The sequence below is a fragment of the Meles meles genome, chromosome 19 (genome assembly GCF_922984935.1).
Source record: "Meles meles chromosome 19, mMelMel3.1 paternal haplotype, whole genome shotgun sequence".
NCBI classification, from domain to species: domain Eukaryota; kingdom Metazoa; phylum Chordata; class Mammalia; order Carnivora; family Mustelidae; genus Meles; species Meles meles.
In genome coordinates, this window is record NC_060084.1 from 2931111 (window position 1) to 3000788 (window position 69678).

Sequence of the window (69678 nt, forward strand, 5' to 3'; positions counted from 1 at the left end):
CCCTTCTCTGAGCCTGGGTCTCCTCGGCTCTGGAACGGAGAAAGCGGTCAGCCCCGGGGTAGCGGGAACATTAAACCAAACGCCCTGTGCCCTCAGCAGGCGGGACCCCCGGGAGCACCCACCCATGCTCATGGGGCAGCCCCACGTCAGAGCCTCCTGCCAGCCCCAACCACGAGCCAGGACGGGTGTCTTCCCTCTGTCAACAGACGGGCGCATGGGGCTGGGGTTCTCAAAGACACAGGTCACTGCGGTGGGGATACAGTCCGCTCCGTGCCCGAGGGGCCAAGGCTGACCCGGGCCTATGGACTCGGTGCCGCACCCAGCCACTTCCCAGGAGGCTCAACTGCCGTGAGGCCCCTTCCCGTCTCCTCCTGAACACGGACCTTCCCAACATTCGCATCATTGATGACCAGCGGCGCTTCTCCCCAGGGGCTTCCCATGCACCAGGCCCCAAGCCCGGGCTCGCCCACCCCCCTTCCCCACAATGGCCCTGGGAGGCAGGAACACTGGGCCCCTTGTGGGGGTGAGGACAGTCATCTCAGGGTGTGTGCGCCATGGGCCCGAGGCCACTCCGACTGGAAGCCAAGTCAGACCCTCACCCATTCCCCTCCGGGCGCTGGGGGCTAAGTCCGCAGACTTGTGGGGCTGAACCCCAGGCGACTGCTGCATCAGGAACCTACCAGGGAACTCAGTCACCAAGACAGAGAGCCCGCTGTGTGCGAAGGGTTTCGTGCGGGTTATCGGTGGGCTCGTGGACGGGCTCCTGGGGGCCTCGCTGGGCAGGTGCCCACGAGTGCAGACTTCTGTCTGCCGGGAACGTTGACCCAGGAGGCTGCTGAGATTCAGGGAAGTGAGGGACACGCCCAAGGTCCCAGAGCTGGCTGGGCTCAGGTCCGCCTCGGAACTCAGGCTGACGCTTTCCTCTGCTCATTCCAGCAGGATCCACCAGCCAGGCCCTGGCATGAGGAGCCAAGCCCAGCCAGGGCAGGGCATGCTGCCCCGGAGAAGCTGTTCTCACCCAGGCGGCACGGGCTGGCCATGACCCGCTCACCTCCGTCAGACCCAGGGTCAAGGCCCCGCAGCTGACTTTGGCTCTGGCTGCCCTGGGCCGGGCCGGCGTTGCCTGGGCTGCTGGTGCTCTGGCTTCCAAAGTGGGGTTATCTGCCATGGGCACTGAGTGCCCCTCACATGGCTTGCTCGACTCAGTCCGCAGAGGGAGCCAGCCGTCTCCAGGACGGAGGTGGTCAGACGGTGCCCAAGATGTCACCGCCGAGAGCAGAGACCTGGTCCTCCATCTGGGACTGACCCGCATTGATTTGCTGCCAAATGAGCACCCTGACCGTCTTCAGATCTGCAGGCTTGGAGGCATGAATGGGCGAGAGAAGACCCCCAACTGAAATTGCCACTGGACCCCAAGCACCTCCGAAGGGCCAGCCCTCGAGAAGCGCTAGGACGCAGCCACACCCCCTGTGAACCACGTGGGCATCCCTGTAAGGACGCCTGGAAACGTCGGGACCCTCCCTGCGTTTGAATGTTTGTCAGCAATCCTGAGCTGCTCCTACGTGCCGGGCACCCAAGGGAGACTGAAGACACCAACACACGAGACAGTCCCTTCCTTCATGGCACTCACTGTCTAGTGGGAAGCCACCTGGGGCATCACTGTCAACAGCAGAAAGTGAGGACGGCTCTCTGCGGGGGTCACCACGGAGCAGATCCGGCTGAAGTAAAGGAAAAGCCACGTGATCAGCTGGGAGGAATGTTCCAGGAGCAGGAGGGGTAGTGCAAAGGCCCTGCGGTCAGATCATGCTCAACATGGCTGCGGGGGGCAGGGGCCCCACAAGGCTCCTGTGGACCAAGGGGTGGGAGGGAGGGTGAATGGAGGGGTGGCCCCCAGATCTGCCTCTCCTGGGCGTCATCCCAAAAGAGTAAGTGAAAAGGAGCAACATTGTCCTGGGGACCAGAAATTTCCCAACCACCTCAGTGGCCACCCGCACGGGGCCCGACGAAGAGAGGACGGCGCGTCAGCTCCAAAGACCGTCTTGCACGTTTTGTAACCTTGAGGAAAGTGCACATGATATAATGTTTTAAAAAAACGTTTTTTAGTGTGGCTCCGAATACGGTCTCCAGCCGAGATGAAGGCCTGAGAGCTGTTGGCGCGGTCTGGGGAGGGGGGTTGTGGGGGGAGGCAGTTCTTTTTTCCTTTTCCAAATTTTATATAATGCGGTTGCTGTATTATTTTTATAATTTAAAAAAAATTTAAGGGGAAAAAATGTGTTCAAACCAAACCAATGGCAGAGCGAGAGGAGGCAATGAGAAAAGTTGGTTTCCCTTCCTCATGATACCAACGCCCCCCCCCGTCCCCCCACACACCGAAGTTTCGGGTTTTCTCACCACGGCCTTCTGGGGCACGGCTCGCACAGGAAATGCCATGCTCAGCCCCAAAGGGCCACAGGGATTCCTCGGGATCGGGAAAACCTGCCCCTGACCATAACTAGGTTTCTAGAACAAGGCCAAGAGGGGGGAGGGCACATGACCTCCCAGGACAGCTGGAACAACCGTGTCCCCAAATACCTCCCCAGCTTCTGCCTGACATCCCCCTACGTGAGACTCCTGTGAGCACCAGGGCTTTCCTCCAGACCCCCACGATCAGGCCGCCTGTCCCTCAAGCCTGTAGCGAGGGTCAGGCCAGCCTGGCGTCCGGGCTCACTGCCTCCGGCCAGGAGGGGTCAAACAGCCCCCCCAGCCACTCTACAGTTGTCCCCAGGCTCACAGGCAAATCCCAGTTGCAGATGCCCTCCGCGCAGGGCGAGAGGCCTCCAGCCCCTGCTTTCTTCTCTCCCCTCCTCTTCCAAATCTCTCTCCTTCCCAGGCACCCCCACCCCAACCGAGCCAGGTGCCTGCTGTTCCCTGAAAGAGACTGGAACCGTCCGGACTGAGGGCAGCCTGCCTGCCCAGCTCTGCACTTGGCCAAGCCCTTGACACCCAGCTCAGACGTCCCTTCTTCTGAGCAGCCCTCCCCGACCTCCCCACATCCCGGTGTGGAATAGGAGCCCGTGAGGCCTCTCCTGCCCGCTCCAGCACCCATCCTGACAAGCCAGGTCAGGGGAGCTGCTTCCCGGTGGTGTCATGGGCCAGGGTGTGGCGGCCGGCCCAGGCCAGCCCAGGCTTGGCAGGGAGGGACCAGGCATGCCCTAGCCCCCAGCTACCAGGAGCCCCTTCGCCTTCTGAGTCGTGGGACCTGATGCTCGCCAGCAGGGGAAGGACGGGCATTTGCTGAGGGAGCCCCGGGAGGGGCATTGTCCTGTGCCAAGGGACCCCCAGGGCCCAAACAGGGCCACGTGCGGAGACACAGAGACCGGGATTCCTCAAGCAGCCCCCGCACACGGGCCTCCACGGGGTGAGGGTCTTGGCTTTTTTCCTCCCAAATGGGACTAGAAAATAAACTGCGTCCTGTTGCTATTTTTGTAAAAACCTCATGGCAAAAATGAAGTCAGAGCGCAGAGAAGACCTACAGGGACCCAACCCGCAACTGGACTCGTTTCCACACCCACCCTTAGAAGGTGCAAATTTCGAAGAGAACTTTCAGCAGGGGTTCGCGGCCGCATGTTCGAATCCCCAGGGGGGATCCTGAGGTGTGAGCATCCAGGTGCTGCGAGGGCCGAAGCCCAGACACGGGGCGCTCAGGCTGGACCCCGGAGGCCCGGGTGGGGCGCGGGGCTGTGCAGATAGGCTGCGGGGCCCCTCCCCAGGGAGACCCCCAGAGGCTCTGGAGGGGATGGATCAGCATCCGAGGAGCCTGGAGCTTCCACGTGCTTGCTTTCCGAGCCCTGCTAGAAGCTTCCGGGGAGGAGCCCACAGGAGATGGGAAAAGGGAGACGGGAGGGAGAGTCTTCTGTGACGTGCCCCCCATCTGTCCGGGGGCCCCGCCAGTGACACGGAGACCTGGGTCCGGGGCTCAATGCACCACGCTCTGTGCAGGTCCCCCCTGGGTCTCTGGGTCCCCCATCCACACAGAGGGGGATGAGCTTCAGGGTCTGTGTCCAAAGACCCTCCCAGGGTCTGTGTCCAAAGACCCTCCCAGCCCCGAGACTCCAGTTCCTTCGAGGTTGGGGGTGGGGGCGCGAGTGCGCATCATCTCCGGTGGAAACAGCCCCTCACTGGGGATTTCGTTCCACGATGTCAGCTCGCTCCCTCCACGCCCTGCGTCTCACCCAAATGCTGAGTGAAACTTGACCCCAGGGCATTCACTCCCAAGCCCATGCCCAGTGGGTCCACAGGCAGAATAGCAGTCATCAAAGCGGTAATTAGTGAACCTCCAAAATGGAAAGTGAGAGCCCCTCGTGTGGGTCCTGGAGTTTTACGGGTCTCTTATTTTGACCCCCTCCGTGCTCCCAGCTGCTCTCGGCTCAACACGCGAGGGGGCTGATTAGATGAACAGAAACTGGCTCGGGAAGGGAGCGGCGGGTTTGGGGCGGGAGCCCATCTGTGCAGCGGGGGCTGGGAATGCGCCGGGGGAGGGAGGGGGTGTGTGGTTTCCACACCTGCTCGGGCTGCGGGAACGGGATGAGCCCCGGGTCATGGAGACCGAAAATGCAGAAGTACACGGCCTGGGTCAGGCCTGTGGGGGCTTCAGGTCGCTGAGGGGGGTCCCCTGGCCTCCACATGAAGGGGTCTCACCGGAGCCCTCACCCCGCTGTGTGGTCCTAGGGAAACCGCTCCATCCGTAAGAGCCTCCGTCTTTCCACCTGTGTACGGGAGCACCGAGTCGATGAGCAGGCCGCAGAGCGGTGGGCCGTGCTCCCCGCAGAGACACCCGCACCCCGGCCCCCCGCGTCTGTGGGCGGGTCCGTTTACACGGCAGAGGGGACTGCGCTGGGAGAGGGAGTGCAGCTCCTCATCAGCTGACCCCAGGACGAAGAGGGTCCTGTGGGCCACCCAGCTGGGTCCGCTTTCACCATAGTGTCCCGAAAGCAGAAGCGGGAGTCGGTGGTGCCGGTCAGGGGGACGCCACCTGCCCCGCGGGTCCGGAGGGCGAGGGAGGAGACACCGTCCAGCGATGCCGCATCTCCAGGAGCTGGAAACACCGGGAAGGGGGTCCTCCCTGGAGCCTCCAGGAGGCTCGCGCTCCGTCCCCACCTCCCTTGGGCCCGGGAGGCCGTGCCAGACTTCCGAGCCCCGGAGCGGTGAGAGGCACATCTGCACGTTCCCAGCCGCCCGGGCCGCGTGGGCGTGACCGCACTCGGCAGGGTGGTGCGCGTCAAGGCAACAGACGCACGCCCGGCCCAGAGGCGCGGGAACGGAGGGACGCGGCCAGGGTCACTCCGTGACTGAGGGTGGGGCCTGCCCTTGACCTCCCAACACGCAGCCCGCGTCCTTCCCCTGGAGCGGGCACGTGGGAGTCCTCAGCCCACTCCACACGAGCCGCCCCCGCCAGCGCCGCCGGTGCCCTGGTGGCAGCCGTGGGCCCGGACGGGAGAGGCCGTGGGGAGGCCCGGGAGAGGGCAGCGCCACCATCTCGGCGTCGCTCTGTATGGGGGACTCCGAGGTCTGTCCTTCCCTCTGAAAACACAGGCCCCCCCATCAAGCCTCATCACAATGAGTATCTTGGTAGAATACACTCGCTGTCTTCTCCGAGAGAAGCCACAGGGACACGGTCTGAGAAGTGTATGTTTCCGAGGGTGACGGCGCCCTCCAGCCAAGACCTCCAGCAGCCCCGCCCCGCACTGGGACAATCCCATTAATTCTCCCTGCAGACCCTCCCGTGGGAACCGTGGGACAGGAGGGTGTCAGAGCCCGCTGTGGGGGGTTTGGGGAGGCCTGAGACTGGGGATACCCTCCCAAATGTACTTGGAAAGGGGGAAAACCCTCCGATTGGGGGTCTCGCTCCTTCACCTGTGGGGCAGGAAGCAGACCCAGGAGGAAGGGGAGAGGTGAAGACACGGCGATCCCTCATTTGAGCCCAGGGGAGAACGTCTGCTGTCTCATGGGGGGCAAGTGACCTGTTTTGTCTCTCACTGCGCTGTGGTCTCGGGGCGACCTTGTCTGAGGCCGGTTTCCTGTGAGGGGGTGTGTGTCCAGCAGGAGGAGAGCACAGCCCAGCCAGGAGCCAGGGCTATGCCCAGGTGTCAGGACCCCTCTGCTTCCTCCAGAGTAATTGAGTGAACCCTTCTGAAATCATCCTCCCATCCCTGCTTTTCATGCTGTCCTTCCCCTCTAGCTGGGTATGGTAGACACTTCTGGGTCCCACACCTCAGCTGGTTCATTTCCAAGAAATAAACCGTGTTTTCTAAAGGATTTTTTTTTTATGAACTTTATTTACATGAGTTTCCTGGGGGTCACGGAAGATAAGGGTTCCCTGCACTTTCGAGTTTAGGAAGCACTAGGCTGCAGTGCTGCAGGACTTCTCAGAGCCTTTACTGTGTTCCAGGATATCTGAAATGTATGGGGAAACTAGGGTACTTTGAAACTCTGTTCGACTACAAACAAGGGGTCTGGGGCTCCTTTGTTTGTTTTGGGAGGTGGTCCGTGTCTTGTGGGAGAGCATTTACAAATGGCAGAAACAAGGGGATGCTAATGCGGTGGCCTCCTGCTTGGTGGGCCACGGACTCCGGGGGAGCCAGGGAGCCCGCCCAGGAGTTCCCACTGCAGCCTCCGGCACACGTGTGCGTAGCTACGGATCAGAGGCCTAGAAGCCGCCTTGACTAATTACGGACAGACATGCTGGCTGAAGCAGTCAGAGCGCTGAGCTCGGCACCTGATAATCACAGAGGCTCACGAGGCGTGGCCCCCACGCGCCTGCGCGGTCTGATCCCGGCCCACGGGCCGCTGAGGCCCCAGCTTGTTTGCCTCGCGGCCTCCCCTGCCCTCTGGCTGCGCACCGTCTGGCCTCCCTCTGCAGATGCCCCCCTGGCCGGGAAGCCCGCCCTCACTCCCGGGAGAGGTAAGGTCCCTGCAGCATCCCTACTGGCTTTTCCCTGGTTTTCCAGCTCCTTCCACACCGTGAGGGTCACAGACCCCTCGGGTCCCGCTCGCTCCGTCTCCAGCCCTGGAAACGGGCTGTGTCTGTTTCTCAGTTCCGGTGCGTCTGGGGCTCCTAGAGTCGGGCTCGGCCCGCGGTGCGCGCTCGGTACCCGTGAGGCCCCCGCACAGTGTCGTGATTCCTACAAGCGTCCCCAAGACTCAACGGCGTTAGAAACCCCAGGTCCAAAGGATGCCTGGAAGCGTTCACCCTAAAAACAAAGTATTCATGAGAGGTTGTGGTGACCCCCCAAGGGGCGCGGGATGTGGGGGCTGAGGGCATCATGGGCACATCCTCAAGCTGGCGACAGCTGTGTGCGACGGCGATGACCCGAAGGCCACCCCGTTGTGGCCCTCGGCCTCGTGTGCTGAGCTGCTCCGCGATAAGGCCGCCAGCAAGCACCCGTGAGTGCGGGAAGACGCAGGAGGGTGTTTTGTGCACAGTTCTCCCGGGTTTCCTGTGTGTTTACAATGATTTCCCAACACGTTTAAGTGGCTGAATCAGACCCCCGTCCCGGAGGAGCAGGGTTCAAGGACTCCCCATCCCGTCCCCGCTCGGTGAACGTGGACTTTGCGCGTATGCGCACCCTGGGGGGCGTCCAGGCGCTCGGGCCCTGCGGCCTCCCCGGGAGGGGGTCCTGGTCGGGTGCCCGTCAGGCCCACCGTGGGGACCGGGCCCACTGAGAGCAGCTGCTCGCCAGCCCGACCAGGCCGCCGGCCACGGACCCGGGGCGTCCATCCGACCCGGAGGGTCAGCCGGCCAGACCCCAGCGCCCCTCTCGGCCCAGGCGTCAGTTGTGGGGTACAGGGGGGCGTCTGTTCCCAGGGGCTCTAATTCGGTCTCGGCCGCACGTGTGGCCCACAGCACCTGGACTGACTGCTGACGGGAGGCGCCGTGAAACCTCAGCGGGCCGTGTCGCAACCGTGCGGCCCACCACACGTCCGGCTGGCAGTGGCCCAGGAAGACCCGGCCTCGGGCGCTGGCCCAGGTGCCCCGAAGGGACCAGGCTGCCCAGCGTGGGGGCTGGGGAGATAGGTGAGGTCCTGAAACCAGACCCCCTGGGCCGGTTCCCCTTCCGCCGCCAGCGAAACGCGGGACTTCCACTACCGATTCCTCCCTGGGCGCCGCTGGTTCCGTCGGCAGGACGCTCGGAGCGGGCCCCTTCGTCCTCAACTTCGCGTTTTCACTTTTCTTATCAGAAAGGGGCATGACTAATCCCGCAAGTCAGGCCCCTCGTTGGCGTGGAACCACCTTGATGGTCAGGGTCCCCAAAACCTCACCCGTGTCCCGCCTGTGTGTCAAGGTAGGAGCGTGAGCTGAAACGAAATTCAGAATGAGAAGAGCCAAAATAGAAACGGGAAGAGTCGGGATGGGCGAGGGTCCCGCAGCCCTGGGGCCGCTGCCGGCGCGCTGGCCGGGCTCTCTGTCCGCGGAGCCCCTCTCGGTGGCCGCATGGGGGGACGGCACCGTCCCGGAAACCGACTGCATGTCCGAGCCCCGCAGACCCAGCTCCAGCTACAGGCCCCTGCCTGATGCAAAATCACTGGGCCTAAGCCTCAGTTTTCCTGTCTGTAAAATGGGGCAACGGGACCACCCACCCCACGAGGCTAGAACTAAGTGCACTTGCCCTTAAATCGGGACTATTTATTCTAACGGTAGCTACGGCTTACGGAGTTGCTGCTCGTCAAACGACATGGCCCCGCACTCAGACATCCCGCTCCCGTCGTGCTCCGGGCACTGTGCCCCATTTCCTCATGTGATCAGTACCGTGACTGGGGGTGGGTCTCGTTACTCCCATTTCAGAGATGGGGAGGCTGAGGTCATCCGGGCAAGCGGATCCAGGCTTAGGGCTGCGGCCGCTGCTGACGGAGGGTCCCTCTTCAGGACGAAGAGCCAGCGCGGACCCCTGGCCGAGAGAGGGGCCTGGAGCTGAAGCTCTGTGAGCCCCGGGGTGCCGGGCCCCATGCCAGGTAGCCCAGTTCCCGGGCCGTGACCTCTGCCGCACACACGCACCCTCGGGGGCAAAGTGCTCTGTCAGCCTGGGGCCTCACGGGAGGAGTAAGGAGGGGAGAGGAGGGGAGGAGGCCCCAAGCGGAGGTGGGGGCGGGGACGTGAGGCCGAGTGCGAGGGACTTGGGAGGGAGGCCAGACAGGTGTGTGAGCAGCAGAGGGTGGGAGACGGGGACTGACCCCATAGAAGTCAGGTTCTAGAACATTCTGTCTGGCTCTTCAGGGGTGATGGGGCAGAGCAGGGACCCCAGACACCAGCCGAGAGGCTGTCCTGACTTAATGACTCTGAATCTCAGTGGCCACATGGGACTAGTGGCCGCCACGTCAGACAGCACGGCTCCAAGTTCCGACAGGGCCTTGCGCTGGGAGTCGCGGCGCTGGCTTTGTGCGGCTGTGCGGGCTCCGCTGCTGGGGAGACAGCAGCTCAGGAGCGCGGTCAGTGTCGCAGGGAGAAGTCCACCCCCTGCGGCATCCAGGCCAGAGCGGTTGCTGGCCGGGAGGGAGCCAGGCGGCCAGGGTGACTCGGGTCACTTGGTGGCCGTTTTCTCATGGCGGCAGAGGAGGTCCTGGCCAAGCGACCCAGCAGCACAACCCACCAGCTTTGAGCACCGGCAAGGGAGTTTCTCTTAAACTGCGGCAGTGTCCCCAACCCCCGCCGAGCAGTCACTGTGGCCCCCGGCCCCTTACCTCCACGACGCCCTGTGTCTCCTCGCCTCGCGGCTCTCTCCAACCCCCTGCCTCCTCTCCGCTGCCGTGCCCCTGGGAGCAGCACACACGTGTGTGTGTGTGTGTGTGTGTGTGTGTTCACACCTGTCACCCCCATGGTAACCCGGAGCTGGGGTGTCCGCTGGATCACCCCCGGTTTAGAGGCGAGGAAGATGAGCACAGACAGAGCCCCTGCCCCAGCCACGCAGCTCGTGAGGTCAGAGCCAGGCTCACAGCACGCACACCCTGCAGCCACACCCTGACCGTGACCCCGGCAGCAGGCTGGGCTGGCCTCAGGATGGTCACAGCCAGGTCCCTGCCAGCCGCTGCCCCAGCCTCCCTGTGAGCCTTTCCCCCTGGGGGGCTCAGGTGCCCCTGCCCCCCGCCCACTGCAGCTCCAGAAGTCACTGCTTTGCTAGAGGAAGCTTCTCTTTTCACACTTTAGACTCAGGGTTTAAAAATAAAGAAAAATAAAGCTGGTTCAAAATTAGCACAGGACTCGCTACAAAGAACACAAGACGCCGTTTCCTGTGTGCGTGTTTTTTCTTCGGTTTTTTTAAGGCTTCCAGAAAAGTTTCCTCTGCAAAACTGAGACCAAAAAGGCAAAAAATGCAAATGAGCTGGTCCCACTTGAGCCATCTTCTGTGCCTAGTCCAGGGCAGGCGGAGAGACTCGGGAGAGTCAGCCGAGTCCCAGAGCCCCAGAGGCTCTGTGAGCGAGTGCCTGGAACTGTGAGCGGTCACCGAGTCTCTGTGGGCACCAGGAGGGCAAGGCCAAGTCCTCTGAGCTGTGGCCTGAGCCCAGCACCACCTTGATGGAGTGGGTGGGTGGGAGATGGGGGAGAGGACAAGTGCATGGAAGGGGGACGGATGGAGGAGGGAGGGCTGGTGCGCGGAGGTGAGGTGGGCGGATGAGTGACTGGAGGATGGACAGACGGACGAGCGACGGGTGGAGGGTGGACAGACGGACGAGTGACGGGTGGAGGGTGGAGAGCAGGTGGCTGAGAGGCTGGAGGACAGGTGCGTGGTGGACAGGTGGGTGGGTAGCTAGGTGTTGGGGGAAAGAGTGAGCGAATGAACAGCTGTTATAAAACTCCATCACAGGGGCATCTGGGGGCTCAGTGGGTTAAGCCTCTGCCTTCGGTTCAGGTCATGGTCTCAGGGTCCTGGGATCGAGCCCCGCATCGGGATCTCTGCTCAGCGGGGAGCCTGCTTCCCCCTCTCTCTCCGCCTGCCTCTCCGCCTACTTGTGATCTCTGTCTGTCATATAAATAAATAAAATCTTAAAAAACAAACAAACCACCTCCATCACGTACGGACCCGCCAGCAGAACCAGCCTGAGAGGAAACCTAGCCCGACACTGTGTGTTCAGATCTGGGACTCACACGTGCCCACACCTGGAGATGACCCCCATCCCCCCACCCCCACCATCCCTGAGGGACGGAAGTGCTCATCCAGGGAGCTCCCGCGCTGCCGAGCTGAGCAAGTACGTGCCGTCTGCGAGTGCAGGCCCCGTGTGAGAAGAGAGCATGGTTCTCGGCGAGGCTGTGACGGCTGGCCGGGGGGGACAGGAGCTTCTGTGGGGCTCGGAGGGCCAGCCCAGACAGATGTGCGGAACAGCAGGGAGGCAGGAATCCTCCGAACAGAGAAAGCAAACTTCACTCCAGAGATGCCCACCGAGAACCACCAACTCTGAATAAAGGAGTGAGTTCCCCGCTGCTTCGAGTATTCAAGCCAGGAATGGCCAGGGGTGGCAGATTACGGTGACCTTCCTCCCCCGAGGGTCGGGGCCCGACTCATCTGCTTCAATCCGGCGGGCCTTGTGCCCGTCGCATGCAGTAGGAAAAGCAGAGGGGACCCCGTGGCCCTGTCCAGGCCTCAGCCGGCAGCTTCCTCTTGCTGTCCCCCGGACACCTACCCTGAATGTTCCTGAGCCACCAAGCAGGAAGTCCCTCTGTCTTCATGGAGAGGTCACGTGGAGAGGCCCCTGGGGCCACAGCGGGACAGTGGGCCCCCAGACCCAGCTCTCCCGCATCCCCGTCTGAGAAGTGCCCTCCGGAGCAGCTCCTCGGCCAGCTGGGCCCTGAGGAAGGAACCAGCCGTGGAGCACGGCCTGAGCTCCCAAACTCAAAGTTACGGTCAAAATGAAGCAGTTCGTGTCTGCACCACCGAGCCCTGGATCAGCCAGCTTGACGGCCCTGGAGGGGGGGACCCTGGCTGTGGGCCAGGCCACAGGGGGAGTGAAGGAGCCACGTGGTCCACGGGACACCATGCTGCTGTGTGGTACGGCCGCAACAGCATTGGGCCCTTCGAGGCTCACGCACTGTGGTTTGATAAAACCCAGACTGGTAAGTCTGGGGCAGACGTAAAATGGGAAATCCCAAATTACTGACTCAACAATTGCACCTCCTCTCACCTGAAATGCACTCTGGCTTGCCCTCTGAGGGGAGAGGAAGAGGAGGGGGAGGAGAAGTCAGCTGTGGGAGCGCTGCCGAGACAGCAAAGACCACGGCTCCGGCGTTCACCGCTTTCCTCCCGCAGACGTGTGTGGAGCCGAGGGTCCGTGCTTCATGATACAGGCTCGGCGGACGCAGCAGCGAACACAGAGCTAGTCCTGTGCTCTTCGAACTTAGTGTCCGGTGGGGGAGACGTGCTGACCAAACAGAGACTCGCACACACAAAAACGCAGGTGTGTTGTGGCAACAATCCTCATTTGGAGGCTGGCCAGTGAAGGTTTTCCCAAGGAGGTGGCCTGGAACCTGGAACCTAAAGGAAGCAGGAGTTAAGCAGACCAGGAAGAAAAGGGGACAGATTCCAGGCAGAGGAAATGGTGTGTGCAAAGGCCCTGGGGCAGAGGGATGGGGCTTGCTGGAGGAAATCACTGGAGCTTGGTTGGCCAGAGCAGCACAGAGACAGGGCTCAAGGGGGTGCTGGACCAGCACATTTGGGATTCTGCAGAGCACACGAAAGGTGCTGGTCCTTATCCTGAGAGCAGTCAGAAGCCACGGGGATGGACTGGGATGGGGCAGAGTGCCACGCTCCAAGGAGATCAGCTTTCCAATGAGGACCTTGAATAACTGCTAAATGTAGGATGTCTTGTCACGTCCGCAGGCAGACCAGGCGACAGGGGCTGCGTCCCCAGCTCTTCCCAGCTACCTCGAGAAAGACCCCTAGTGCAGCGGGGCCTGTTTCTGCCAGAGCGTGGAAAGGGGTTCCCTGTGGGGAAGCCTGCCGGACACTCCCTCAGCCAGGCGCCCCGGAGCAGCAGCCACAGCGAGGAGTCGGGTGATAGGACAGGTGGAAAAGGCCCCCTTGGATCTGGGGTCCTCCTGCCACAACCCGTAACCCCAGTCTCACTGCGACAATCCCAAACCGCAGGGCAGTCTACGGAACGCGGGGCCAGCGTTCCCCAGAGCCGTCGAGGCGAGTCTGAGGAACCCCCACAGCCCACAGGAGCCCGGACGACGAAGCCAGCGTGGGGTCCTGGGTCCAAGGAAGGACGTCAGGAGAAAGCCGAGGAACCCGGAGGAGGCACGGACTTAGCTAATGGCAACGAATCAGCGCTGGTCCGTGTTCGTGCCGGAGCCCCACGCTGAGGGCAGGAGCTAGTCAAAGAGGGAGTCTAGGTGTGGGGTGAACGGGAGCCCCCCACCCTATCTTTGTAATTCCTCCATCAATCTAGGATGGCCCTAAAGAATAAAGTTGTTTGTTTTATTCGGATGCCCAGGCCCCATCTTGAGAGCCTGGACGGGGCACGGGATTGACCCTTGGCTGGGGACGCGCGGCCCTGCTCCGTGCTTGGGCCGTCCTGATGTAGGACGGACCCACAGAGACTGTGAGTGACCAGCGCTCAGGGCACTGCGGTCCGGAGCCCGGCCCTGGGGACGGAGGTGGGGCTGGATATGCTCCGAGGTCCGTGTCGGCCGTGGGAGGCCACGAGGTTCAGGAGCCCGATTCTAGCGTGCGGAACGCGTCCTTGGCTTAGTGGCGTCTGAGTTCTAGTCTCTGAGTTTGCGGGCCGTGGGGGGGGGGTCCTCAGGAGCGGCCGCCGCCGCGTCTGACCCACATGGCATGTCCTGCCTTGGTCTTACGAAACATCCCACAGCGGGCACCCAGGCGAGTCCGGCTAACTGCGACAGCCCTGCGTTCCGACAGCTGTGCCGGCGGTTAGGAGGCCGCCTGAGAGCGACGGCGGCGACCGTGATGGCCCAGGGGGCCGTGCAGCCGGCGGAAAATGCCCCAGAGAGGCGAACGGCCGTCCATGAGCCCGAGAGCCGCACGGGAAGCGGGCCTGTTGGACGCGCGGGTGCAGACCCAGGCGCGGCACGTGGCAGGTCAGCGAGCGTCTACGGGATCCTTACGGGAGTCACCAGCTACCCGCCAGAGAAAGCGTTGAGGGCCGGCGGTGGAGCGAGGCGGGGAGGAAGGCGTGTGTCTTGGAACCTGGGAGAGTTTGGCCTGGTCCCGGGCGTGGGGAGCGGGGAGGCAGGATAATGACGCCAGCCCCTCCCCAGAGCTCAGGGTGCCAGTTCATGCCGTGGCGAAGGGGGAATTAAGGTGACTGACAGGGGACCTCAGAGTAGACAGAGTGTCCTGACTTGAGCCCCAGGAGCCCCGATACCGACCTCAGTCCCCCAGACAGTAGGAGAATCCGCCGCGTCGCCCTGAGCCGCTCCGCTTGCGGTAACGGCGCTGCGGCTGCCGCTGGAGATGGGGCTGGAAGGCTAGGCCCTTGTTCCGCTCCACCACGAGGGGACCGGGGACGGCAGGAGCGCTCTAGACGTTTCTGGGCACCCAATGGGGGATGGGCGTGCCGCAGCGGTCACTCCCTTGACCAGTGGATTCGCGGTCATCTGAGGCTTTTAATTGGCAGGGCCTGGGTCTCAAACCCCGGGTTCAGAAGCAGGGCGCCCAGAGGATGCCCCACAACCCCTGGTCTGTGTCCCCGCCGACCCCACACTCCCCGTCAACACCGCTGAGCAAAGTTGTCCTGGAGGTAGAGGCCGGTTCTCTCTTACCCTCTTACCAGTGTGGATGGGACACCGCGGGCGTTGTTGGAGAATGCCTGTCCCTGGTTGGGGCACCTGCCTTCTGAGCCCCGGTGCTGCTGAGGGACGCTCCCGTCCCAGAGCGAGGGGTGGAAGATGCTGGAGTTTGCTTTCCAGGCCCCCTTGCGGTGGGGCCGGCCTTAAAACCAGCAAACAAGCCCACAAGAAGCGAGGGGCTTCCTGGCCTCCGGCCCCTGCCTCCTCCCACCCCTGCCGGCGTCCCGTCAGCAGGTCCTCCCCGGCTTGGTGCAAGCGCCGGGTGCCTTCTGTTCACAGTCCCCCTGCGGCCTGGGCCCCATGAGCAAGGGCTGTACCGTGTGTCCCATGAGGACACGCCAAGGGGCCAGGACCCGTCAGGGCTGCAACACCTTCCTCAGAGGCCCACCCGCCGGGCCACCCTCTCCCGGGGGCCAGGGGTTGGCCAGGCCTGGCGTCGTTACCACCAATTGTAGTTGGTCTGCGTGGGAAGTGCCCAGACCTGTCGAGGCAGAATGAGAGAAGTCAGCGGAGGGATGCCCGTCCCCTGGGAGCAGCAGAGGGGTCACCCTAGGCAGGCAGGGCGAAGCTCCCTGTGGGGACAGCCCTCCCCCCTGGCCACACCGGGAGCCGGGCTGTGCTGGAGAGCAGGGCGAGGGCCGGAGGGACCGTTTCTGGAAGTGGCAGGGACACAGGGGTGCAGAGTCCTAGGGCTGCTCTAGAGGGTGTGGGGAGGAGAGGGGGGGGACCCAGTCTGTCTGGTCTGCGCCTTGGGATGTTCTGGCCGCAAACTCCCTAGAAACCAGGCTGGCTCTCCCCTGACACCTGCCATCACATCACCCACGGGCTGGCAGCAAGAGGGAGGTACGGTTCCGTCACCCCCCGCCCGGCCTCAAGCCAAGGAAGGAGTGAGGAGACTTTTCCCGGAAGCCCGGCTACACTGCCCCGTCACTGGCCTGCGGCCAGGCCAGTTGCGGACTGTCCCCTAGACTTGGGCGGTGCGCTGACGTCACGGAGTCTCAGTCTCTTCACCCGAGCGATGGCAATAACGTTTGCTAAGCTGCTGGGGAGGGGCAAGGGGAGGGGCCGTCCTCAACGCAGGCGAGCCCCTTCCTAACCCGCTGACACCCTGTCGTCCAAAGGACACACAGTTCCTCCCCTCGCACCACGTGCCCCGCGGAGCCTCCGCTGTCCCTGGCACAGCCCGCGAGCCGAAAGTCTGCCGTGCGTTTCCTCCAGACTCGGGAAAGCTCGTCAGGCCCTGGGTCGTGCCATCCGTTCAGCAGGGGCCCCGGCCGCGAGAAGACGCCCTCTGATGAACGGTTCAGGGGGAGAACACAGCATCCGCACTAGGGGGACAGTGTGAGGGCAAATTCTAGAGCATTCCGGATGCTTCCAGATTGCTGACCCACTCGTGCAGCCATTCCTTTGGTGGTTCCTTCATGCCACACCCCTGGGACGCCTGCGACATACGCGCCGGGGAGCAGCCGGGGCGCCCAGCCAGCAGCGGTCAGGCGAGTCTCCACAGTGAACACGGGCTTCTTAAAGCCTCCTTGGCCCGTTCGGAGCGCGCCTGTCCGAAATGAAACAAATCGGGAGCCTCGTTGAGAAATAACCCTTCCCTCCCACACACACTCCATGACGGGCCTCCAGTGAGTTCAGATTTTCCAACTAAGAATTTCCTTTTGGCCGAGCCCGAGACACAGAGGAAGCTAAGGCAAACGTCTCTCGAGGGCCCTGCGTTCACCGCGGTTTGGGGTGGAAATACGGTCTTTGCTGCGACTGCATCATGGTTGAATTTCACACCAGAGAAAGGAAGGACTGACTTTAACCTCAAAACGAGGAAGACCGTAGCAGCCACACACACAAGAGCCGTCACCAGAACCAGCAGCCGCCGTGGCCCGGGGTCCGGGAGCGTGTGGCGGTCGTCCCCGAGGACAGCTGGAAGGTGGCCCCCCCACGCTGGCCACGCAGGACCTGCCAGGGAGGGAATGGCAGAGGACGGGGTGCCCGTGAGGACAGGCTGGCAGCGGCGAGCCAGGAGGAAGTGGCTTTCGTGAGCCGTCGTCCTCACAGCAGGCCGAGAAGCAGAAATCTAACCACACGGGGGTACAGAGCTATTTTCAACCTTGGGGTTTTCACCCCAAGTCCCCAAAGCACGGGGGCAGCCCAGCTCCCGTGTGACCCCGTCAGGGCGCCAGACCCACGGGAAAGGACAGAAGAGAAGGCAGGTCCGAGCAGGACAGGGGGAAGGGCACATGGGGCAGCTGGTCTCTGCCGTGGACGCTGGGCCGCAAGGCCATGCTGGGCCCGGCTTCCCGTCTGCTCGCGCAGGCCGTGTCTGTCTCCGGCTGGGGCACAGACCACATCCCCAGTGGCTGAAAACACACCTTCGTTCTCTTACGTTCTCTGACCACAGACGTAGGTTCCGGCGGTCAGACGTCCGCCGTGGGTCTCACCAGGCTCAAGCAAGGTGTCGGCAGGACTGGTTCCTTTTGGAGGTTCCAGGAACAATGTTCTCTCCCCTCCTTCTCCAGCTTCTACAGGCCCCCGCAGTCCTTGGTCCGTGGCCCCTTCCCATCTTCGAAGCCAGCGGAGTAGCACCGTCCGTCTCTCTGACTGACTGCCCCCCCCTCCAGAATGCTGTGGGGACACCAGGCCCACTGGCCCCTCCAGGACCCCGTGCCCATCTCCAGGTCCTTAACTCAGCCCTACCCGCCAAGCACTTCTGCCACGAAGGGCGCGTCCCCCCAGGTGCGCTCTGAGCACTCACATCCGGATGTGGAGGGGGCATGCCCCGTCTGCCTCACCTGCCTTCCCTCCAGAACCTTCTAAGACCCTGGCCGAGGGAGATGAGGCTTCTACCAAACTCACTATCGACTACAGTGGCGCCTGACGTTCACGGCGGCCTGCCCTCCCCATGACCGCGCTGACCCCCACAGTCTGCCTGCACCCCTGCGAGGGAGGCCGGGTCCCCGCCTGTCCACAGGGCCCTAAGTCAGGCTCGGGGCGGGCAGTGCCGACTGGCCTGTCTACGTTCATTCAGGAGCAAACAGCAGAGCCGGGTCCTTGAACCCACGACCTGCCGGGGCCGGAGCCCTTGGCCGCCTTGACACACTGCCGCTCTCGCGTCTGAGGCAGAAACCACACTCCCCACGTCCAGTCAGAATGGACTCAAGGCTTGGAAATCCAGCTGCTCAGCCCCGAGGGCTCTCACTCGTGGCTGCTGGGGACACGGAATGTCCAGCCGCTGCGGGAGGCTGTTGACCGCCTTTTCGCACAGCTGCACATCGACGTGGCCCGTGGCCCTGGAGCCCAGGTGGCCCCCACGGGAGTCGGGAACAAAGGTCCACGCCAACACCTGCAGAGGCCGGGGCAGCTCCGCTTGCGGCCGCCGGCGGGACGAGGACCAGAACACCCAGGAGGCCCGGGTCTCATGGGGACAGAGTCCCCGCTGCCCTGGGGTCCTGGCCACCTCCCCCACCTTTGCCAGCCTGACCCTTGGGGTCGTCACCTCCCAGAGCATAGCCCTCCTGCCCTGTGCCCACGCCCCGTGCGGCCCCGAGAGTGGGTAAGCGGAGGACAGAAGCGCAGGCTCGCACGGAAACGCGGGAGGCTGTGTGACGTGCGCCCGGGGACGTGGAGACCCCTGCTCAGACGTGCGGGCGCGTGAACCACAGCACGCACACGGTGCCATCCGCGACGGCCGAACCCCGGAGCTGCACCGAGTGCCTGACCGCGGGAGGAGGCGGGAGTCGTGGTGTGCTCACTGCCCAGAAGGTGAGCCCTGGGGACACACGCGTGCTGGTCCGGCAACGGGACTGCGTGCGCTCACACACACAGGAAGCCTCGGCATGTAATTTGAGCGTGTGACTCCAGGCGTGTGTTTGGGGGGAAGGGTAACGGTACAGAGAACAGCGGGGAGGTGGTTGCCCGCGGAGCCCAGACAGCGCCGTCCCTGCAGCCAACCTCGTCCCCTCCGTGGGCCAGGGGAGGGTGCCAGTGGGTGCAGCCGAGGTCAGAGGCAACGGCGAGCGCAGGTACCCCAGGCTCATGGTGCCATGTCCAGGGTGCCTGCCCTGAGCACCTTCTCTCTCTGGCTTCCCACCCATCTGCCCGAGGAGGAAACCGAGTCACATGGCCACTGACCTGGCGGAGGGGGCAGGGCCGAGCTCTGGCACCGAGAGGTCTGCAGGTCTGAGACGGAGGGAAGTGATCCCAGCCCACCTCCCGCTCAGGAAGCGAAAGACACACTTTAGGGAATCACCTTGAGTTTCAGAATGGCGTGGGTCCCACACCTTCTCCCCGAAACTTCCCGAGACGGGCTCTTGAGTGAACCGTGTCCTGGCTGGGAGCCCTGCGGTGTTCGCCGGGCCACACGGCTGTTGCATCCGTTGTTGCCCCTGTGCAAGGGGGCCCTGGTGTGGCACCTCCAGAGGGGCCCCCGCCTGCCGCCTCCAGCAAGCCCAGGCTCCAGCCTGAGACGCCTCCCGACCAACTTCCGTCCTCCCTGTCCGTCAGGGCCTGGCCAGCCTCCCTACCACCACGTGCCCCATCTCTGTGCTCGGAGCCCCCGGGGCCTGTGTCCTGGGCTGGCACGTGGATCCCAGGCTGCCTCCAACCCGGGAAGCACATTTCACCCCAGGGCCCCCCAGCAGCGAACACTTGCTCCCACGCCGGAACTTTGAACGGGGACCGTGTGCTGGAGAGCGAATGGAGCACAAAGCAGACGCTGTCCCTCCTTTCTGAAGATGAGCGTCTCCCCCAGGGCTGCCCTTGGCACGGCTGACATTTGGGGATGGAGGAGTCTAGTTGTTGGCGGGGAGGCTGTCCTATGCCCTGGAGGCTGGGAGCAGCGCCTGCCCCAGCCTCTAGCCCCGGACGCCAGCAGCCCCCACCTCTGCTGTCGGGACAGCCGGGAATACCTGCATGTCCCAGGGCCGAGCCCCTGACCGGTGACGACAGCAGGGCCGCGCACACATACCCTAATGTGAGAGGCTTCTCAGACCCCGACTCCCGCGGCCCTGGGAGGACCAAGTGGCCCCAGCTCACACTTAGAGGGGGCGCAGCCACAGTCCCCCATCCCGCTCCCCCTGCCGGCGCATGGGGTGGCTTGGAGAAGAGAGGCATGTCGGCGACTCTGGCAGCCGTCAGGACCCTCTCCGCCCAGGGACACGGAAACTCGGGAAGGCGGATTCCTTTGCACAAAGAGGACGCTCATGATCAAACGAGCAGCACCCTGGGGAGACTGGCCGAGGGTCCCTCTCTCCAGGGTAGCCGGGTCAAAGGCGAACTCTGGAAAGCTGAGATCGAGGACCGGACAGTGATGTTTTCGGCTCTGGGGGCCGTGCGATCTCTGTTGGAACTGGTCACCTTGGTCACCGTGGGACCCGAGCAGCCACAGAGCGAGTGTTCACAAGGGCGCATCGCCGGGTTCCAGTGAAGCCTGACACCGACAGGCAGCGGGCCGGGTTTGCCAGATCAGCGGACACCTGGTCTCCGGGAAGCAAGCAGGAGCCTGGACTGGTGGGACAGAGCTCTCACCACCCGAGGAGGTGGCCCCCCAAGGACCAGGAAGAGGGGATGGTTCCTAGCACCCAGGGACAGTCACGTGCATGGCCTTGGGAGCGGCCGGCTGACTCAGGGAGAAGAATGGGGTGACACACCCTGGCCTCTCTCCTCCCTCCCTCTGACTCCTGCTGGGGCTCCCACTGGCTGACAAGGCCAGAAGCCAGAGGGCAGGGGGCCTGCTAGCTCCCTGGAGGTCCACTTCCCGGGAAGCCAGCAGGTGGGCACTGGGGGGAGAGAGCATCTGGGGACTCCCTTTTCTCCCCCGTCCGATTCCACACACCCCGCCCCGAGCAGTCCACCAAACTGCCCGCACCACCTGCCCGCAGGGAGAGGCTGGCCCCAACCGCCACCTCGGGCGCCAGGCCGAGCCTAACCCCTGTGCGTGGATGACCCCAGGCCAGCCTCACTGCGGTCCCCCAGGGCAGGACTGTTACCCGCAGCAGCCATGTGAAGGAGGAGTGACAGGCCACGTAGAACCAAGGACCGTGAAGTTCTGAGAAGGGACGCCCTTTCGCCTAGCGTCTCCCAGCTAATCAGCACCCCGGCAGGAATCGAACCCTCGGCCGGGGTAGCTGCCCTTTGCAGGTGCACCTGGCTGGGAACCAGGTGCTTTTCCCACCTTCATCCCCTTCCTCGACCTCTCCTTTCCCCTCCTCCCCCCACCCGACCCACAACCCAGTGCCCAGGTTCCTGGCCTCCATCCCGTGGCCTTGTCTGACCCAGTGATGCAACAGCCCAGCCAGCCTTGCAGTTGAAATATTCCGAAATGTACAGTAGACCAGGCCATCTGCTTCCTGCAAGCCTGGCCTCCGGCCCCGGCAGGACCCCGAGCCGGCATGCGGGGCAGCATAGCAACAGACCCTGTGTTTCTGGGCTCAGGATTTCTAACTGGCCCCGATTGCTCAATGCTTGTTCGGGACGGGGGAGCAGCGAGGTCAGAAGGAAGTCGCCCACAGGTGCTCCAGGAAGGGAAATGCTGGACGGAGGCTGGCTTCTGGGGCTGCCTAGCACACCCTGGTTCTTGCCCCCCAGAAGCTCCCCAAGGAAACGGCAGAGTCCCTCCGTCTTGCCCTTCTCAGAACGGTGTTTCTTTTCCAGATTGTTCGGTCTCTCCAGCTCCCTCGGGTCCTCGCGATTTGGAAAAAGGGGAAGGAGTGCGCACCCTGCACGGCCCAGGGGGTGGATGCGCGTGTAACACAAGCCTGGAGCCGGGGCTGTCCCAGGATTGTCCCCCTCCCCAGCCAACGAGGAAACCCAGCGATTTCAGGTCAGCGCAGATCCCCTCTGCTCACGGCGGAGAACCGTGACATCCGTCTGCTCGTCTAGCCCATCCCGGCACTCGTGAAAAGCCTTCTGGTCCCCGGGCCTGCACCACACGCTGCGCAAACTCCCGGCGCCCAGGGGTGGCACTTGCTGTCCATTCCTGGGCGCCCCCCACCTCCGTACACATCAACTGAGCCCCCCTCCAGCAGGAAACACTGCATCCAGGAAGGGCGGGCAGGTGAACCTGAGCTTCACGTAGAGCGCTGGCCCGGCACGACTGGAGGGAGGGAGACGTCTGGGAAGGGCCTCCCAGGAGAGTGGGTGCCGCCTCACCCCGCGGGAACCTCGGCTGCTCCCGTCCTCCCGTCCTGGACAGCAGGGAGCGAATGTGTCTTGAGCACCTACTGTGTGCCGGGCAGCTTGGAAGACCCGTCTCCGGGAGCCCTCCCCTCCCGCATTCACGCGCACCCCGCCAAGTTCACGCCTTGGCCTCGCGCTCCGCAGACACCGACCACGTGCCGCCCCCCAGCCCCGCACGCCGGGCCCTCGTTCCAGCCAGTCCTTGCCTGCGCGCAAGAGCAGGTCGTAATAAGAAATGTCAGCAGAGTCAAGAGCTGCATTACGATTGTTTCCTTGTTTGTGTAATTGGGGCCTAGTTCTAACCCCTGTGGAATCACTGAATAACTATAAAGTTAATTCTGATGAGAAATATAGAATTAGATAAACATAGAAGTGATTTATCGCATCATTTAGTAATTAGCAAAGAACTGCATATAATTATAGTCACGGTAAACAATATAGATTATGTCGTAGACCTAGTAAGTCTAAGACTTAGCAGAACTTAATACTGAGGTAATTGAACTGCCTAAGTGACAGGTACAATGTGCCGTGGTCCTACTCACGTGACTAGGGTCGGGTAAGCCTGTGCCCACACAGGAGGTCCTATCATTACCCCATACAGAGGAGACTGCGGAATAGAGAGTTTAGGTGATTTTCTCTGGAAGCACAGCTAGGAGCTGAGCTGGAAGCTGAACCTGGGCCGTCCGGTACGTGCCCCTTCCCAAGAGGAGCCCCCGGTGCCCCCAGGACGTCCCTTGTCCTCCCTGCTGCAGTCATGCCGCTGACCCCCTGGCAGCCGGCCCCTGTGGGGGCGCTGAGGGCCCCTTGGGCTGCCGGAGCCCCGTCTTCCTGCACGCAAGGCCCGGGAGGAAAGTGCCAGGCCCCCGCGGCCCCTGGGAGCACCGGCTAGCCGGCAAGGCGGAGGTAGGTGCACGCGGGTTCGGGTTTGGCTCCCTCCCCTGGGGCTGGCCTCCTGTGCCTGGCCGTGCCCAGCCCCACAGGCCCCACGGGCTCACCTCCACAGGCCGGTCCTCGCCCCCGCCGGCCCTTCCCGATGTGACCCCACACACTCCTGACCCTGCATCCTTGCCTCTGGCTCTGCTCCTGGGGGATCTGCCGCAGGACCTCAGCGAGGGCGGTCTGCGCCCTCAGCTGCTGGGAGCTCGCCCGGCGCCCTCCTAAGCTGCTTTGCCGCACTAACACGGCCCTCACCGGCCGCCTCAGAGGCGAACACCGCGGCATGGGGGCGACCTCCTCGCCTGCCCTCTCTCCCCCAGCCCCGGCCACGCCCGGCCCCACAGAAACCATTCCCGATGGCCTGATCCCTTCTGCGTTTGGGCAGAGCCCTCACGTCGGGGCTGACAGCGAGGATGGTGGCCCCGCCTTGCCCTGAGAGGTTAAGGAGCGGGAGGGACGGAGGGGCCGGGGGAAACGCCACATCGGGCTCTCGCCCTGGCCGACAAGCTCCTGCACCCCCCATCCTCCCCTCTGGCGGGGACGGGCTCCCATGGTAACCCCCAGCGCCAGGCCCTGCCTGGGGATGAGCATTCCCGAGGGAAGCGCGACGGTCTGAAGAAGGTGAGTGTCCGCGTCAGGCTCCCACGGGGGGACAAGGGAAAGGTCCAGCCGTCGGGCTCAAGGAGCCAGGGCTTCCGGGGAGGGGGCAGAGATGGGCTTCAACAAAGTGCAGGCGGGTTGGTAGCCCAGAACGTGCTTCTGCCCCGCCCCCAGCTCCTTGACACTCCTGTCATCGGGGGGGGGGGACCCTCAGTCTGGGATGCCGTGTGTGGCCCCAGCTGCGCCCAGGCCCCGGATGTGTGGATCCAAAGGCCTCCACGCGAGCCCACCCCCCCGGGGCACTGAGGTCACCCTCCGCCGTGTGAGCCTTCCCGGTTGACACGCGGACTGTGGAACGGGAAAGCCAGCGCTGCTGTGTCCTGTCTGAAGTCCGACCCACCAAGCCCGCGAGCAGAGTGGAAGGTCAGGCGGACGGTACCGGGAGGGGCGGTCACCGCGCTCCGGCAGCCTCCGTCCGGGTGGAGACGCGGCGGAGCAAACGAATTCCCGCTCTGCCCTCTGGACGCCTGGAGCCGGTCGAGCTGACGAGGCACCGCGCGGCCGCGGACAACTTGCAAGGGAAGTTTGGAAAATGCTGGATCCGATGCGTGTCTTACGTGAGCGAGAACTTGAATGCGCCCGTGTCCATGAGGAAGTTCGCGATGACGAGTGGGTCGACGGTTCCCCCTCCTTTCAGTAAGGACAGCCACGCTTTCCACGGAGAAGCCGGCCCTCCTCCTCCCTCAGCCCACGGGGCTGCGAAAATTACAGCCATTAGTTATAGATCATTTCTTAGAAAGAATTTCTAAATATTTCTAAGTAGCTGAGTTGCTAAACTTTCTCTCATGGAGAGTCTGAATCACTCACAGGAATCACTTCTTCCTGGTCCCCACCACGGCTGCGGTGGGGAAAGTAGTTGTCCGCGGCGCGAGGACTCCCCTAGGACCCCGGGCCCGGCAGATCCTGGGGAACGCTCACCCCGGGCCTCAGCCTCTGCTGCCTTCTGGACGTTACAAAGGAAAGCCAGTGTTTCCCACCCCAGATGGACTTTGCAAAAGTTAGTGTACCGAGGGACAAGTCGCTCCGCAAGTGACAGGTGACATGTCTTCCCTTGCGTAAATGTTTCCAGAATGGAGCGAAGGCTGCTTGTCGGACCGAACGTCTCATGAGTCCAGTCCCATGGGCTGCCCTGGGGTCCCAGAAGCTACTTGTCCAGAGGAGGCCCCACGTCCCAGGGCTCAGGTCACCTGTCAGGCCCCAGTGGCATTTTCCAAACTTCCCGCCATTCCTGCGGCATCTCATCCCTGGCCCCGACCTCCGCAGACCAGAGCCCCCCCCCCCCACCTCCCGGCCGCCACCCCCGTCACGCGAGCGCAGCTGGGCGGGCCGGGTTTGCCAGCGAGCCGCTCAGGTGCTGAGCTCCGGGGAGAGGCTCCCGCAAGTCCCCACATTCCGCCCTGAATCCACAAGCAGACAAGGGTTTGCTGATAAAGTTCCTGCTTGCGACAGTGACTCATGAAACGTCTAAGAAAGCCACCGACTGGCCAGCGGCGGCCTCTCCCGGGGTGAGCCGGCCAGCCCGTCAGAGCCTCTCCCACACTCCACCAGTGGCCGCAGTCCGCCGCATGGGGTCGGGGCGGGGGGGGACGCTTTCAGTGCCTCACCCCTGCGCCCATTGCCTGCAGGTGCAGCGTGGTGGGGGACATCAGCCTCCCTGGGCTGGCTGGGGTCTGGGCCCCCCGAAACGGATTGGTCCCGGGTTGTTCAACAGGTACGTCCCATGAAGCAACCACTTCAACGATGACCAGCCTGGGCCCCACATGTCCCCGCTAGACCCCCAAGGACCCAGCACAGGGAGCGCCTGCGTGAATGGAAGGGTGCACGTCCCTGTCACGTGCGGACAACCCAAACAGGGGGTCCCGGCCCCTTCCGGGACAGGGTTGTGCCCACCCACTTCCTCCTCCCTCTGCACCTCCGCACCCTCCTCTGTTGGCTCACACTGACCCGCACGGGCCCCCCGACTTTCAGAAAAACCCAGCACACCCTGCATTTTCTCCAGAAAGTTCTCTCTGATCTGCAAGCCTCTGTATCTTGTTGCTGTTGTTTGGGGAAGGCGTGAACAGCAAGGAAAAAACACTTAAACTCACGGTGTGCCTCGTTTTCTTAATTCCCCCTTGGAAGAACCAGGTGAAAAGGAGGAAACATGTTACAGTAACTTAAAACACGGAACACGAATCAGCTTTTAAAAAGGTACTTTATTTTAATAAAGAACAAAACAGATCAATACACATTTTAAGTAGATACAAAAATAAATATCCCTTTAGCCCATTCAAGATCTATGCTTTATTGTTTGTTTGAGCTAAAGACCAAACCCGCTGTTCTGACATAATTTCAGAAAACAGATCTGTTCTCCTTAACAATATGATGCCGGCTTTGTTGGCCAAAGAGGAAAAGCCACTTCTGCTAATTTCCCTCGATTTTCAGGTGGATTCAAACACAGCTTGAGGGACCCACGATGACAAAGTCTTGATACACACGCGAAGCCCGTTATCACCTTCACGAAGCGGCCACGGGGAACGTGAACAAGGCCTCTCCGGCTTGGATTTCCAATCAGAGACCCCGGTTTTAAGGCTGCCAGATGGGCTAAGTGGGGACGACCCTGTCCCCTGAACCCCAGCTTCTCCGGCTTCACAGAAGTGCACCTTGACAGGTAAGGCCCCTTTCATAGCGAGAATGAGCCGGGCCAGTGGTGACCCGGCGGGTCAGGAGAAAGGACGAGGCAAAGCCCCTTCTCCCACCCCGGCCTGGTGGCCGCATGAGCGTGGAGCTGGCTTCCCGGGGCCGTGGCAGACACCTGCTTAGCTCACTTGGCGCGCCAACCTCTGCCCGGCCTGGCACATCCGGGACACGGAGGGGGGGTAGAGGCACCCCAACCGAGCAGATACAACATCCCCCCCCCCAGAAAAAGATGTTCAAGTGCTTTTTAATCATAAAAGTCATTTTAGAGCCATGGCAGAGGTGTTGTGTGCACAGTGGAGGGTCAGCGGGGAGGCTGACCTGTCCTCACCCCTCTGAGCGTCTGGGGTGGTAAATGCACCTTCTCCGTGAGCGAACAGCCCGAGCGCCGCCGGGGCCGGACTGGGCCTTCTCCCCTGCGAGTCCCAGCGGAGGGCTCTGCTGAAGAACAGAACCGGGCACGGCCCAGGGCCACCCTGGACCACGAGGGGTCCTAGGGAGGGGGAAGGCACTGTCCCTGCCCCCGCCCACCCTGGGACTGGGACGGGGCGCTGGTGACGGGTGGCAGTGACATACTCCCAGTCCGCCCGAGCCACGCCCACACGCCCCACCACCCGGCTGGGCTCTGGTTCACCGACTGGAAGGCACAATCAAAATGCTTGCACAACGCACGGTTCCTTTGGCAGTCTGTGGTTTATAGCTCACTTTGCAAGAAAGAAAGTTCGAAGCAGTTTACAACAGGACAAGTAAAGGTGTGCGCACTCTGAAGGCCGGTCAAAGCCATTTAGAAAGACGAAAAGGGCAAGGGCTCTGGGAATGATTTAACTACGGAAACGAAAACCTAAGCTGCCTGGCAGGAAGGCCCACAGGGAAGAACACACCAGGAACTGGGGGACCCCAGTTCCTGGACCCCCCAGGGGGACCTGGAACACACCAGGTCCTCCGGCGGGGACATGCCCGCCAGGGGCAAATCCTAGGCCGCGTGCTCATCCCCCAACACGCCTGGCCTTTTGCTGTCACCTGCTGAAGCGAGGCTGTTACCTAAGTATCTCTATATCTTATAAACAGGCTTAGAAAGTAAAGACCCTCCACATCGAGTCAAGCGTTGGAAACACGAGTCTATCGCTGTAACACAAGGGAAAGACAAAAGGCAGCCTTGTCCCCCAAATCTTTTCCTGGAAGCAGTTACGTGCTGGTACAACTGAAGGCCCGGGCGTGAAGGCACCCACCACGCACGGTAACCGGGGGTGCGGGAAGCCCACGTCTGCATCCCAGGTCACAGGGATAGCGCCCGGGTTGTCTGGAGCACGTTTCCACGTTTAAGAGTCGCGTTGCGCTCCTCCTACGGGGGCGTCACCGTCCAGTCCTCGGGGACGCCCCTACCGAACCAGGAGCCCCGCGAAGCGTCCCGCCCCAGTCACGGGCATCCACACCCTTAAATAAGGACAGTAACTGTAGAACGAAGCGCAAGACGGGGCCGGACAGCGCGCCCCCGAGACAGGCTACACCGTGATCTGCTGGTTCTCTCTGAAAAAGGGTCTCTGGTGCGAGGTGCACGCGTCTGGAAACATCCGGAAGACCTGCTCCGGCTGGGGCTCCTCGGGCGCCTGCGCGAGGGAGCCGCCGCCACAGCTCTTGCTGGCCTCCTCCACCAGCTGCCGCACGTACAGCTGCTCGACCTGCAGGGACGGACACAGGTCAGACGTGGGGCTGGGAAGTGTGGTGGGACGGTCTCGCACCCCAGCCAGAGTCTCTGACGCAGTCCAGAGCGCCCACTGAGAACCGCCCCATGAGCCCCCGGGGAGGCAGGGGCAAGGGAAGAGCAAGTGGTACTCCCGGTCTGCAGTGCCAGCTGCCGCCGCTCCAGATTCCACCATTAGAGTTTCATTCCTTTGATTAGATTAAATTAAGGGTTTGAAAAGTCCTACTCTCCCTCTCAGACCTTGAGGCAACTGAACCTTGCTAGGAGGTAGATCTTGCTAGGAAGTGGGCTCTGACTTAAGGCAGGGGGAGAAAACACAGATCGTGAGAGTCCTGGAACGTGAGAAGATGGCTGAGAGGTGGCAAGAATCCACGAGCCCCACGCGGAGGTCTCTCCACGTGGAGGTCTCCCCGCGGGCCTGCCTCTGCCCACAGGCGGGGTCCCCCAGTCCCTGCTGCCTGTTCTCCAGCCCAGGACAAACGGAGTCGCGAAGAGTGGGCCGGAGAGCTCACCTGCACCAGGATGAGTTTGGAGCGCAGTGGGGTCAGATCTGGAAACTCTTCTCCAAAGCAGAGCACCACCCTGCTGTCCGGGAGGCGGCCCTGGTTGTTATAGAAGTGCTGCAGCTCTGCGGGGACACGGGCGGGGCGGGTCACCACAGCTCCCAGCGCGCCACCCCTCCCCAACCTGGGCACCCGGGGCTTTCACACTGGAGCTCACGCCCCGCACCCCACCCCTCTGCAGGCGGCGTCTTCAGCGAAGCCTGCCCCCACGCCCCACAGAGATCCCGGGCCAGAGGCAGGGGACCCCCACTTCCCAGAGAGATCCCAGGCCGGGGGCAGGAGACACGGGCCTGGAGACTGGAGCTATTTCAGGCGGAGGCGCAGACAGCAGTGGGGACGGAGCGGGGAGCCAGCCTGACGTTCACGGGGAGCACACAGGGCGGGCAGGAACCAGAGGACTCCGCGCGCACAAGCGCGTCCTGTCTCACAATGCGCACCTTGACCCTGAGTCCGACCCTGCGGCCTGCGGTGGGATTTCTGGAGGCCCTGATCCTCCCGCCCGCGCTCCAGAAAGCTGTACTGTGCTCTTTCTTGCTCGACACACGCACCGGTCCGGGCCCAGAGAGGTTCCCGGGGACCGCTTGGCCTGAAGGCAGAGCCGGCCAGGAACTCCCCCCCACCCAGCTGCATGCATCCCATGTCCCCCGCTCCCCCAGGCCCAGAGCGCCCCGGGAAGGCTCGGGGCAGCCCGCGGACGGCAGGACCCACCTCGGAAGAACTGGCTGGTGTCGAAGACCTTGACCACCTCGTCGCGCTCCAGCTTGTTGGGCCGGTCCTTGCAGAGCACGGCGTTGCCGCTGCAGAACACGCGGCCCTGGCACAGCCGCTTGACCAGCACGCCCTGGCAGCTGCTGTGCAGCAGGACCCCGCGCTCCAGGTGCCCGAAGAGCTTCCGCGTCACCTGCCGCTGCCGCTCGCTGGGGATGGCGTCCGCCGGCGGGAAGCGCACAAGCTCCAGGCCCTCGGGCCCGTACAGCTTGGTGCCCGGCAGGCCCGGCTGGCCCAGGGACAGGCGGCAGCCCTCGGGGCAGGTGGTGGTGGTCTGGCCCACCAGCTTGCCGCCGTAGTAGAAGCTGATGACCATCTGCGAGAAGGCTGCGGGTGAGGAGCACCGGTCAGGGGCTGCGGGAAGGGGCGGGGCCGTCCTTTCCCCCCGGCACGGCCGGGGGCAGGGGGTGTTTAACTGCTCGCTCGGGTGCCTCTGTTACTCCGGGGAAGTTTCCGCAGGCTTCCAGAAACCAGGCTTACGAAGGAAACTAACGACTCAATAAAACCACTCAGCGCGCGCCCCTCTTCCGGCGAAGGTCACGATGACCCGGACGACCAGGAGTTCGGAAAATCGCTCTATCTCCGGGTCCCGCTGGGATGCACTCCTGCGAGGTCCTGCGCCACAGACCCACGGCACCCCGCCGACGCCGGGGTCCGTGCCCCGTAACCGTGGCCTGCTCCCCCACTCCTGACCGACGCCCGTGCTCGATGCGAGCTCAGGCCAGGGCAAACAACGGTGCTGCCCTTTCCCTGACAGATGCCGTCCCCTTGGGGTTCCGTGGATGGCACATCGGGAATCTCCAAACCCTTCAGCTCAGCTATGCTCAGAGGAGTCTACGGCCCAAGTCAGTCCGGCTACCCGGGGGACGGACAGCGGGCCGTGGCACCCCAGCATCAAGTGAACGGGGAGAGGATTCTGCTTGCAATTTTCTCTCAGGCCCTGGTCCCCTCGAGAAGCCCCAGGTGGGCACTGATGGGTCCTCACCACCAGCTCCGGACAAACCAGCTCTCTGGGCCTCAGGCAGGGGCAGCCACGGGACCAGAATCTCTAAGTGTGTCCAGTTCTTGGACCACCCCACCCCCCCGGTTCTGTTTAAGAACCATTTGCTCAGAGACACCTGCGCGGCTCAGTCAGTCGAGCATCTGCCTTTAGGGCAGCTCGCAGCCCTACAGCCCTGGGATCGACTCCCGAGGCGCCCAGCTCCCTGCTCGGCGTCCGCTTCTCCCTCTGCCTGCCGCTCCGCCTCCTTGTGCGCGACAAATACATCTCTTTAAAGAAGAATTATCTGTTCAATTGAGAAAGACGCCCCACTAGCGTTCTCAGGCTCCGTTCTCTCCCGGGGTGGAGCGAAACGGCGTTCCGGAATCCCGCCAGGCTGGGAGCGTCGGCGTCCGGGTCCAATCCACTTCCGTGACACGTGGGAACACGGAGGCCCACGTGGGATCTCCCCGCCGGGAAGCAGCACCCCGGCATCCGACCTCGGGTCCTGACCGGCCCGGGGTCCTGTCCTCCCACCCAGCAGGTCTGTAACACCACACCTCGCCCTGACAGACTCCACAGCTCCTGCACCTCGTCCCAGAGGAAGAAACACCCCCGCGAACCCTGTCCCCACACTGCACCTTCACCCTGTCGCTACCACGGCTGCTCTCACAGCGGCCCGCGGCGGGAGAACTGGCTGCTTCCCGGGGGGCGGCAGACGGGGGCTCCCCACATGCCCGCGTGAGGCTGTCCCCATGCCCCAGGGCAGCACAACTTGGGCAAGGTTGGGGGGGGCAGGGTCTGAGCCAGAGCCACGGCGCCCGACGGGAGCCACGGGGGAAAAGCCACCACCAGGACCACTACGGGGCTCCGGCTGGCCCCTCTCCAAGTCTCAAGGGTCCCCTGCCCACCGGGGGACGTCACTCAGCAAGTGACACTGGTGGCGATGCCAGGAGCACAGACGCCCTGAGGTGGGAGCGCAGCTGTGTGACCAGGCGCAGGTGGCTTCACCACTCTGTGCCTCGGTTTCCCCACCAGCAAGGCAGATGAACAGTGGCACCCACCTCCCTCCGGCGGCCGAGGACGGCATCAGCTCACGTGTGCGCTCCGCACCCATAAGCACCACGGGAGCCGCTAGGACAAGATAAACCCAGGACACAGGACGACGCTGGCTGCGCAGAGGAGACTCCGGGAGCCCGGAGTCCTAATTCCGGGTCCATGCGGTACCCACTGGGGGCCACCGCTGGCACACCGGCCCTATCAGCACACAGCCTGCGCCGCGGCCCAGCTAAGGGAACGGGTGTAGACGTCACGGCGTCTGCTGGGACAGCGGGACGGCTGCGCGGGGCAGACGGGCTTCCCTCGCTCCCCGGCAGGCCGGCCCCGCGTCTGCGGTCTGCAGCACGGCGCCCCGCTGTCCGAGCTCAGACCCCGCCCTGACCCCCGAGCGTCATGGGCACACTCGAGGCACACACAGCCAGCTACGGGGCACCCGGAGCCACGGGCCCACAGGGACATTGTTAACGCTGGTCTGTGGTCACTCTGACCTGGGAAGGTTTCACATGAAAATCTGGACTCCTGATCTCCCCAGAAAAATGGGGCAATCAAGCCTGGTGGCATCTAAAGGCCACGGCATCCAGCGCTCCCCACCACCTTTCCCCTCCCCAGTCCCTCATCACCTCGCCCCAGCAGGGCCGAGAACGGGGGACCCCCCAGCATTGACTTATTTACGCAGGTGGGGGTGACTGGAACCGAGGTCCCGAAGTCCACAACCTCAAGAAGAGTGGGTTCTGGTTTTCCTTGCGTGACTCAGGGCTACGGGCTGCTTCTCCCACTGGGTGCTGGGACCTCTCTGGGGCAACCGATCACACTTCCTCCTCACCCCGATGCCGCCGCCCTGCCCCCAGGAAGCACTGGTCAGCAGACGGCCCAGAGCAGACTAGGTCAGAGGCCGGGCCCCGCGAGCCAGGGCCACTGCCGGGCCCGCTGGAGGTAGCCGGGTGCCTGGCTTTGACCCGGGCCACTGCTTCCCAGCTGGGTGGCCGTGACCAGCAATTTAACCTCCAAGCCTGGGTTCCCTCCTCTGGGAGGCCGGAGCTGTGACAGTCCCCCGCTCCCACCGCTGCTCTGCAGTGACACCAGTACTGCGAACAGGGACACTGCTCCTCTGGCATCTTCCTGCCTGGGTGTGAAGCTGCCACACCGTCCCAAACAGCCATCCCATGAGGGCCCTGGTCCGGACACCTCCCGGAGCCCCATCTCCTCCTCTGCACCAAGAGACCTCCAGTCCGCCAGACCCAAGGTCCTACGGTCTGTCCTGATGAGTCAGGCTGTTCGCTTCCCAGAGAAGCACAGCTGTTGGGGAAGATGCCATCAGTGAGTCCTAATGCAAATCCCAGAGGCCACCGGCAGGACGTCTGAGTCCCCAGCACAAGCAGACTAAAATGTACCAGAGCCCACCCGTGACCATGCGGGGCTGGAGCACGCACGGGACAGCCTGAGGCCCTACTCCAGCCCTGCGGCCCACGGGCTGGGACCCAGCGCTTCCGGGGCTGGGCAGGGGGAACCATCACAACACCTCTCGCCAGGTGATGGGAAGTAGGAGATGCAGACAGGGGAGTCGCAGCACTGATCCCGGCACCTAGTCAGCCGCCACCATCGTCGCCATCCATCCCCATCATCCCATCATCCCATCATGAACCATCCCCAATATCTCCATCATCATCATCATCATCACCATCATCCCATCCTCATCATTTCCATCATCACCATCATCATCATCCCCATCATCTCCATCATCCCCATCATCACCATCATCCCATCATCATCATCTCCATCATCACCATCATCATCATCCCCATCATCTCCATCATCCCCATCATCATCATCCCCATCATCCCCATCATCACCATCATCCCATCATCATCATCTCCATCATCACCATCATCATCATCCCCATCATCTCCATCATCCCCATCATCACCATCATCCCATCATCATCATCTCCATCATCACCATCATCATCATCCCCATCATCTCCATCATCCCCATCATCACCATCATCCCATCATCATCATCTCCATCATCACCATCATCATCATCCCCATCATCTCCATCATCCCCATCATCACCATCATCCCATCATCATCATCTCCATCATCACCATCATCATCATCCCCATCATCTCCATCATCCCCATCATCATCTCCATCATCACCATCATCATCATCCCCATCATCTCCATCATCCCCATCATCACCATCATCCCATCGTCATCATCTCATCATCTCCATCATCATCATCCCCATCATCTCCATCATCTCCATCATCCCCATCATCCCCATCATCCCATCATCATCGTCCCCATCATCACCACCACGTATCCTTATCGTTACGGACTTGAGTGCAGAAGGAAGTAAAAACTGGGCACTCGCGACACAGTGCTGACACTCAGTGACCAATGACACCCCCACCAGACACTCTGAAGGACACCCCATTTAACTGTCACCACACTCCAGTGAGGTTCGGAGTGGCTCAATCTCTGCCTGGGGTCACTCGAGACGGGCAGAACCGGGCCCGAGCTGTCCCCATGACCGTTCTCCTGCAGTTACGCAGAAAGAGCTCTTGGGATCGATTTGCGGCCCAATCAGAGAAGAGCCTCAGGGAGGCCGGCCCCTGGCTGGCCCCAGCAGTGAGGAGGAGGAATCGGGGTCCCGCCTTCTGACAGCAGATCGCCTCGTCTACGGACCCGCGCAGGCCCTCGGAGCTCTGCCTTCTAAGAGCGCCCTTGTGGCTCCCCGCCAAACCGGCGCGGAGCAGCCCCTCACCTGAATGGTGCGTGTCGTAGGCAGTGTAGCCCGTCACCAGCGGCAGGCCTGTGGGAGAGAGTGAAAAGCAGATTCAGACCCGGTCGCATGTGTGGAACCAGCTCGATGCACCCTCTGCAGAAGTCACCGTGGCGTGCTCCTGAGTTCCTGCCAGAGGCTTCTACTGAATGTGGGATTCCCCCCACCCTAGCACAGTAACCCACGTTTCATACACCAGACCTCAACTCAACCAGCGAAGAGGGGGAGGAAACATCCTCTGGGCTGTGTTTTTTGATGGAGGGTCAGTGCGATGCTCTGGGGCCCCATTTCCTCCCACCCGAAGGCCTGCTCCCGAAACAGCACGAGTCTGCGTGCCCACCCCAGGCCCTGTCTCCAGGGGGGAGCCTGGGGCCCAAGCCGGCTTTCCCCAAGGTGCCACCACAATGTGGGGAGAAGGGGCTCGTCCAGGGTCCCGGAGGCCAAACTGCCACCACCCAGCCTGGAGGCCTCTGAAGCCAGCTGGGCCGCAGTCACTTCACAGTGTTCCGCAGGGAAACCGTGGGGGAGAGACGGAGGGAACACACAGCAATCCGTGCACGCCAAAGGCAGATGGCGGGGGGGGGGCATCAGGAGCTAATAAATGCATGTCTCCTTCACCCTGTGACCCCCGGGACACGTGTCCCAGGGACAGTCCTGGTATCTCCATTAGATGCGAGGACGGAGACTTTAAGTTACAAACTCCCTGCCGACCATGGGATTCGAAGCCAGGGCTCCCAGTGAGCGACCGCAGGGTCCTGGCCCCACCCCCCGCCTCGGCTCTGAGGGGGTCTCTGATGTCCTGGGGGAGTGGCTGGCAGGCCCGCATGGCAAGCTCCCCTCTGGTCTGGGAGGGGTTGGCCACCCCGTCTCAGGATCGCGGGCCACAAGTGGACGCCTCCCGGGGGAAGGGCCAGGGCAGGGTCCACGTGCCTTCCTAAGAGGCAGTGGGGAGGGGTGCGAAGTTACCTTCCGTAAAACAGAGCTCACGGCAGTACCAGGGTCCCCCCGACGCCGCCATCCCCCACCCCGATGCTGCCATCCCCCACGAGCGGGGCGGTCCCCGGGAGGCCGGTCCTCACCTGCGCTGGGCTGCTGCACCCACCACTCCGGGAGCAGCTGGTTCCGGCATGCGTCAGGCGGGGAGGGGCTCCGCTTGACGACCCCCATGTAGTCGTCCACAGACGGCTGCGGGAACAGGGGCGAGTCAAGAGCCCTGCGCTCACTGGGCTTCCAGAGCGGGACTTGGGGGTTGGGACACACGAACAGTTTAGACTTAACCGAAAAGCCACACCGTGTGGGGACGCCTGGATCCCCAGACACAAGGAAAACCTGACTGTGCATCTTGAACGATCAAGACGCACCCACCGGAACAAGCCTGGGTGGCTGGCCCCTTCAGGACCCCCGGTGAGTTTATGGCTTTTTTTGTGAAAATGCCTGCCTCAAAATGAACAGCCAGGTCACCTGGCTGCCCCGATGCGCTGGAGAGGCAGAAGGGTCTGGGACACCAGCAAACAGTGGCGCTGGACAGAGTCTCACGGGACTGAGTGCGTCCGGCCTCCCTCTCCACACCTGGACCGCCGGCTCTGACTCCTGAATGGAGCCCGACGGCTCACCAGCAAACCTTGGAAATCTGGGTTTCTCGGGGCCCCGGTGTGCCAACCTGACCGCCTCTCTCTGAGCCGGCAGGAAAGCCTCGCAAGGGAAACGGGGGGTCGCTGGAGATGCGAGGCCGGGAATGCAGCCGGTCCGCTGCCAGAGACCACCCCGAAACCCAGCCCCGGCCGCCCGCACCCACGCCAGGCGGCCGAGCGCAGGCTCCGCGTGCTCATCTGCATGTTCTCCGGCAGCCGAGCGGCCCCTGAAGCTCCCGCTACGGCCACGCGGCCGTCAGGAAGACTGTCGCGCCCACACCGCCTCTCCAGGACGGTGCGGGACCGTGTCGGCCGTGCTGGGTCCCCCTGCTAACAGCCCGAGGAGCAGAGGTGTGAGGCGGACGGTGGGACCAGGAAGGCTGTTGTCTGCAGAGCCGCGGCCGGCATCCGAGACCCCACGGGTTTTGCCGACAGAGACCCTTGCCAGTCCTTGGCCCACAGCCCCTGAATGGAGTTTCCGTGCGGTTCCAACAGGCCCGACTACCCGCCACCCAGCGGCAGACTCTAAGACAGGCAGCAGCCTGCGGGGCGACCGCACCCCCATCCCCGTCGTAAGGACAACCCCAAGCCCGACAGCGAGTTTCCCTCTTGTTCAGGGCAGCCCCAGACGCCAGGGATTCGCGATGCATTTTCTGAGACCGCCAGTGAGAACGTTTAGAACCGTGCAAGTCCATAGCACAAACATCACCGGCCCAGAGCAGGGAGCTCCGCGGCACTGGGAAGGACTTGGGGAACGAGGGGAAGGGGCTGCCCGCTCACCTCCTTGATGAGCTCGTCGAGCTCGGGTCGCCCGCACTCCATCTCGGTGACCTCGCTCACGCAGCCAGGAGTCGCCATGCCTAATTTGCCTGCGGACAATTGGGTAGACGCGTGACACACGGCCCAGAGCATCACAGCCATCACCGAGGGCAGAATCAGGGCTGGCTTCTCGGTCTGGGTTTTCTTTAATGCTGAGTTCAACGAAATACAGGTCAGTCGGTGTCGTCACTGGTTTGGAAGAAGCCCGGAAATGATCGCCCGTGCCGCCTCAGCCGTCTGATCAGCCAGGTCAAAGGGAGAAGCCAGTGGTTGTCTCTAACACTCAGAGGGCCGGGACGGCCGTGTGGCTCGTCCGCTGGCCGAGAAGGAGCGTGAGTGCCCATCAGACACGCTTCACACCAGGCGCTCACCAGCCATCTGGGGCACATCCATAAGCCGGGCTGTTTGAAGACACTCGAAGATATCCTGGCACGATGTGTGTGCAGATCGGAGTCATTTTTTAAAGTTAATTGACAGGAAATGTCTCTGTGGCTTTTCCAAATACAAAGCGCGCATCTGTGCACACACCAGGCGTGCGTGCACGGCGTACCCACGGGCTGGCCCCACCAGGCGGGCCTCCAGGCCCCGGGGGCCCCACAGTAAACCCCTACCCCAGGCTCATTCCCTCCCCACACTCAACCCTACCCCTGGGCCAGAGACCTGCCAGGCGTTTCCTATAACCAACAGGCTCCTGACTGACCGTCGCTCCATCCCAGCGGAATCCAGACTCTACTTGGAGAGACTCAAGGACTCGCTAGAAGCTGTGGATGGGGGAAGTAGAGGGAAGCAGGGGGAAGTACGGGGTAGGGGGCCCCCAGTGAAGCCTGCAAACCACTGAAGTACGGAGCAGAGTGGGTCCGTTTAGACACTATGCAAATGCAGCGTCCCCCGCCCCCGAGAACCGACTCCTTCTGCAACCCCCACCGGGACAGGTGATGCTGGCTGCGCCCCACGCTATAAACAAGCTGGGCTCACCTGCCAGGTCAAGCTCGGCTGAGCCGGGGGGGGAGCAAAGACACACTTCCCCGTCCCTCAAACCACGGCTCATTTGGGGCTGATAATTATCCAGAACTTGGACATAAGAGGAAAAGATGCATGCCTAGCCATTCAGAGGCCTCCCGGAGCATTACCCGCAAGGCCTCCCTGTCAAGGTCAAGGTCTGTCTCCCAGTCAAGGTCAAGGCCTCCCCGTCAAGGTCGTCAGACTCTGCAGGGGAAGGCTGGTCTGACTTACTGCTGATGACCCACTCAGCCATGTTTGGTGCTAACTTATACACTGTGAAGCTACAAACCCCCGAAACTGGGGTTGCCCACTGGGGACAGGACATCCAGTGGCTGGGCTCGAGGACCAAGTACCACCAGAGCCTCAGTCTCCGTCCCACTGTCGCTGTCCTATGCTGGCTCCCCTGGGGAGGAGTTTAATGACTCTCTGGCCCAGGCTCCCTGTAGGTTTGGGACAGTCACAATTTTAACTTTAATCCTCTGTCGCCGCTGTCAAGCCTCCCCCAGTGGGAAGAACTCGGACTCGGACATGTGCACAGCCCCGGGAGAGCGTCTGAGCGCTCGCTTTCCTTCAGGCACCGGGACCGATCACTCCGGAATCACCGCTTCCCAGAGCCCCCCAGTAACCCTCAGGCTCCAGCCAGGTGCCGAGGCATTTGGGATCTCCGACAACGAAGCCAACGGCGCCATCATCCCCCAGAGCATTCAGGAACGTGACCCTCCACCTGCCTGCGTCCACCTGACTGCCCCCGGCCTCCTCTAGGCCTTGTTAGAAAACAGAAGGATCCCCTCCTCCACGCTGCCCAGGCCGCTCGCCCCTGCCCGGCCCCGTGACCACGCCTCAGGGAGGCCCCACCGTCAGCTCCCGGGCTGACGGCTGCGAGCAGCAGCCGGCTGACCTCCCCACCCTTTCCTCTACGGGCGCCACCTCCCCCCAAGTGGAAACTGCCACTCGGCCAGCGGACGGTGGCCGAGGTCAGGGGGAAGCGCTCTCAGGATCCGCTGGCGCAGGCGAGAGGACAGTGGGCTGAGCCGCAACGGCTCAGCCCAGATGTCCCCCCGCCCAGCACCCAGGCTCTCCCGCGGGGGGGTGGGACTGCCGGCCGGGCGGCCTCTGCTGGGCCCCGCGCTCGTCCTGGATAGTTACATTTTTGCTCCTCCTCGGGCACGATGCGGTACACTTTGTAGGGCTCAGAAATGTCCAGCTGGGACCGGTCTGTCACTTCCTCAAAATCTGGGCTCTTGTTCAAAGCGCAGCGGAGCCTCGTCTTCCAAGTGGCCGGCTCAGCTTTGTCCCCTTCCTTGAACTTGCCTTTGAAAACCGCCCAGGCCTGAAGGAGCAGAAAGCAGCACATGAAAGAGGCGGCCAGCCCCGCCTCAGCCCGACCACGGACACCCGCAGGCACAGTCAGGGCCCGCGCGGATCTCGCTGTCCTGACAGCCACCTCTGGCCTCCAGCTCGCACTCGGGGCATCTGGGGACCTTCGGGACCCATGAACCTCCGTCTTGAAAAGACCAGGCCAGGAAGGGCCCCTCCCCGACCAGGACCACCCAAGGGAACCAGAATGCAGGCCCCTGCCCGGGGCTCCTCCCCACATCTTGGAGCTGCCTCTTGGCGAATCCTTCCTGGGACCAGAGGGCCAGGAGGGGCCTGAGGTCAGCGAGCACAAAGAGGAAGTCGCACATGGTTTCACTAGAATGTTCAAAACAAAGAACAATTTGTTGCTTTTTCAAATCAACCCTTAGCCAAAATTTAGCATGAAAAGGGAACATTTGCAAGAAGTCTGAATGTGGTCATACACCGCCCTGCTACTTTTAATAGAAATTTTGCTTTGCATTTTGGCAACAAACTGTTTTCTGCCTGGGCTGGTTCTCCACAGCTGTTCCTGACCCCTCCAAACCTCAGGGTCCTATCAACCAGGAGCAGAGCTCCAAGCTGGAAACCTGCAGAAGCCACAACACGGAAGGGGGCAGAACTGAAAAAAAAAATCCAGGTGACCACGTGGACAGGCAGTTTCAAGATTCTGAAACTGGAATCCAGACACACCAATGAGGGGTCAAGGCTGTCGGGTGAAAACCTTCGGTCTCGGGCAAAATCAGAACCACCTGCCAGCCTCCACAAATGTGAGGTGTGGAGGGAACCCTCAGCCCGACTCAGGAAGACGCCAGTCTTCTCAGGGTGACCCAGTCAGGGCTGAGACACCAAGGTCCCGACAGCCAGCCCCATGGAGTTCCCCGCAGCAAGGGTCCTCAAGGTCAATGCCCACAGCTGTGCCCTGGGGGCTGGTGAGAGGCAGATCCTTGGGGCCCAACCCCAGGGAGTCCCCTTCAGTAAGGGGGTGCTTAGTCTGGGAAGCCGCCATCTTCAGCCAGCATCCCAGTGACCGCCATCCGGTGACCCGAGGTGACCGGGGGGCCACACGGGCAGAACTCCGTGACACCCCTCCCCCTCCCGGGCACTAGACCTCACAGCTCCTCTGCTGAGCCCTGAGCTCAGACAGCGCCGCAGCTGGTGGCGAACAGGACAAAGTTCCTCATGGGGCACATGAGCGTGGTCACCCCCTTCTCCAACACAGACACAACACAGGAACAGTCTCCCATCCCTCCTAATCGTTCAGTGTTTTATTAACAGCATCGCAGACCGCGCTGGGATTCGCTTTTCTCAAGGAAGGCGAACCCCTCTCACCTTCAGCAGTAATTTCCGCCTTCCACACGGTTAAATCCGAGTTTCCCCACTTCAGCATTACTGCTGTGCGCAGCTGGAGGGTCCTCGGGGCGGACACCGTCCCGTGTGTGACCGAATGTCTAAGAGCATCCTGGCCTTGACCCACAGAGCCCCGGCCGTGACAATGGGCACCGTCCCCAGACCCGGCCAAGGGTACCCCGGAGAGGGGATGAGGCAACACACCCCCACCCCGCCCCCCCGCCGCAAAGCCCTGGTGAGTCCGTGTCACACGCAGACCTCGAGGACCGCGAGCTTCGGGCAACGTTAGGACCTGCCAGTTTCCAGCCAGACCTGCAGGGCCTACGTCCTATCCCGCATGCCAGGCTCACACTCACCCGAAGCCCTCCGGACATCCTGGCCCAAAGTAGGGTGCTCAGTCGGGGGGCGCCCCGGTGGGCTTCAGAGGCACCTCGCTCCCGGCCCTGCTCCGAGCGTCTCGGGCTCTCCGGCCGGCTGTGAAACACCGGCTTAGCCGGGAGCTCTCGGGACCCTTCCGCAGCCTCGAGTGGAGCCATTCGGAGGCCCAGGGCAGTCTGCGCCCTCCACGGCGGCCGCCCGCGCGCTCCGGGGAACCGGGGACCACAGACTCTTTCCGATTCGATGTTACAGTCTCGTCTTGTGTTTTAAAAATCAAACGCTATTTCTTTCCCCTCGATGGCCTACTGCATTTGAACTATCTGTGCTACGAAGTCCGTTCTAGGTCATTTACCCCGTCGCAGGGCGGCTCAATCAGAGAAACGACCCTCAGCTTCACCAAATGCTTTTCTAAACACAAGCGCGAGCGGACAGGAGTGCCTCGGGACGCTCAAAGACAGAACAAAATGAGCTCGGCCTTTTCCGATCCCGTCTCTGGCCTACCCCACGGGGCCGGCCCCACGATCACACCCGCACACCGTGAAGAATTCTCTGGATAAAAGGCTTCATGCTCCACGGAAAGGTTTTCTTTGAGTGTCCCCGACAGGAGGTTCTCTACTTACCCAGAAGCCCCGTGAGCCTTTCACCCCGCACAGGTGCATCTGGGCGCTGCGGGGAGACGCGCTCGGAGGCAGGGCCCAGCTGGCGGGGTCCCTCCCTGTTTCTGACCAGCGGGCCGTCCTCCCGGGGGCCCCCACGTCCCCCTCCCACCCCGCTCCTGCTGAGATTGTGGGTCCTCTCGGATTGCCACACTGAGCGACTGCGTAACGAACGGAAGCATTGGGGGCCTTGCGCATTCTTCTAGCTGCTGTTGAAACGGCCATGAGGCGCATTGCATAAGACATATAAATCTGGAACTTTATTTCATTACCCCAGAGCCTAAGCTGAAACAAGGAGCAAAGTGCAGGGAGAGGCCTTGCATGGCCACCAGGAGACACAGCCAAGGACATGCGGCCCACTGGTCTGGTGTCCCCCCTCCTCCAAGAGGTCTCGGTGACGGTCACCTGGAGCCGGGCCCGTAGCACCCCAGGCACCCCGAGTCTGCTCATCCTCGCCACCGTCAGCAGCGCTCGCAGGCCTCCGTGGGGAGGAGGAGACACTGCGGGGTTGAGGGGTGCTGCCGGACACGCTCCCATGCCCAGGGCAGCCCCACAAGCAGGAACCATCTGGCCTGAGAGGTCAACAGTGCCAAAGGTGAGGAGCTCTGGTCTGCAGCCATCCACGACCCAGAATTCCCGGCAGAGCCGGCGGACCCGGGGCACCGGTGACATTTAGCTGGGTCTCTCCCCGGAGAGCCGGCACGAAGCCTATGGCAAAGCCCTCTACAGGCAGCAAGGGTGGTGAGACGAAGGTTCTCTTCCGGTGGGGAGAAATGCGGACGCCGGGGCTGCCCAGGGTCCTGGAAGGCGTGTGAGGGCAAACCATCCACGTGGGCCCACTTTCTGGACGAGAGCCAGTAACTGACCGCAGTTTCCCAAAGAAATCTGGGAGCCCGGATCAGGGATGGAACAGAAGTGCGGAAACGCAGAGGCCCACCGCCGCCGCCGCCACAGAGAACCCGCGGGCCGACCCGCCCCTGAGGCTGGCTGTGACCTATGTGTGCCCCGCTCCGGGGCCAAGGCACCGCCTTCTGTCATTTCTGTTCGGCTGCCAGAACAGCATCCCGCGCTGCCCTGGGGTACCGCAGGCCTGTGCTCCTTCCCTCCCCTCGGTCTGGGGTCCGAGTCCCACCCTTCCACAATTCCGCCTGCCCGCCCTCCCCTCCCTGGACCCCAGATGCCCACAGAACAGAGGGGGGGGCTCTGAGTCAGCCACCTGGGCTGCATCCCACTGCCGACCCCCTTGACCTCAGGATCCAAATCTCCCAGGGCGGGGAGCCTGCATCCCCCAAGCCTCAGAGAAGCCTGCAGGCGACCCTAAGGGCCCAGCTGGGCCGCCCTGGCTCTGTGGCCCAAGAGCTGGGAGACCTTGGACAAGTCACTTCTCCTCTTGGGGCCTCCACGGAAGAGGAGGAGAAGCGCCTACTGAATGGGAGTGTGTGGAAGGATAAACCGACCCACGGGGTGGGCCGGGCACAAGCAAGCCTCTCCACGCTTGGGTACTTCTTGTGCGCAGGGGAAGGAAGACTATTTTTAGAGCCTGCTGCAGGTTCGGGGCACCCCACATGACCCGGCCGCGGAAGCGGCAGATGGTGTCTCTCATGTGAGCTGACCCTCCGCTGTCAGGCAGAAGTAAGAACACGGAAAGAACCAAGACTTACACCCTTCCTAGAATTCGTAATGGAAGTGAGATGGGAGCCCAGGGGATAAGGTTTTGGTCTCGGGGCCCTGAAGACTGCTCGCTCCCCTCTCGTGCAGAAGAAATGGGGAAAGTGCCCTCCAACTCCCCACTGGGAACAAGCCAACAATATCCCACTGCCCTCCAAGAGACAAGGTCACACAAGAGATGTGAACAGTCTGCAACCTCATCTGTGGGAGACCCATTCAGCACTCGATCGACGTTTGTTCTAAAAAACTAGAATTATTTTCAAGCCACCGAGAATGAGGTCACTCAACATCCGCACGGGTCTGGAGGGAAGACGGACCACCCCGGCCTGGAGGGAGTTCACGTCCGTACCTTAAAAATGGACGCGTCCACTTCCTGGTTATAATCCTGCTTGCCCGCGTGCTTCCAGGGGATCCGGAACATGCTCTTCTCGTCGTTCTCCCAGATCAGCCCTGGGTACATGCCGCTGTCGATCTGCTCGATCAGCCACTGCCGGAGCCGCCGGCCACCGTTGCGGTCACACATCCTGGGACAGAAAAGCGCACGTTCAGTAACATGACAGACACCGCCTCACTAATCCCAGCACCGCTCCGACCCGAGAGCCGGGAAAAATCGGCAGCTGCCCCGCCCCAGGTGTCGGTCCTTCCAAGATTCCGGCTGGTGCTCCTTCCAAGATTCCGGCTGGTGCTCCTTCCAGCCTTCACCTGCTGCTCCGTTTCGGGCAAACGCGGCCACAGGGAAGGGCCCCCTCCACTTTGAGCACGAGATGGGGAATCATCCCCTCCACACGTCCAGGTCCTTGAATGAGCAGCTCATCACGCGGAGAGCCAATCCCCCGACTGATGTCCAATGAGACCAGCGTTTGTTAACGAATGCGACATCTGTGTGCCCCAGGGAAGAAGGGATCCCCAGAGCCATCCCTCCTCTCAGACCGGTTACTGACAAGAGCGAGAGTCTGGGAACGAGACCGAGCTGGGGACCCATTTGAGTCCTACCATCTCCCGGTTGGGGGCCCGTGAGTCATGATTTCAGCGTGGCGTGCGCTGGGAGAACCACCAGCCCTCGGTGACCTTGGGGGGAGAGCTCAGAGGACGCACTTGCAGCCACGCCTAGACCTTGGAAGGTTCTCTCCAAACAGATGTCATCCTGACTTTCCTCCTCGGGAAGGAACGAAAGCAAGGAAACCCACCGCAGCCGTTGGCCAGGCTGGACTCTTCCAGAAGGCACCAGAATCTGGGGACGTCGCCAGGGTGCCCAAAGACACCCTCTGGAAGAGCATTCCTGCCAGAACAGGGAGCGTCCCCAACAGCAGACAGAAAAAGAACCACCAAGCCGAATCGACACACAGCCTGCATTTACAAGAACAGGGCTGGAAATCCCCTCGACAGTTGGACAGCCGCCCACCCAAAAAAAAAAAAAAAAAAAAAGGCATTTCTACTCTTCTGATTAAAATGTGACCTCTTCGGTCAAACAGGTTTGAAACCATCAGTAGTGACAAGACATAATGTCCCCAAGAATACAGTCACATCCAGAGCCAGGCTGGTCCATAAAGCAAGAAGGGCGAGCCTTGGAAACCAGCCACCCTCCACATGGCTGTGGGATCGGAAAGGGGATCCAGGTCCTGGGGGGAAGGGGAGTCCCGAGTGCCGACTGTGACTTTTCTATGCCCACCAGTGGGTGTAAAAGGGTGACGTGGGTGGAATTAGGAATCGGACTTGAATTTGGAAACGGAAGACCCAGCAAAGGCTTTTCTCCCACATGACCTCGGGAAAACCACCTGAGGCGCTCTGAGGCTCTCCTCAGCTGCCAAGTGAATGAACTATACATCACCCGCGTCCCACAATTCCAAAACAATCCCCTGTGCTTCTAGATAAGAAAGTACAGATTTACGGGGCACCTAGGGAGAAAAAAGAGACCCCACCACCAAGCACCCCCCAGAAACCAACCTAGCACGGTCCCGGTTCCTACAGATCCTTTTGAGCTGGGGGGAGACCGCCTCGCTGGAGGAGCACGCTGTGTGTGCCGGAGGAACGCAAGGGGGCCCAGAACACGACAGGAGGGCTGGTGGCTGCAGATCTGACAATTCTGTGAAACGTGCCCACTCATCAGGACTCGGCTCACCCCCTTAGTACAAGGGTTACAAACCAGACTCCACGCTCCGGGAGCCTCCCGAAAAGGAAAAGCAAGATTTTTTTTTTTTTGGATGGGCGGCTTTTCTAGAAAGTGGGTCAACACCTTCTTATCAAGATTTCTGATGGATTTGAGGCACCTGGGGGCTCAGAGGGTTAACGGTCTTCGGCTCAGGTCATGGTCTCAGGGTCCTGGGATCGAGTCCTGCACTGGGCTCCCTGCTCAGCGGGGAGCCTGCTTGTCCCTCTCCATCTGTGATCTCTGTCGCTCCTGCTCTCTCTCAAATAAATAAATAAAATCTTAAAAGAAAAAAAAAAGTTTTCTGATGGACTCATAGCCCCCAGCATTGTTAAGGATAATGGTCTGGGTAATTTATAAGGACAGGAAAAGAGAAAAGAAGGTTTAGAGAGGGGTCAGTGAGAGGAAGTGTGAATAACAGAACGTGAAAACGGGACAACACTTTGGACACCATCTAACGCAGCCTCCTTGCCGGAGGAAACATGGAAGCCCAGGAGGGCACCCGGGCTCCCAGGCACCCCGGCAGGCTCTCACTGTGCTCACTCCGTAGAGAAAAGCTAAGACAATGTTACCCGATCTGAGCACATGGACGCCCCCCCCCCCAACCTCAGAGATCACCGCCTCCGACTGTAAGTGGCAACACGGGCCTAAGATTCTAGTCCCCTGATGGCCCGCAACGATTTATGGAATGCTAATGCATTAATCCCAACAAATGTCAAGCCAGAAGAAAATTCAGAAGCCGGTCACATGTTTATAACTTCCTCTTCCTTGATTTTTAGATAATCATTCTCTTTCTGGGCCAAGTCCTAGCTGGAGCTAATCTGCATCTCAATAAATGGGACCCAGGGCTCAGGCTTCCCAGGCGGGAGGCGATAAGAGGCGGCGGTGGCCCCACCCAGGCCGGATTCCAGGATTCCAGGATGTGCTCAGGAGGTGGTGAGGGACTCACCTTCCACACCTCTCCCGCCGCCACCCGCGCCTCCCCCACCCCCAGGCTACCAGCCTCCAGGCCGATTGCCACTCGGGCCCCAGCCTTTCTGAGACGACCAAGCCACTCCCAGTTCTTTCCTTGGGATGAACCTGCCATAATCCCAAAGGACAGGCTCAGAACCTGCAAGTCTGGTCCAGCTCCTAACTTAGGTTTAAAAGACAAAAAAGTGTGTTATACCCCCCGATAGGCCAAAGGGACAGTTTAAATTCCGGAACATTCACTGTCTCCTTCCCATTCACATGCACCCCTCAGCCCCGGGGAAGCAGCAAATCTCACCCCGTGAGGTCCCCCCTTGCGCCGGGTGCGGTCTGCACCCCGATGCTGTCAGCGTGAGCCCCACACAGCCAGGGCCTTCTTGCCGGGGGCCACGGCGCTGGGACGGCAGCCAAGGGCCTCTAAGCCCCGCAGAAACCGCACACCGTCGTCAGGCCTAAGAGCACGCCCGCGCCCCGCCAGCCCGCGCGCCCCCGGGACGGCCACCGCGCGGCCACCGCGCAGCCCCTCGGTCGTGACGCTCCGAGCCGACCGCAGGCAGCAGGGCTTGGGCAGGACCGGGGAGCAGATCTTGCACCGGAGGCACCGCCAGGCCGCTCCCAGGTCTTCCGTGCAAGCCCGACTCCTCGGTCCATCCCAGCCCCTGGGGACCCGCCACCCCGTGCTCAACGCCTGGACTCTGGGTCTGGGCTCGGGAGGAAGCGCGGAGGAGGAGGGACGGAGCCGGCCGGGCCGCTGCCCACCCGCCGCCGGATCGCCTACCTGCCGCCCCGCGCGCCGAGCTCGCCGCCTGCTTTCGGCGCCGCCGCCCGCGTTCCCACGCCGGCCGCCGCGCTCCGGGGATGCGGCCGCGGGGTCCGCGGCGTCGCGGGTCTAGGGCCGGGGTGGGGCCGGCGTGCCGGGGGGCGGGGCCGGCGTGCCGAGCGGCGGCCGCGCGGGCCAATGGGCGCGGGAGGGCCGCCGGGGCCGGCCAATGGGCGCGGGCGCGCCGCCAGCACCACCCAATGGGCGCGGCCCGCCCGGCCCGCCTTCTTCGAAGCGCTCGGCTTTCCGAGAAATCACTTTGCGCAGAGGCGGCCGCCGACGGCCTCGGGGCCTTTCCGGGGTCCGCGCTGGGGGTCCCGGGGGCGGCGCGGGACGGGGGTGCCCGCAGGAATTCCCGCGGGGAGGGGGGCGTCCTCGCGGCCAAGTCAAGGGCAGGGCTGGTGGCGGGCGTCGGATGGCGGAAGTCGAGGCGCGGCCGGGCCACCGGGGCGACGCGGGGGTCGGACGGCGGAGGTCGGGGCGAAGCCGGGCCCGCGGGCGGAGGCGCAGGTCGGATCCTGGAGGTCAGGACGCGCTGGGCCTGCCGCCGGCTTCGGACCCCGGAGTCAGGGCTCAGGGGTGGATGCGAGGGTCAGACCGCACGGGTCCGGGCCACGGCGGAAACCCTCGAAAGTCGCGGCTGGGGTGGCGGCGGCCAGGGGTCCGTGCCGCAGGCGGCCCCAGCAGGGTGACCCCCATCTCAGCCAGTGTGGATTCCTGGAGCTGCGTCGGAGGTATCCCCCACCGAGGGAGGCCCTAGGAGCTTGTCCAGACAGGGGCAGACTTGACCCCTGACCTGTGGTTACTCACAGACCTGGTCCTCCTGGTGACCCGGGGCTGTGAAAGGAAGAAAAGTGCCCAGCTAGAAAGAGGTATCTGAAGCCATCGCCCTCTGAAGATCAGAAATAAAATGAGGATGGTCCAGCATATCAGCGCTAGAGTGTCCAATTAGGCAAGTTTTCATCATAAATGCTTTTCCCCAGGAAATGTCAGTTGTGTTGAGACGGGGTCCTCTGCCTGCCGGTGTCCCGTTTCCAGCCCCTCCGGGATGTTAGCTGGCATTTACTATACATGGGAGTGGAGTGGGGGGCAATGCTGGTGAGGGAAATGACAAAGGAAACCCTGGAGACAGAAGGAAAAAGTCTTCCCCACATTCAGGTCTGGGGCAGCCTTACGGGGAGAACAGCCATCTCCGTCGACTCTCACCGCCCCCCGGGGCCATCACACACACCCAGCAATGTTTACTGAGCCGCCCATTCATTAGGCTTTTCAAGAACCTATGAAAATGTTTGAGCCTGAAAAAGAATTTTATTGGCCCCCAAATGCAAAAAGTTCACTGCAAATTTAAAATTAATGAATGTTCCCAAAAAAAGTCCCCAACACCTAACATGCCAACTTGAAATTGTAATTTCTTTGCTGATAAGCATTTGGTCGTCTTTGAAAACCACATGGGAGTTAGAAATCACTTAGTAAGAATTTCCTAATACCATGATTGCCAGGAAGTCATAGCAATCATAAATTAAAGGAGTTCCCTGTCGCCAAATAATTTCGAATGAGAACTCCTTTTTCAAAGCTCAAATTCTTTAAGAGTGTTTGGGTGTGTGGGAGTATTTTGATGTGTTCCTTATGATGTGGGACGAGCTTCCAGAACTCAGAAATTCTTTAAAGACCTGCATGTGTGTTCGTACTGGGGTTTCCGTCCCGGTTAGCGGTGCCCACGGCACAGAGACGTGTGCCCAGATTTCCACTCCACGCGCCAGTTAGGTCCAGACGGAGCACACACACACAAAGAAGTCTGCCGCGCCGCCGTCCCAGTGAGCGTCCGCGGCAGTCGGTGTCACTAGCTGCATTGCAAGGGCCGTTCACCATACACCGGCTTACACCGATACTGCTCCCCAAGCCTCGGATTTTCCACATGGTGACTCCTCACTGCCTGGGAACGACTGCTTGCCTGAGCGGTTTGGTTCTGTGCCTACTTCACGAGCGTTGACAGAGCGATATTGACGATATTGACGAAGAATTGATGATTTCACTGAATTCTCCTTAAGATAAAGCACAAAATCTTATTCTGGCTTGGCACCCCTGCTTAGCACAGCCCCGAATCAGAGGTGCCTTAAATAGACCCGTGAGTTCGCCGTGAGAGGTGATCTCGGGGGGCAGCAGGGGAGGAGGCCGGGAGGACGTCTGTTAACCTCTGCGCCCAGGAAGTGCGCTCTGGTTTATACTCCTCTTCCTAGAGGTTCTCCAAAAACACGCCCGGTTCCAGTAATCCACTAGAAGGACTCATGGACTCACGCCGTGATGGAGTAATAGGAGAGGACCCAAAGCAGGAGCAGCAAAGAGACGGGCACGCCGGCCACGTCCAGGGGAGCAGGCGCAGGCATCCAGGGCCCCCTCCCGGGGCTCACACAGGACACACTCAATCGCCCAGCAACACGCTGTGACACCAGGTGAACGTGCTGCCCACCGCGGAAGCCGCCGGGGACGGAGCACCAGGGTTTTCCCGAGAGCGGTCATGTGCCCTCCCTCCTCCGCCTGGCCCAGACCCAGACCCGTACCGGGAGGAAAGCAGGTGTTTTGTGTCAACCACGCTGTTTGCATAATGTCAGCCCCGGGAGCCACTCTTTTCAGTGCTGGGGGGTGGGGGGACCCCCATCCAAGTTCCCGGACGCCAGCTCAGGGCTGGCCTGGCCAGCAGGCCTTTCTGAGGACCACGGTCTCAGCCCTGCTGCACTGACTCCCTTCTGGGCCGGCTCCTAGGTCGGAGGGGTTCACTGACGCACAGAAGCTGCCACGCATGTTCCAAGGGAGCCTGTGGCTGCGTCCACATGCCATCAGCCACCTGCGTCTACTTGTTGGCTAGGCTGCGCTGCATTTCCCCCGGCGTCCCACGGGCCCCGCATTCACAGGATGGTGGGAGCGAGGGCAGGTGGGATGCCGGCTTCCTGGGAGGGCCAGCGGCACCAGCGGCCACAGGGACCCCAACGGGCTCCTCCCGTTTCTCTGTCTTCCCACGCTTGACTCCAGGGCCCCTCCAAGGACGGCTCTGGGCGGAGGAAACATACCGTTTGGCATTTTTCCCCAATTGCATATTTCCACGAGACCAACGCGTGACAACTAGAAGGGAATTGATCCCCTCCAAGATGTCCTACTGACTCTAAATAGAATTTTCCGCAAGGACACCACTGCTCTCCCTCGAGGGCAGCAACGCCAAACCAGAGGAGCTGGGCTCCTGGCAAAGCCCACACTGCAGCGGTGGGCGGGCCGCGGAGGAGCCCCAGATAAGCCGGCGGGGGACAGGCCCCAGGCAGAGACCTGCCCTCCGCGGAGCGCTCTGTGGCGGCTGGATAAGGCAGGCTCTGGAGAAGGGGCCCCCATGGGGGTGGGGCAGGCCGTGGGTCAGAAACGCAGCGCAGGCACACCAGGACGTCAGCCAAAAACTCACCTCACCATCGGGACAGCAGAGAGGGGACAGGCACAGATCCCTTAAACCGGACGAGAAGGCCGCCACCACGCCAGAAGAGCGAGCTGCCCGCGCTGCACTAAGCCAGCCGTTCGCGCTCCCTGCCCTGCGGCGGGAAGAGCGCACGCTGGGCACGGCTCACCACGCCTGTTTTCAAGCAGCTGCTGTTTCGCAGCCTCTGAAGAGCGATGCCCCAGAGAGAGAAAGGCAGATTGCGTCTCCACCCCCGGCCGGAGCTGCGGACTGGGCTGGGCCGTCTTCGGAGAAACGTGGTAGGAGCAACGGCGGCCGCAGAAACGCCGTCTACACGGCCCGTGCAGGTGGGTGCAGAAACGCCGTCTACACGGCCCGTGCAGGTGGGTGCTGGGCTCCAGGACCGGCGCGGCGGGCACAGGGCGCTGCTCTGCTCTGGTGGGTGGCGGGCGCCGGGACCACACGCTGCCCCGACTGGTCTCTAAGGCTCTTTACGTGCCCCGTTGTCCCCCGTCCCTGAGCCCGGGCGAGTGCTCAGCCTTGGGTCAAAGAAACGTGACGTCCGTGCACACAGCTGCTGGGCTCTGAGGGGGATCCTTACCATCCCTGAAGTGGTTTCTGTGGGCGTCAGAGCAACGCCGCGCTTGAACCAGTCCTTCTCAGACTATCGAAGGTAAGTCCCCTTAACGTAGGAGGTCCTGTTCACGCTCTGAGCTTCCATGCTTGTGTCTACCGAAGGACGCAGCCAAGGCGCCAACCAAATGGCCAGGAGGCGCAGGGTCGGGTGATCCAAATCACGGGAACGCAAACTGAAAACCAGAGTAAGGGGCGCCTGGGGGGCTCAGTCACTGAAGCGTCTGCCTTCGGCTCAGGTCGTGATCCCAGCGTCCTGGGATCGAGCCCCGCATCAGGCTCCTTGCGCACCCGGAGCCTGCTTCCCCCTCTGGCCATCCCCCCCTTTCATTCTCACTCTCTCCCCTTCTCTCAAATAAATAATAAAGTCTTAAAAAAAAAAAAAAAAAACCCAGTAAGACACCACTACACCCCCACCAGCATGGCTGAGGTGAAAAGACGGTCGGAAGCAGGCGTCGGGAGCCGCGCAGATGGTGAGGAGGTCCACACGCGGCCAGCAGGAGTACAAACAGGGACGGTCACTTTGGGAAACATCGGTTATACCCATGCCTACGCCATGCCCAGATACGCTCCTAAACACATCCTAAGTACGTCCTAAATCTGTCCCCAAGAGAAATGAGGGCAGAGAGCACACCTGCCAAAACACACGTCCGAGGAACTCGGTTGTCGAGAGCAGGCAGAACGAAGGCGACAGACGTGGGAACCGAGTTACCTCTGGGAGCCGGGGTGGGGGGCTGAGCGGGAACGATGGGAGTGGGTCCCCACGGAGCCTTCCTGGGGCTGGAAGGTTCTGCATCGGGACCCGGGGGGATGTCCACGGGCACGGACCTACGGAGGGCCCGTCCTGCTGGATTTAGGGTTTGTGTGAAAAATGAAAACAGCGGCAGGGGACTGCTGACGCGCTGCGGACAGGGACAGGGATGTTGCTCAAGCCCCGATGGGCCCTCGGTGGGGTCAGAAGGAGGGCGGGGCCGCAGGTGCAGGAAGCAAGGGGCCCGCCTGGGAAAGCCAACCAGGGCGGGGAAGTTGGCAGTTGATCCCGCCAGATAAGGGACAGATTCACTCATTAGTTGACGCAACACGGAACAGATGGCCGCAGGCTGTCGGCTAGTTCAAGACCCTGGGGCGTGTGCCCGCGTGTGCGCGTGCCCTGTGTGTGCGCGAGCCTGTGTGCGGGGACACAGGCAGGCGGCTTCCTCACCAAGAGGCTGTCTTCCAACAAAGGGGACTTCTCATCGAGGGCGCAGGTCAGGGCTGACGCGAGGGCCTTGGGAAGGAAATACCCAGAAACGGGAGAAGACGGGGGACTACGCAGGAGACGTGAACTTTGACCCCACGTCCTTCCCCGGGTTTGGCTTGTAACCGACCCGAGCCCTCTGTTTGCTCAAGGTGGGTTTAGGGGATTATCTGTTGGCTGCTAACCAGGTGGGAAACAAAGGCAGAAGGAAGTGTAGACAAAACTAAACGTCCTCACAGCCAGCAGCTGGCCGCAGCTACTTGAGACTGAGAATCCGGTCTCTCCGGAAGCTCCCGCTGTCTTGACGTTCGTGCTCTGCTGCACGGAAAGGCCCCGCCAGTCGGCAGCACCAGCCTCCCGCCTCCAGGGAGTCTCTTCTAGCGTATGATACCCCCGGGAATTCCCTTATCTTCACCCCCCCCAGTATTCAAGCAGTTGGTCCTCGAAATCCCGGGTCCCGTCCCCGTGCTTTCATAAAACCACCTTTTGGCCCCCAGGATGACCCCACCAAACTCGCCGACATGCCAAAAACTACATCACTAACATTGACCCCAATTTATGTCTTTATCCTGAAAGGACGACGAATGAAAATCGGAGGTCTGTGTGGGTTTGACGCCCTACAGCTCCTTACTTCTGAACGCATCGTTCATTCCGTTTGGATGTTCATTCAACCCTGGCAAAATGTTCCCTGTACCTAATCCACAACCGTCCTCCAGAGGAGGGGTGGGAAGCAAAGCACACAAAACCTGAACGTAAAGAACTGCAGTAATTTGGGGTGCCTGGGGGGCTCAGTCGCTGGGCATCTGCCTTCTGCTCAGGTCATGATCACGGGGTCCTGGGATCCAGGACTCCCTGCTCGGTGGGGAGCCTGCTTCTCCCTCTCCCACTCACCCTGCTTGTGCTCCCTCTCTCGCTGGGTCTCTCTCTGTCAAATAAATAAAATCTTTTTTAAAAATCGTACTAAGCAATTTGATAAATTTTTTTGTCTTTGTATATAAACTTTATACTCAAACTGCTTACTAGTGAAAGAGCTTAAAACGGTCCTGAAAAACAACCATTTCTTGGAGTAAGAGGGTTCTAAACACAGAATGAAAATATCTTAACATTTGGGGCTATGGCTAGGAAATCCTGGTTTCCCGAAACTATCGATTCTGACGTGTGCCGAAGACGAATGTCCTTGAACTGTAATCGCGTAAGGACCATGGGGCACGTAGGACACTGGGAGTGAGGCCGACCCCGTGCGCCCAAGCAGCACCGCTGAGTAACCCGGACCGAGGGCCTCCACCCCAAGTGCAAGTTCCCTTTGCCGACCCGCAACGGACAGTTCTGACACACGCACGGCGCACGCACGGGGGAGGAAACAGCACAACGGCGGCGGCTGACCTCTAAATAGAGCCACGGCTCTGAGGGTTCAGAGACTTTTCCAACATCGCGTCCAAACCCCGTGCTCGCCCCAGTCGTAAGGGATGGGGCGGAAGACCTTGCATCCTGAAGGATGGGCTGTGCCCTCCCGTGCCCATGGCTGAGCCGGGGAGCTGCCTCTCCCCGGGGACCAGGGATGAAACAGGTGCACGCTGGGCCGCGGCAGGTTTGGGGGAGTCGTTCTCCCTCCCGGTCTCCCATCCGAGAGCACTGCTTAATCCTAAGCGCACCAGGTCACTTGAGAGTTTCAGATGGTGATTCCAGGGGCGCCTGGCTGGCTTCAGTCGGGAGCATGAGACTCTTGGTCTCAGGGTCATGAGTTCAAGTCCCACACCGAGAGTAGAGCTTACTGAAATAAATAAGGACCAAAAAAGATCGTGATTCCAGTTCAATTTCATCGTCCCGAACGGGTGTTCCGTGAGCGCTTCGTGAACGAGGCAGCCGAATCCACACCGGGTCGTCATCCCTTTTGCTGCCATCACGTGACCGTCTACAACGTGCCACATAACTGGCGGCAAAGGAGGGACACAAAGAAGAGATGACGCGCGGCTGGTTCCCAAGGCCAGGGCGCAGCACGGGGACCCCCCGGCCACTGCTGCCTTGCGGAACTCCACCCCGAAAACAAAGAGGAAGGGCTGGATGGTGCCGGACCCGAGTGAGGCGGGCAGCGGCAAATTCAACGTGCAATTTGCTTTCTCTTTCAGCAAGCACTTGCTCTCAGGCCTTCGCACGTGGTTCTCCAACAACGCTGGGGGACAGGTTTGATGGCCCCGTTTGGCAGATGGGGACGGTGAGGCTCAGGGAGGCGGAAGGCTCTTCATTCTTCCGCTTTGCTTTGCTCAGGGACGCAGGTTCGGCTGGGGCAGGGGCGGGGTTGGGATTCACGGCTCCGTCTCCCCTCCCAGAAGCGTAAAGGGTTGAAGTAACTGGGCGCTCGCGTTTCTTCCCGATCTCCAGCCTGCATTTCCCCAGGCAGAGCGGGGCTAGTGCTCCAACACGGGCCAGCCGGGAGCCTGGTGGGGAGGCACGCGGGAGAGGACACGGAGGGCTGAAATTTCTTCACAAGTTAGTCCTCGCCTCCCCGATAGCCTTCTCCTTGCTCGAGCTCTTTGTCTGCCGCCGTCCCCCGCTCCTGCAAACAGACGCGTCATCGCTTGCAAGCCACCTGCTTCCCCTCCAGGAGTGGGCGCGAAGGCCGTGTGTGTGTGCGGGTGACCCGAGTTCACACCAAGCCTCGGGGGCTGTGCACACCCCTTTCCGCTTGCCCTCAAGCCTTGGGGCGGCTCTCAGGGCCCCCGAGCGTTTGCAACTATCGCCTCATCAAATAATTTCCAGGGACTGTTTCTCAGGTGTGAGTAAACGGAAAACCTGTGTCATCCCGGAGGCAGGACTCTAGAGAGACGGTGAGCTGCTGAGACATGCTGAGACACCACCACCCCCACCACCCCGCTGTGGTGAACAGGCGGGTCACCGTCTCCAGCAAAGGATGCCGGACTTCCCTCCCCTACGGACTGTCCTTACGTGTTCACCTGTCATTTGTTGCTCAGCTTGGGTAATGTACTGTCTCCACACACGGACTTCCATGGATACCTGTCCCCCAATATTCACATGTTGCAGCCTGATCCCTTTGGGGGTGGTTTGGTCACGAGGACAGAGCCTCGGTGAATGGGGTTTGTGCCCCATGAAAGGCTCCAGAGAGACCCCTCGCCCCTCCACCATGTGAGCACACAGCGAGAGGGACCATCCGTGTAACAGCAAGTGCCCGTTACTGGAAGTGAACATGACGGAGTAGAGACCATACCATGTTCATGGATGGGAAACACGACATCGCAGAGAAGAGCCAAGACAGCATTGCCTGGTGATACGGACGGAGAGCATGCCCGGCCCGATGTCCAGTCCTGTCACGGAGCAGCTGGGACTGAGGGGACACGGTGGCAACCCAGGTAGAGACGGAAAGTCAGGAAGCCCCAGGATCAGCCCCAAGACTGCCCTACGTGTGTGCAAAGTGACGTGTGCCCAAGGAGGCCTCTGGGGGTGAGATCCAGCAGCCACAACACTTACACTGAGGCAGAAATCGCAAGGACAGATCCAGAGATTGAGAACCAGGTGCAAGGGAGAGTCAGGCCAGAACACTCGTGCTCACTCGGGGACGCAGACACAGCCTAGCTAGGACAGGAGGGCATCCTACATCGTTCCTTGATCCCAGACTGACTTTCTAATGTGCTCAGAAAATGCACACACGTGGTACAGACTAAATGACCCAGAGGAACAGAGGATGACCATAATCTCCTCTCGAGATGCCTGGGGCTTCCCTGGAGGGGACAACTGGACAGGTGCACGACCACTAAAATTCAAAGCAAAACATGAACGTGGTGAGGACCCAGGCGGGGCCATCACGCTGGAGTCCAGGGGAAAGACAGCAACGCCCACGTGCAGCGCGCCCTGGTCAAGCCCATGAAGCTCCTTCTTGCGGACGGCTTGCGGGAGTGCCTCGGGGGTCTGGCGGGGAAGGGGGGCAGGCTGAGCACCAGCACCCCCGTGGGCCACATGCAGAAACCTAGAGGCAGCGAGGAACACAGGATCGGCCAGCCAGCAAATGGGAGGAGGAGAAAACCCGGTTCTCTGAAGGGAAGGAAGGAGGCCTTACCTGCTACATCAAATGGACCCCAACGGGACAATCAAAGACTTCGTGTAGGAAGCCACATTTGAAACAGGCCCTAAAGGTCAAGAAAGGCTTACTGCAGGTAGAGGGAGGAAAGACCCCAGTGGGAGAAGAATGGGGCCAGGGGTCCCTGGAGAGGCAAAAGCCCGGCTTCCTCTCTTAGACTGTGTGTTGCCTCAAGCATCTAAGAAGCAGGCTGGTCGCCGGCCAGGGGACAGACAGCGCGGGTCCCAGAGAACTAGCGTCCAGGTCACTGGCGGGAGAGGAAGGGACGTGGCAGGAAGTGGGGGATCCACGTGGGGATGGGCCATCTGCGCCAGAGCCCAAGGGACGAACTGGGACGCGACGCGCTAGGACGTGGCTGGCCCCAGGGAAGACGGCGTGTGGCGGGCTTGTGGGTATCTTCGTCTCAGGTTGGTGACAGGATAGAAGAATTCATTGTGTCATTCAGAAAAGTTTTCCGTGGGTGGTTGGTCTCCCTGACCATGAACCTGGGGGTTTCCAGAAAGCCAGTTCTCCTTTCCCTGGCTCGCAGCTTCCCCCGCCGTCCCACAGGGCAGCGCCTCTGCCCCCCGGCCCGTCCCTTTCACGCATCCCCAGAACACGGCTCCACGCAGAAAACCCAAATCCCGCGCTGGGGAAGGAACTGTTTTGAAACGTTTGCTTCTGCAACAGCCAAGCACCCCAAAAGTCACTTGGGCCGCCCTTGGGAGCACCCTAAAACCCACTGGACTGTACGCTTTAACCTGGTGGGTCTGACGGCCTGGGAGGTCTGAGTCAAGAAGAGGACACGAGCCGAAACCGGCACAAAACAGCCCCGGGGGGCCCGGGGGGCGGACGCCGCTGCGGCTCAGGGTCAGGGTCAACGTTTGGCGCCCGTGCGATTCTGGAATAATTCTCAGCTGAACATCCAAGCTGAAATCACCCAAATGTCACCGTGCGCGTGTCCTCAGCGAACGAATGACACGGTTTTCACCCAGCGTTTTCCACTTCTCTCTTCTGGTTTTGACGGGAGGAAATTTAAAAATTATGTCATTCGAAGGCGTGGAGGTCGCCTGTCTCCTTGCCGCGCAAACGTGGTCAGAAAAGGACAAAGGAGGAAAAAGAGAAGAGAAAACGCGAGGCACCTCGGGGCAGAAAGGGTGGCTCGGAAGAGGTGACATTTCAGCTGAGAGCGGGGTGACGCGCCCCGTGAGCGGGAGCAGAACCATCACGGCGGCCCCACGGAGTCATGTGGGAGAAAGTGGTTTGTGAGGGACAGGGGGGCCCGGCCAGCCCTGACCCCGCAGCGGTTTCCAGTGTCTCGGGGGAAGTGGCAGGGGGCGGGGATGTGGGCGTCGAACTTGAGACCAAGCCCAAAGCTGAGAGGCACCATCCCAGGCATGGAGGGAGTTTCCTCCTGGCACAAAAGCTTTATGGAGTGTCCCGCCGTCAAGTGTGTGTAGGAGAGATGTCAAGTCGTCTCCATCCAGTGGCTTCCTGATTAAACTGTTTGTGAGCAAAAGACAAGGGGAAAGGCGCCCTTGTCCGTCCCTGCTATAACTTGATCCCGTCCAGGGGCTGTTTAGGGAGGGTGGGGGGTACGGGAAGCATCGTGATTCTCGGTTTGCAAGTCAGGAATGTGAGCACGTTACAGCAGCAGAAATCATGAAAAGGTGAAGTTCTGGTAGGAGAGATCAGTCATCCTCTAGGAAGATCCCGAAGATTCTTTTTTTTTTTTTTTAATTATTTATTTATTTGACAGAGAGAGAGTTAACAAGTAGGCAGAGAAGCAGGCAGAGAGAGGGGGAAGCAGGCTCCCTGCTAAGCAGAGAGCCTGATGTGGGGCTCGATCCCAGGATCCTGAGATATTGACCTGAGCCGAAGGCAGAGGCTTAACCCACTGAGCCACTCAGGTGCCCCAATCCCGAAGATTCTTAACCTGATTTTGTATCAGGGACTCCACAGGGGGATCAGTGGTGACCCCCCCCAAAGAGACACCCCCACGCCCTAAGACCCGGGCCCAGGAAGGTGGCCATCTTTGGAAAAGGGGTCTTTGCGGCTGTAACTAAATTATGGATCTCAAGATGAGATTATCCAGGACTGAAGGTGTCTTTGTCAGAACAGAGGACACGGGTGCCCCAGGCAGAGGTCCGAGGGATGCAGCCTGAGCAAGGAACACCCAGGGTCGCCGGCAGCCACCAGAGGCTGGGAGACGAGCACAGAGGGGGCTCTCCTCCAAAGCCTGCGGACACTTTGATTTCGGACTTCTGGCCTCCAGAAGGTGGGAAAGAACACGTTCCTGTTGCTTTCAGCCACCCAGGTTTTGGCCATTTGTTATGGCGGCCCCAGGACCCTTGAACAGACACCTTTAGCAATCTGGTGAGGCCTGGCGGGCCCCTTCAGGAGTAATGGTTATGAAAGGCATAGAATAGAAGGTATAGGGTTGACAAAGAAGCCAATCCTACGGAGGTGTTCATTGCTCTGTGGACCCCGTGGGCCCCAGGCAAGGAACGAGGAGAAATTCTATGAATCGATATTGGTCTCCATCAGGTAACCCTGCTAATTTAACAACTCCCATGTACCTGAATGCCTTGAGAATAGCCACTGGCCAGGGAGGGGCCACCTGTCCCTCAAGCCCATTCTGGCAAATGCCTACGTTCTACCCCAGACGCGGTCGTATCTGGAGGCCTCGTGCCCAGAACGTTCAGGCGGGACGGCAGTGCCTCGCTTTAGGGCCAAGCCACAGATGTGAAGCCTCGAACAACGCCTTTTTATAGGCATAAAGGAACACACAACAATTCTGTGACACACCTTCCCCTTAGCTTGCTTGGAGAGGGCGGGATGCACAGCACACAGGAGACAGGCTTTCCTGTCCCGGCCGGTCCCCCCGCAGGCTCTGCTCAGACCCCAACTGCAGGAAGCAGGACTGCGATGACCAGCCTTCCCACGAACATCACCTTTGCTTCCAAACCATTCCAGAGAATCTTGTCCTAAAATCAGCACTGCATTCGACCTCATAAACCCAAAAGATCCAAAGTGTTAGCATCGGACGACAGTGTCCCCTGGTCTGTAGACATGGTTGGGAAAACAGGAGACCAGTAGCCCTTGGTCGAATGCTTGGGAAGATTATTAGTTCCGAGAAACAGAGAGAGCTCCCCCAATCAGCCCTAGATCCGACCGACGGGTGCTCTCTACAGAGCCACGGCCTCCCCCTGCACCGCCAACCTTGCCGGGACGTCCAGGCCACGTAAGTGGGAGAGCAGGCCGCTGACGGAGCCTCGTGTGTCCATCCCGCTTGACTGGGAGTAACGAGGTGGACGCCCCTGAAAACGGCCCCCTCCCCAGGACTCCTGCCCTAATCCCCGCGGCTGTGCAGGCCGGGGGATGTCAGGCCCAGATCATACCTATTACATGACAAAAGGGATTTTGTAATTAAGATTACTAATCGGTTGACTTTGAGTGAATCAAGGCAAGATTGTGTGGGGAGTTGAATCCAATCACTCAAGCCCCTTACAAGCTGATCGCAGAAGGGGCAGTCGCAGTGAGAGCCTGCGGGCCCACAGGCAAAGTGGGAGCTGGAATGTGGGCGGCCTCCAGGAGCAAGGACTGGTCCCCAGAGGACATCCAGCGAGGAAATGGAGAACCTCTGTCCCACGTCTTCAAGGACCTGAATTCTGCCGGGAGCCCGAGTGAGCCTGGAGGCCGAGTCCCCAGTCGAGCCTCAGGAGGAGAACGTAGCCCAGCCAGTCCCTACAGGACAGCCTAGGAGGTCCTGAGCGGAGGACCCGGCTGTGTCCTCATGGACGTCTGACCTGCGGAACTGGGCGATGACAAATGGCCCTGGCGGGAAGTCAGACATCCGTGGCAGACAATGGCACAGCAGAAGGAAGCCGGCACAGCCTCCGTGCCATCAGGAGTGGGCTCGTGTGTGGCCCCTGGCCCCGAAGAGTCACAGCGAGAGGAAGCATGGATGGGGGCCCCAGCACCCGTTCCTGGACGCTCCCTGCGGCGGCAGCGGGGCGCCCACCAGCCCCGTGGGGCCCCCGAGCCCTGCAGGGGCGGTCGCCGTGAATGGAGCCGCTCTGTCCGGGTGAAATACACCAGGGGTTGGAGGCTTGTTCGAGAAAAAAGAGCATGCGCGATCTCATCAATAACTTTTCCGTTGATGACATCGATCGACGGGCTGATATGGAAAATATGATTAAAGTTACTTTCACCTTCTTTTCACTTCTTTGATGTAGCTTTAGAAATTGTCAATTTCGGCGTGAGAGTCACGTTGCTTTCCAGCGGCGCCACGTCAGCCCCGCCTTGCCCGACCCTCCCCACTGCGCCAAGCCTCGGAGGAGCGGTCAGCGTCAGACAGTGAGGGCACGGGGCAGGGACGGGCATCAGGGTTGTCAGAGCCCAAAGCCCGTGTCCTGCAGTCTGGGCTGCCCTCCCAAGCAACCACGAAGTCAACCTTTGGTTGAAAAGCAACCTTTTCAGCAGAGGCTGGATGCCCTGAACCAAACAAAAGCTTCGAATGGGGATAAGACCTCAGGCGGAGGAACTTAGGGAATTATTTTGGGGTCCTGGGAGACCTCTCATTCCCCTCCCAACACTTGGTCCTAGAAACTGGCTTGATAAGCCCAGAAACAGGAATCTTCCTCAGGAGTGGTCACGCAGTCGTTAGAGAAAACTGGGGATCTCGGTCTCCTTCCGCAGGATATCCAAAGATATGGTATGAGAAAAGAAAGGTTATGATCGTGATCGGTTTTTATGAGTGCCTTCTCCAAGTCACGGTTATCTTCATATAAATCCCACCCAAGATCCCTGCGATCGATCCCCGGAAGGAGCCCGTGCTGTGACTTCATCCCACCGTGCAGTCGGTCTGGAAGCAGAGAGGGCAACTTCTGTGCTCAAGGCAGAAGTTGAAAACAGCAGCGCGCAGGCTGTCCACGCGCCCTGAAAGTCAGCCCTGCAGGGGACTGGGCGGCCCGCGGTTCTCTCAACACCAGGAGAAACTGAGGGGTACTTGCAACCATTCTGGAGGAGGTGAGCTAAGGACGTGGTCCCTAGAAGTCACTTCCTGTCCACCCATCTGGCTCTACGAACCGTCAACACTGTCATATTTCACGCTTTCTCTGTGTCTCCCTTCACTTTATATCCTGTGTGTACCCCTTCTCGGAAAATTTTAATCCATTTACAATTCAGCGTTCACTGTGTCAAGAATGCCAGGTTGCAAATCCCCCTTTCAGTAAAGCTGTTATTATAATTCCCGAGCCTGTCATCAAGAATGCAAAGACCAGCCGAGCACACCACCTCCCAGAAGACCTCCAGGGCTTGCTCCTGGCGGTGTATGTTGGAGCGGGGAGGCTGAATAGTGTTGGTGGGGAAATCTCCAGGGTCATGTTTTGAAATCCACTCTATGCTTGTTTTTGGTAAAAAACATGTGACTCTTTGTTACTTCTCAAAAAATCTTGCCCTAAAGATGCTGACCTCGCTGACACCGACTGGGGCTCCAGCAAGGAACTGGGCTCCTTCCTGCACATCCCGGGATAGGCTGAGCGTGACCTGGGAGAATGTGCTTCCCTCTGAGTCACACGACCCAGCAGGGGTGACTGTGGGTCGGGAAAAGGTAAAATGCTCCACGCAAGTTTCCAAGATCTTGACGAGCGTGTTATCGTGTTCCTTACGTTCGAAATGAACCAAAACTCTCTGAAGACACAAGTTGAGTCTGCAACCAGGCCTTTGCTTATTTTGATTTTTATTGAAGTTTTTTTCCCTGCCGGCATCTCAGATAGCTATTTCTAGGTGTGCGTGCCTGAGTCCGTCCTCCACTTAGAATGGAAAAGGGGAGCTTGGGACCTGCCCCTCACTCTCGCTCCCCCATACGCTGCATCTTTCATGGGTTTATGCCTTTTAAAAATTGGCCACGACACCTGGTCACGCGTGCTCACAGCAGCCAAAAGCAGAAATTATGCAAATGTCCGTGGACAGATGTGCAGACAAAAAAAAGGTGGTCCACCCATTCGGTGGAAAGTTATTCGGCCTTAAAAAAGAATGCAATCATGACTCGTGCTGCAGTGTGCTTGAGCTAGAAAGAAATCAGACACAGAGGACAAGGGCTGTCCCGGTCCACGTGAACGCGGAACACACGGTAGGCAAATCCACAGACTCAGAAAGCAGATGGTAGCTACGAGGGCTGGGGGAGGAGAGGGCAGCCATTGTTTCATGGGACCAGAGTCTCGATTTGGGAAGAGGAGAAAGTTCCAGAGACTGGAAGGTGGGGACGGCTGCACGGCAATGTGTGTCAAATGCCACTGAGCTGAACCCTTCAAAATGGCTAAAAAGGGGACATTTTCAATGGGACATTGCATGTGGTGTGTATTTTATCACAATAAAAAAGTTTAAAGACATATTCAGCAATAGGGGGAAATAGGTTAGCTGTACTCTTTCAATGATAAACATTAACCTTATGAAAACGAAAACTTTCCAATACTGACGCGTTGAGTCAGCAGCTAACCAAGGAAAGCAGGATGGGGGGGGGATGAAGTTGTTATTTCCCTGAACTCATGTAAAAAAAAAAAAAAATCAGATGTAAATATATTTTGCCTTCTGTGGGAGAATTAAGAGTTAGCATTTTCTGTTTAAAAAAAAAGTAAATAAAATTTGGAGAGAGGCTCCTTCTGCCGCCACTGGTGGGACGTTAGACTCTTGATCTTGGGGTTGTGAGTTTGAGCCCCACATCAGATGTAGAGATTACTTAAAGAAATAAAAAACGTAACAAAAAAATTTTGATGAGTTGAAAGAGGAAATAAAGATGAATTTCCATGTAATTCTCTAAATTGTTCGAATTTACTTATTCCTTGGTTTCCCTGCTCTCTACCACTGATTTATTTTAGAGTAGCCCCCTTTTAAATTTGATTTTACTTTTTATACAGATAAAAGATACTTACAGAAAATTTCCACAATGTAGAAAAACCTAAGGAAAAAAGTTTTCCCCAAATCCCACTACCCAATATAAACACCACCAACATTTGGTTAACATTTTTCCAAACCCCTTGCTATTCTGATGGATGTAGAAGGATGGGTGGATGGATGGATGGATGGATGGATGGATGGATGGATGTTTGGAGGATGATGGATGGTTGAATGGATGGATGCATGGATGGTTGGATGGTTGGATGGATGGATGGATGGATGGAAGGATGGAAGGATGGATGAGTGGATGGATGGTTGGAGGATGATGGATGGTTGGATGGATGGATGGATCGTTGGATGGATGGATCGTTGGATGGATGGATAGGATTACATTTACATAAATAAAATAATTATGTTCATTCTTTTCTTACTCAGCAAAATATGTGGCAATTACTTGCTGATAAAGCGTACAGTTGGCTGTAGTTTACTTTTCAAAGGCACGTGGATATCCCAAGGTGTGGGTAAACCATAGTTTATTTAACCAGCCCCCCCATATCGAACAATTTCAGTTGCTTCCAATTCTTCCATACAATAAACAATGTTGCCGTGGTCATCCTTGCCCTTTCGACTTTGTGAACATGTCTGGGTACCTCCCAAAAGAAGTTTCTAGATCTTGATTACTGTGTGGAAGAATACACACACTTGACGTTTTTGAACATCTTCCCAAACTGGCCTCCAGAGGGCTTATGGACATTTTATGCTCCCACTGATGATGCATGAAAGTTCCCGTTATCCCGCGCCCTGGCCAACACCGGCCATGGCTGTATGACACCCCGGCAAACAGAAGGCACCTCAGTAATGTCACTTGCCTCTCCCTGAGCAGCAGTGAGGTGGGCAAAGTATATCACTTTTTCACGAACTATCGTTACAGTCAATTTTGTGTCTTCTTCTTTGAATTCCCTGCTCACTTTGTGCTCTTTATTGATTTGTAGGTCTTAAAAAATAGACCTTTGTTCTTTGTCATGTATCGCAAACACGCTTTCTCAGCTTGTCGTTTTAACTTTGTTCACAGCATTTTGTTTTGCTCTTCTGCACAGAGCTTTCTGATTCTCAGGGAATCAAGATCTATGAAGCTTTTAGTTAGTGTTTCCCAACTTCGTGTCATGGTCATAAAAGATTCCACCGCCCCAAGATTACAAAACATTCACCCCAATTCTCCAGTTGTCTGTCTGTGTTTCATATATAAATATTTCGTTCTCTTCTAAACTTACTTTGATATAAGAAGTTGGGTGTGGATCCCACTTTTTACCCTCAACGACCAGCCAGTTGTCTCAAAACCTGACTTTCCCCCACTGACTTAAAATGCTTCATCTGACAGTCCTCATTTAATATGTGAGATCATTTCTACATTCTTAATTTTTCCCTCTCTACTCCTGCCTCCTTACACACACAGTTTGGACATTCACACATTTCCTGGGACCCTAGGCCAGGACAAACCCTGCCCTTCCTCCCTCTCAGCACAAGCAAATCCTGAACAGACACCTGAAGCAACTATGTGGGCACCCCAACAAGTCAGTAACAGCGGGTGGACTGGGGGGCGGAATTAAAAATTTGAAGAACAACCGATAGAGGGATGAGCTTCCTGAGTTTTTTCCCTCCTTATTTCCAGACTTTACTAGGGGAAGCCCAAACCCTGGAAGCAAAGCAGAGAGAAGGCATATATTACATATAAGGGAACCGTGATCTAAAAGCTTGGAGATTTCTCATCAGAAACATTGGATACAGGGAAACAGTGGAACGACATTTTTTAAGTGCTCAAAGAAAATAACCGTTAACCCGTAATTCTAGAGTAGAAACACTTCAGAAATAAAAACGAAGTAAAACCATAATTAAATGAAATAAAACTAGAATTCACTGCCAGTAAACCTTCTGTAAAAGGCATGCTAAGACAGATATTCACGTGACAGGAAAATGACAGGAAACCTGGAACTTCAGGAATAAAGGAAGAGCAACAGAAATGATGAGTCCAGGAAGAATTCTTCTTCAGTTCTAGGAATGAGAGTGGAAAGGAAAAGCTGTAACATTTTCTGAGGATGTTTTCGATGTATGTAGATAAAGTACTTCTGACAAGTTCAGCACAAAGCATGGGGAAGGGCAGGAACACCTGTGATGATAAGTTTTCTACCTTTTACCTGAAGTGGTTAACTATTAACCACAGGCAGGTGGGATAAAACCCTACGTAGGTATGTATTTTGCCATCCCTGGAGCGACCACTTAAAAATGATACAAAGAAATATAGTCAAAGCCCATAAGCAAATTAACATGGTATACTAAAAGAAATATTCAAATAATCCAGAATAAAGTAGGAAAGAAGAAAGAGAAGCCACAAAAAAAAAAAAAAACAGAGAAACAAACAAAAAACAAATAATAAACTGCTAGACCTACATTCACCCATATCAATAATTACATTAAATGTAAGTAGCTGGGGCACGTGGGCTGCTCAGTCGTTAAGCATCTGCCTTCGGCTCAGGTCATGATCTCAGGGTCCTGGGATCAAGCCCCACATCGGGCTCTCTGCTCAGCGAGAAGCCTGCTTCTCCCTCTCCCACTCCCCCTGCTTGTATTCCCTCTCTCACTGTGTCTCTCTCTGTCAAATAAAAAAAAATTTTAAATAAATAAGATTTTAGATTGAATTTTTAAAATATCCAGCCATATGCTATCTACAAAGAATCCACTTCAAATATGACATTAAAAAGCCTAAAAGTTAGATGATAGAAAAACATGTATCATGAACACATTAATTAAAAAGAAAGATACTAGGGGCACCCGGGTGGCTCAGTCAGTAAAGCAACTTCCTTCGGCTCAGGTCGTGATCTCAGGGTCCTGGGATGGAGCCCCACATCGGGCTCCCTGCTCAGCAGAGAGCCTGCTTCTCCCTCTCCCTTTGCCCCTCCTCCGTGGTTGTGCTCTCTCTCTCATAAATGAATAAAGAAAATCTTAAAAAAAAAAACAAAACTTTTTTTTTTTAAGATTTTATTTAGTTGAGAGAGAGACAGTGAGAGAGAGCATGAGAGGGGAGAAAGTCAGAGGAGAAGCAGACTCTCCAGCGAGCAGGGAGCCTGAGGCAGGACTCGATCCCAGGACCCTGGGATCATGACCTGAGCCGAAGGCAGTCGCCCAACCAACTGAGCCACCCAGGCGCCCCCAAAAAAAAAACCTTTAAAAAAAAAAAAAGGAAGCTACTCATAAGTTTAAACCCAGGGTTCTCATATGACCCAGCACTTGTATTTCTAGATATAGAACTAAAAGAAATGAAAACCTATGTTTATCCAAAAACCTGTACGTTCATTTTTCTAGCAGCATTATTCAGAATAAACAAAAAGAAGTAACAACCCAAATGTCCACCAACTGATGAAATGATAAATAAAATACATCCATACCATGGGATATTATTCAGCCATAGTAAGTAATGAAATACTGACACACGGTACAACACGATGACTTTTAAAAACACTATGCTGGGGCGCCGGGGGGACTCAGGTCACAATACCGGGGTCCTGGGATCGAGCCCCACATCGGACTCCCTGCTTAGCAGGGAGCCTGCTTCTCCCTCTCCCACTCCCCCTGCTTGTGTTCCCTCTTGCTGTGTCTCTCTCTGTCAAATCAATAAATAAAATCTCTTTTTAAAAAAAGAAAATACTTCTTGGAACACTGAAAAAAAATTAAGTTAAATTAAAAATAAATAAATCATTACTGATTAAAAAAAAGAAACAGAAAAAATACTATGCTAAGAGAAGGAAGCCAGACACACACACATACACATACACACAAAACCCAAACTGTATGATTTCATTTCTGTGAAGTGTCAAAAATAGGTAAATTTATTGAGTTAGAAAGCAGATTCGTGGTTGCTTAGGGCTCAGAGAGGAGGAGGAGGGAAATGGGTATCGACTACTAATGGGCACAGAGTTCCTTTGAGGGTACAAAAGGGTTATGACATTGATCATGCAATGTTTCACACCCTGTGACTATACTAAAAAACAAAAAAACCTGAATTGTATAGTTTAAATGAATTTATGGTATGTGGATCATAGTTCAATAAAGCTGTTTCTATTAGGAAGGAAAGCTAGAGTAGCTAGATTAGTATCAGACAAAACACTCTCAGAACAAGGAAAATTACCAAAGATAAAGAGGAACAGTATATGGCGGGAAAGGCCGACTCTTGGAGGAGACATCACAATCCTAAATGTGTGCGCGCCTAAGGGCAGAGATGGAAAATGCATGAAGAAGCAGGCCCCGCGGGGCCCAAGCCCCTGTGCCAGCGCGGGTGGCCATGGCTGCAGGGAGGGAGTCTGCTGTGCTGCGTCACACCACCTTGCTGGTGGGAGCTAGGACTCATGCAGACCATGACTCTGTGAAAGACTGAGCGTAAAATGTGCAGAGAACACGTGACTCCAAGAGTCCCTCCGTCGCGTGTGGTATCGGTCAGTTGTTCCATCTTGCTGGCGATCTGGCGGACCTCAGCCTTGCTCAGCGAGCTGATGCCCAGACATACCAACCTTATAACAAAGACTGGGTAAGAGAGAAGGTCCACAAGCCCCTTTGTCAGCAGCCCCAGCGGGCTGGGAAACAACAAGAGTTGGCGGCGGTGGGGGGGAGGGGGTGGGCTGGGAACACGGGCGCATACAGCACACGGGACCGGGAGTCTTGTCCTACAGGAATCCTGTCCCCAGTCTGGCACACTATGGCCAGGACTGAATGGGTCTGATGACATGTGAGGGTCTTGTTCCATAGGAAACCCCCATAACCTCCTTCCTCCCCCCATTTTTTTTTTAAACATTTTTATGATGATTTAGATGGAAGTCGCTCTTTGTCCGCTGACGTGAACAGTCAAACTGTCCATAGCGGCTTCATTCCACTCACGGTACCAGCCCTTCCTCGGGATGGGGTAGGAGCACGGTGACAGCGCAGTCATGCCCCTGAGATAAAGTCACAGCGAAAAACAAATGCTCTTTAGTTGGAAAAGAAAACAGGCGAAGAAATAAATGATAGAAGTGAGAACAGAAAGAGATTCTAAAATCATACTGGGAGAGGTCAACGCTGCCCTCCCCGTAACTGCAGCAAGAACACCGAAAATCACCGCAGTCACAGAAGACCTGCACAACCAACGCACAGCCAGCTTGACCCAATAAACACTTCTGGAGCGCCCCGTCCAACAGCAGCATGCAGGTTCCTCTCAAGTGCGCACAGACTTCCATCAGCGTAGACCGTATTCTGAGTCCCATAACAAAACTCAACAAGTCTAAAATAATTGAAATCATACAAAATGTGTTCTCTGCCCATAACGGAATTAAACTACAAATTAATGACGGAAAGATATTTACAAAATCCCCTAAATATTTGGGAATTAAACAACATACTTCTAAATAATCCCTGGGTCACAAAGTAAATCACAAGGGAAGTTATAAATATTTTGGATGGAAGAAAAATGAAAATACAACTTACCAAAATCTGCAGGATGCCTGTAAAGCAGTGCTTAAGGGGAAGTTTAGAGATATTAAATGTTTATGTTAGAAAAGAAGATGGTTTTCAAATAAATAATCTAAGCATCCACCTTAAGAAACTAGAAAAAAAAAAAAGAGCAAATTAAACCCAAAGCAAGGAAAAGGAAGGAAACAAATAATAATAGGGACAAGTATGAGTTGCATTAAAAACAGAAAGACAACAGATAAAAATCAATAAAACATAAAATTGGTTGTGTAAAAAGATTGAGAAAACTGATACACCTCTAGCCAGACTGACCAAGAATCAAAAAAAAAGGAAGACAAAAGTTACCAAAATAAAGGATAGCATATAGATCTCAGAGATATTGAAAGTAGAAGAGACTGGGGGACTCAGTCAGTTAAGCATCTGCCTTTGGCTCAGGATCTTAGGATCCTGGGCTTGAGGCCCGGCATCAGCATCCCTGCTCAGCGGGGAGCCTGTTTCTTCCTCTCCCTCTGCCTGCCTCTCCCCCTGCTTGTGCATGTTCACTCTCTCTCTGTCAAATAAATAAAATCTTTTAAAAAGAGAGAAAAAGGAGAGCAGATTAATATGAAAATTCAATGGCAAGTTTGACAATGTGAGTGAAATCAATCAGTTTCCTCAAAGACACAGACTCCCAAAACTCCCTCAAGAAGAAATGGACAACCTAAATAGTCCTATATTTATTAGAGAGTTTGTAGCTTAAAAATAAAACCATCCAAGAAAGAAACCCCAAGACTAGATGATTTTACCACGCACTCAAGGAAGGAATAGTACAAATTCTAAGTTTCTTCTGGAAAATAAAAGATGAAGGACTACTTCCCAATCATTCTATGCATCCGATGTCACCCTCATACCAAAACCAGACAAGTACTACACAGGAAAGGAGATCTACAGACGATCACAAACACAGATGCAAAAGTCCTCATCAAAATATTAGAACACTTAAAATAACTGTGTTAAAAACAAAAAAGCTCATGGTGCCTGGGTGGCTCATTCAGTCAACTGTC

At 59.1% G+C, this 69678-nt stretch overlaps 1 protein-coding gene and 1 long non-coding RNA gene across 5 annotated transcripts; one reads left to right on the forward strand and one right to left on the reverse strand.

The window, feature by feature from the left end:
- Window positions 1-26895: 26895 nt before the first annotated feature.
- IRF8 (interferon regulatory factor 8) lies at window positions 26896-50534 on the reverse strand. Of its 3 annotated transcripts, none has more exons than XM_045987503.1 (9): window positions 50316-50534; window positions 43285-43459; window positions 38677-38860; window positions 36490-36578; window positions 35158-35263; window positions 34061-34108; window positions 29195-29581; window positions 28436-28551; window positions 26896-27900 (listed from the first exon to the last, which is right to left on the reverse strand). In XM_045987503.1, the coding sequence occupies exons 1-9, from the start codon at window positions 50321-50323 to the stop codon at window positions 27724-27726; spliced, it is 1290 nt and encodes a 429-aa protein (XP_045843459.1). In that variant the 5' UTR covers window positions 50324-50534; the 3' UTR covers window positions 26896-27723. The 3 variants fall into 3 exon arrangements, with proteins under 3 accessions (XP_045843459.1, XP_045843460.1, XP_045843461.1); XM_045987504.1 differs by lacking the exon at window positions 50316-50534 and adding an exon at window positions 46829-46954; XM_045987505.1 differs by lacking the exons at window positions 38677-38860; window positions 50316-50534 and having other exon boundaries at window positions 43285-43418.
- Window positions 50521-53067, forward strand: LOC123930956. Of its 2 annotated transcripts, none has more exons than XR_006816190.1 (3): window positions 50521-50653; window positions 50690-51526; window positions 52164-53067. It is a non-coding gene; the product is annotated as an uncharacterized LOC123930956 (long non-coding RNA). The 2 variants fall into 2 exon arrangements; XR_006816189.1 differs by having other exon boundaries at window positions 50690-50979; window positions 51360-53067.
- The last annotated feature ends 16611 nt before the right edge of the window (window positions 53068-69678 follow it).

What these genes read in the sequence shown, in the direction of transcription:
- IRF8 (XM_045987503.1), bottom strand. An exon ending in TCGACGAGCTCATCAAGGAG is followed by an intron (nt 35,264 to 36,489) that starts GTGAGCGGGCAG and finishes CTGTTCCCGCAG; the next exon opens with CCGTCTGTGGACGACTACAT. An exon ending in CCAAACTCATCCTGGTGCAG is followed by an intron (nt 27,901 to 28,435) that starts GTGAGCTCTCCG and finishes CCGTCCCTGCAG; the next exon opens with GTCGAGCAGCTGTACGTGCG.